Source organism: Capsella rubella, unplaced genomic scaffold (genome assembly GCF_000375325.1).
Source record: "Capsella rubella cultivar Monte Gargano unplaced genomic scaffold, Caprub1_0 scaffold_1, whole genome shotgun sequence".
NCBI classification, from domain to species: domain Eukaryota; kingdom Viridiplantae; phylum Streptophyta; class Magnoliopsida; order Brassicales; family Brassicaceae; genus Capsella; species Capsella rubella.
This window is the reverse complement of record NW_006238923.1, coordinates 18,660,503-18,726,301: the sequence shown is the minus strand read 5'-3', so window position 1 is coordinate 18,726,301 and position 65,799 is coordinate 18,660,503. Positions and strand designations below refer to the sequence as shown.

Here is a 65,799-nt window from a genome sequence, read left to right as displayed (position 1 = left end):
TTGTTTAAGTCATCTGCATACATGTGTTTACCAACCTTGAGTTTGTTTCCTCCACAGTTGATGAACAAGGAAGAATCTGCGAGAAACTTATTCAGTTTTTTTTTTTTTCCTTAGAAAAGTTTGAATCTTGAGGTGTGTATATGTGAAAGTTGGAATTTTCCACTTACGTTCAGCGTCTTTAGGACATGGAAGATCCTTCCTCAAGCACCATTGAACACTACACAAGTAGGTATTACTTTGCTGTAAGTTTCTTTGGTTTACGGGTTTTATGAACCGGAAAGAGTGGAGAAAGAAGACTCACGAGTTATTGGTAGCTGACGGGTAACTGGAGATCAAGTTCCTGAAAATTATTAACCAATGATGCTGATTAGAAAAACATATAGACAAAGTTAAGTTGAAAAATCACGGATATAAAAACAACATCAATGCTTACACATCAAGCTGATTACAGCTTAAAATATGTGGCTGAGTGAAATTGTTGTAAGACAGATCACTGAAAACAAATCACGAAATTAAAGACCCGATAAGCGCAGATGATTAACGGAATTTTCAACCTCGTGATAGTTTGTTAGTTTGCTTACATGCTTTGTTTACTATCAAGAATGAACTGAGGAACTGGACCAGTCAATGAGTTATCATTCAGATACCTATAGCAGCAAAGGTTAATTAAAAATCAGTGTTTGGAGTAAGATTTATACATGGAGCTACCAATGTATTCAATTTATACATGAAACTTACATAAAGTTAAATTGCTTAAGATTCCGAAAAGTGTCTGGAATTGTACCGTTTATCATATTTGAGCTTAAATCTCTGCGCACACACACACACATACTTTATTGTGAGAAATTGGATCAAATTATTAGCCTATAAGCTGTAGAACCAGCAAGAGAATTTGACTTACAGTAACTTCAGATTACTCATGGAGCTACCAATGTATTCGGGAATAGTTCCCCATATCAAACAGTTTCTTAGTACCCTGATGAAGTTAATAAGCAAAGAAGATATGTAAATGTTGTTTGATGAAACAGAGTTTATAACTTGAGTTGAGCCAAAGTTGAACACTTACAATCGTGTCATATTCGTCATATTTTTCAGGTCTGGAAAAGAAGATGTCGGTCCATGCAAATCGGTTATCCTCCTGATAAAGGAGAGAGAGCTTTATGACTAAGCTCAAAAGTTTTGACAAGCATGCAGAAAAAAGGTATTGTGAAACTCTTTGCTTACTTACAATTCAGTCAAGCTCTTCAAGTTTGATATTGAAGCTGGAATTGGACCTTCCATTGATGTGCCTTGAATGTCTCTGCAGATTATACATTTTAGTCACTACAAATCTCATAGTGTTCTTTAGAAGATTAAATCCAAGAAATAATGGTTACTCACAGCCTAGTGAGCTGAGTCCAGTTTCCAATAAAATCAGGTATCTTCCCTGATAGAGAGTTTCCATCAATCCGACTGCAAAAAACATTGGAAAAACTTTTAAAGTCATTCCAACATTTTTGAAATTTCACTGTACTTATTTATACTTACAAATCACTCAAGTTCTTGAGATTGCTCCAGGACTCAGGGATCCGACCCGTGAAGTTGTTTGAAGAGATTAGTCTGTAATCATAAATAGACCAAATCACTAAGTACAACTAAAATGACAATATATAAGAAGAAGAAGAAAACAAAATGTATAATAAAGGATCTCACAATCTTTTCAAGCTTCTCAAGTTTCCTAGGTTTGAAGGAAGTGGTCCTGTGAACAAATTAGTTTCCAATTCCCTGCAGTTTTTTTTTGTCATCCATATTAGAGTCTCGTCAGTTTCTGGTTAGAAGAAAAGAATATCAGATATGTAAATATTACAGTTCAGTAAGTGTGGTAATATCTACGATACTAGGAGGAAATGGTCCGGAGAGACGGTTTCCGGTTACAGCCCTGTCAGTTGCAGAAAACAAAAACGCAAGAATCAGTACAACTTTTATCGATCATCACAAGAAAAAGATATTTGAATTGAATTGGATAGAATGATTACAAGAATTCAAGTGGAATTCGAGACAATGTCGTAGGTATTGTTCCACTGAGAAAGTTCAGCATAAGATCTCTGGAAGAAGGAAAAAAAAAAAACCAAGAGCAAAGATGGCTTAAGACCCAAGAGTCCCTCAGATATTTTGCTATGATCCATTATTCTAAGGTAAAATCAAGAAACAAAGATCTGAGGTTTGTACATCTCTCTAAGATGCCTGAGGTTCCCGAATTCTGGCGGGATAGTTCCTCGCAAATTGAGACCTATAAGCACTCTGTAGATGAAAATCAAAAAAAAAAAAACTGTTTTCAGAACCCTAACCCTGTTTCTTGTTATGAAAGTTAACGGAAATAAAAAGTTTTATTTACTATGTAATGGGCACCATACATGGAAGTGACACGACAGACAGAACTGGCGTTGAAGGTACAGTCGCAGGCGATGTTACTGGTTGCTTTGGGGGATGAGTCGGTAGTAAAGTTCCATTTCCCGTCGGAACAAGAAGTCTTCTCGGCGTTCACTGTTTGGTGCTGAAGCTTTCTAAAGATGGTTCGCAATGTTTGAACTGTTTACAAAATTGTCAAAACATTTGACGGTTAAGATTTAAAGCCAGTCCAAGCTTTTTGTATAAATCAAAGAAAAGGGAATGAGATAAGGTATATGATATCTCAATCTCAAGATCCTATTAACGACTCTCTCTTTTTTTTATTTTTATTTTTATTTTTTGTCATCAATTAACGTCTCTCTTGCATCAACCCAACTTGCACATATTAATTTTCTTTTTTTTTTGGGACAAACCCATGAAGTACATTTTTTTTTTATGAAGCACAATTATTTAATAATACACATCTTGGAAAAAATTGTGTATGATACATTTTTTTTTTGTTAAAAATAAGTGTATTTAGGTTTTGTTTTTAGAATTTACAATTGTGTAAGATATATTAGAAGAAAACCTTAAAATTTAGTCACGCATTTACAAATTGACATACAATAGAATATAGATAACTTTATGAATCTTGTGATAAATTTATTTTATTTTATAAACCATGATTCATGACGACCAATATCAACAACAAATGTTGACAAAAAAAATATATATATATATATATCAACAACAAATATATATATTTCTACTAAAATACAACAACAATATCTTTGTTTTGTTTTGTAACAAAGGATGTCTTGAAATAAAAGATAATCCAATAATAGATTTCATGAAAGATAAATTAGTTGAATCGGCGACTCAAAACTGGAAGTGAAGAAAATATAACGGGAAATGTAAATATGTATTAGGAAGAGTAAGATAGATAAAAAGATAGAAATATGGACCTTCATCGTCTGGCAAAATCTGAGCATTGGATGCGAAGAAAATATCAAAGCAGATGAAGAAGAGGAGAAGAGCATACTTGAGTACTTTCTCTCCAGAGATTAACAAACCCATTTTTAATTTCTCAAAGAGATTGAGTAAGAAGAAGAAGAAGAGAGCAGCCTTTTTAGTGTTCACATAATAATAATTCTAAAATGCATATTTATTCTTTTTAATATTTTAGCCACCGGTGTACCTAATAACTTTTGTAGGGTTGTTCTTGTTCATTGACCTCTCTTTTCTAGGGTCGTTTATGTTATAACTCAATAAAAACAAGGGACACAAAAAAGTGTCGGCTAAATTTGATGATCTCCTCTTTAGTTATCTATACTAATAATAGTATGTTTCGTGGTTAATAATATGGGCTTGTTAAAAGTAAGTGCACAAATAGACCAAAAACTAAAAAGAATGAGTTGATAAGATAAAAATTAATTTTTTCAATGAGAGAGGGGAAAAATTACGTGGCTGTCCCTATATCAATTTAAAAAATAATAATTATTTCTTTTTGGTTCTGATAGCATTTAATGTTTATTCTCGGTGCAATTCTCTACACTAAGTTGGAGAAAAGTGATTTATGTCAACGAAATGATAATGCAATATATATATATATATTGTTATCGGATAACTAGGTTGCATATATAGATTGTTACCGGATTGTTATCAGATAACTAGGTTGTTATCAGATAACTAGGTTGTTATCAAATATATGTTGATAACGAAGCATCATGTGTGGATGTTATCAGATATTATCATGTGTGGATGTTATCAGATAACGAACGGGTTATATGTTGATTAGTAATAACATAACCACTATTTTATCGATCCAAACCAAAATATCATTTCGACTAATTATAAACTCTAAACTCTAACCACTATTTTATCAACCCAAAACAAAATATAATTTCGTTTAATTACAAAATCTAACCCTAACCACTATTTTATCAACCCAAACCAAAATATAATTTCGACTAATTATAAACTCTAAACCCTAGCCACTATTTTATACCCAGAGCAAAATATAATTTTGTTTAATTACAAAATCTAAACCCTAATCACTATTTTGTCAACCCAAACTGAAATATAATTTGATTTTATTATAAAATATAAACCCTAACCACTATTTTGTCAACCCAAACCAAAATATAATTTCGTTTAATTTACAAAAACTAAACCATTACAACTATTTTGTCAACCCAAACCAAAATATAATGTCGTTTTATTACAAAATCTAAACCCAACCACTATTTTATAAACACAAATAAAAATACATTTTTGTTTTTTTATAAAATCTAAAGCCTAACCACTGTTTTATAAACTCAAACCGATATATATATTTTCATGAATTCGATAACACTGTTCATCAGTGATTAAAAGCATTCGATAACTTTTTTTTAAACATGTTAAATAATATTGTATCGCGTAAATTACATATTATCCGTTAAATTAAGTATTTATATAAACTGGTAGTATAAATATTTTATACAAATACGTAAATATAGTTTTCCTTAGATAACAAAGACCTAGACCTAGAGACAGAACCCCTGCATTTTTGTTTCTCTTAGATACCATAGAGCTAGGGACAAAAACGTACGCAAAAAAGAGAGATAAATAACAAATTATTGAGGATAGATATTAAATTTTTTTTTTATCTGAACCCCTACATTATAGTTTCCCTAATAATATTTGAACGTGTACCTTTTTTTTTTTTTTTTTCAATCACAACGAATATGTTACGAGTCTGAAATTATCTCATTTGTATGGTATGTATAGTTTTTTCGACAACTCTTCTTCAACGTTAAAATTAGAAGACATAAAACGAATAAAATATATACACAAAGATCAAGAGTTTTGAGTCGTGGAGAGAGTAACAAAGTATATGTAAGTTTTTTATTTTATCGTCAACAAACTAAGAGCAACTTAAAAGAGCTAATTGAAAGAACAACTGTTTACATATTTGATAAGATGCAATCTGGAATGAGTTTTACGTGTGTTGAAGTATCTTTTTACACTTAAATTTCTTGGAATAAAAGATAACAAAAAAATTGAGAATTCTTCCCTATTAATATTGATATCATCAGATAAACAAAGAACGCATTATAAGTGATGTTTTAGCCAATTGTTGTTGTTTCAGTATAAGTGATGTTTTCAATTTCCTATGCAAAAATTTAATGTATTTAATATTTTTTGACCAATTATAGTTTACATCATATTTTCTTATTGGTTGAATTCATATTAGTTAATGATGTTTTTATAGAAAATGGGTAAGTGAGAAGGAGGAAGTGGGCTAGTGGTTCTCATCTCTGTTTGCCTTCTCATCAGATCCGGGTTCGAGCCCGGTCCCTCTCAAAGAAAGATTTATTATTTGTAATGATGTCAAAAAAAAAATAAAAAAAAATGGGTAAGTTATATTTTTTTATTATTTAGTGTGTCAAAACCTTAAACATCACTTATAGTGAAATAGAGGGAGTATCATTAATTAAAGATCACTCTCATTTGCTTTCTACGTTTTTAGTTTCTATTTTTTCCTATGGCAAGGCAATTTTTTAATTTTGTAAGAAAAAATTGATTCCAAAATTGTGTCTAGAAACAATTATACTTTTTTCTTTTACATTTTCATTTCATTTTATTTTAAAAGTGTGAAAATTTTCAGTTTTTTTTTTATTTAGTAAACTTTTTTTCTTAAAATTTTTTTTATTATTTTTTTCTTAAAATTTTATTTCTTATTTTATATTCCTTTTTGTCAAATTTATTTTCATTATTGTATATTGTTTAGATATATAATATAGTACTCGAAAACCGCTAAAAATGAACAAACTTATGTAGGCCTCCATTTATTATTTTAGATATAGAGAGAAATTGTTGCTTATCGCGTATCGCCTAACGCATAACTCTTTCTTAAACACGTACTAAACTGTAAATAGTAAATCAAATTCATCTAAATGGAGATGCAAAATGGAAAAACAAACATATCTGAAAAGATTTTATTTCCGGATGGATTAAGAAAAGCAAGTAAAAACTAAAAAGAGATTTGTACCAGAAAAAAAAAAAAAACTAAAAAGAAAAGTTTTTTTTTTTTAAGGGAAGAAATTTTTGATTAATCTATATTAACATTTTTAAAGTACCTTTTGTGTTATACCCTTTTATTTTGTAATATTTACATAATTAAACCAAGGCCATTTAATTAAATAACAAAAGTTTAGAGTAAATTTTGTAATTAAATCATAATAAAATTACAAAATTGGAAATTAATATTTATTATATTTAATAAAATTTCCTAAAATATCTCCCTAATAAACTGAAAATTTCTTAAATATCTTAAAATGTATTATTTGTTTTTAAATTTTTTATTCTTACATATAACATATGTATGATAAAAATATAGTTTTTTTGCATATGTTGTAATTTGAATTTTTAGAAACGGATGTATATTACTCAAACGATACAAAAATGTATAACCTAAAGTATTATTGATAATTGTGTAGCACGGGTCATGTGATGGAACGAGTTATAATTTACATAATTATGATTATAGATATTTTTACGAGTTGTCTACTATAGTATAACTCACAAAAATATTTAAATCTGAAATTATATTATGTAAACGAATATTATGTCAGTATCATTTCATTATTTTAAATATTATACTTATTTAATTAATTTAATCAAATTACGATTATATAAAAAATCAATAATTATATAATATTCTACGGATTAAATCATAAAATTAACAATCAAAATATAGTAGTATACTCTTATATACCAAACAAAAATAATAAAAAGAATACATTTTAGAATGTCGTCCCGCGGTGTAACGCGGATTAAAATCTAGTATTAATAGTATGTTGGTATATATTGTTGTTTCCGTAAATTGAATAAAAGAATCTTAATGATTTACAATTATTTCATTACTCAATCTTCACATCGGTAAGATCATCTAAAAGTTTCGTCGACGAAGACGATGAACGTCCTTCTTCTTGCTGTTGTTGGTTAATAACATCTTTGCTAGGCTCTGAGACGGAAGAATCGACCCAAGGACCGTCCATTGACGAAGAGCTCCTGTGTTCTCTGTTTCTTGTATAGGTCGAGACTTGTGACGACTCGCTGTCTTGTGACAAAAGCTCAAAGGCCTTAAATCTCATTGCAGCTGAACCACTTGGATCTGCTTCACGTTTCACCAGTGGTGGTTGAACTTTGATTTTTCCTTCTAGCATTCTTACAACAGATGACATTGGTGGTCTCAATGTTGGTGATGGGTTTGTACATAGTAAAGCTATGTTCAACATCCTCATCGCTTCTTTCTTCGAAAAGCTTGTACCGAGATCTGGATCCACGAGTTCTAGGAGACTCCCTTGTTCTTGCAAGACATACGCCCAATCAAGAAGGTAAATAAACTCTTCTTTTGGTCTGTAATTTGTGTTGCTCTTCCCGCTAACAATCTCTAAACAGACAACACCGAAGCTGTAAACATCTGCTTTGTCTGTTAAGTAACCTCTCATTGCATACTCAGGAGCCATGTAACCTCTGCATCAAGTGAAAAATATAGATACGTCAAGTGTTAACTGGTCGCTATAAATTTTAGAAAATATAAGTAATGAGCACTCACATTGTTCCTGCAATTCTTGTGCTGATATGTGTATTCTCTTCTTCGTCGAGTTTAGCTAGACCAAAATCAGAGATCTTAGCATTTAAAGACAGGTCAAGAAGAACATTCGTAGCTTTTATGTCTCTATGAACAATCTTCAGCCTTGATTCCTCGTGTAGATAAGCCAATCCTTTGGCAATACCTAAGCATATTTTGTTCCTTGTTGACCAGTCCAAGTGAAGTTTCTGTTTCTCGGTGCCTATTAAAAAAACCCACAAGAGACTTTAGCTTAAGATCAGGAACATTAAACTATCTATCCAGATGGATTAAAAAACTAACCAAAGAGAGCGCGAGCGAGACTGTTGTTCTCTAAGTACTCGTACACAAGCAAAAGCTCTTTCCCTTCAATGCAACAACCATATAGTTTCACAAGATTTGGGTGTTGCAACGCAGAGATCATCCCGATCTCAGTCACAAATTCTCTGTTTCCTTGCTTAGATTTTGATGAAAGCTGCTTCACAGCTATGGTCATTCCATCAGCGAGAACACCCTAAAAACCAAATCACATTAATACTTATACTACTTATAATCCAAACTCAAAGAACTTTGTGAAGATGCAAAACCAAAGCAATCATCACCTTATAAACCGGTCCAAAACCTCCTTCACCAATCTTGTTTTCTGGATCAAAGTTATTGGTAGCCCGTCTGATTTGTTTCAATGTGAACGATCCAGTCTGCAAATCAAGTCCCCGAAGCTCCTCTGATATAACAAATTAGTAAGATTCGAAAGAAACAATAAGATCTTGAAAATGACAAGAGCATTTCTTGAACAATAGAACGATGTTTTATTTCTTACCATTTTCATCCACTTCTTTTCCACCTAAGTGACCTGTAAGCCTGAGGATTAGAAGTACCAGCAACCCGAAAGCCGCACACGCTGCAATTACAATGCCTGCAACTGCTCCATTGGATAATTCTTTTCCGGTATCAACCTTGAAATCTACAAACAGCAAGCAATAAAATAGAGAAAGAACATTCATTCATTTACTCACTCCAGAATTATTTTAAACAGTTGAGAAAGATTGGAAAGAAAACAAAACGCACTTGGTGTAATGGTTATGGCGGAAATGAGAGGCCCGTAAACACCTCTTGTTGGTATTACGTTTGTGCCTTTCCCTAACCACTTCAAGTGGATCTCCAACGTACTTCCATTCACTTGAACATCATCAATTTGCCTTATGAACGGTTTACCAACTCCACCTGCTCTCTCTGCTATGTTAAAGTCCCTCTCCAACAAATTCCCCTGCACAAGATAATACTATTTTTAATTCTGAAACTGAAACTTTATTTTGGGAAAAAATGATTTCTTCTTTGTTCTGCAAAACTCACTTGGACATAAATGTCGAATATTCGCCGCCCTAAGCTACTATAAGTCTGGTCATTTGAGAACGTAATCTCTGCAAAATGGAGCTGCACTTTGTAACTTCCACTTATCATGCAGAGTCCATAGTACTTGAGTGATTGTGAAGCAAGACGGGCAGTTTTGTAATACTCTGGACTTGATTCATTGATCAAGTTAAATGTGTCTGTTGCTAAGTAGAGAGCACCGTCATTGCCTAACCAAGCTCCAGAACTACTGTATCCCCATCTTTCAGAGTCAGAAGAGAATGTTGATGCTCCTCTCTTGTTTAAGTCATCCGCATACATGTGTTTACCAACCTTGAGTTTGTTACCTCCACAGTTGATGAACAAGGAAGAATCTGCGAGAAACTTTTTCAGGTCATTTTTTTCTTCTAGAAAAAGTTTAAATCTTGAAAGTTGGAATTTACAACTTACGTTCTGCGTCTTTAGGACATGGAAGATCCTTCCTCAAGCACCATTGCACACTACACAAGTAGGTGGTACTTTGCGGTAAGTATCTTTGGTTTACGGGTTTTATATGAACCAAAAAGAGGGGAGAAAGAAGACTCACGAGTTATTGGTTGCTGATGGGTAGCTGGAGATCAAGTTCCTGAAAATATTAACCAATAATGCTTATGAGAAAAACATATAAACGATATGAAGCTGAAAATTACTGATGTCAAATAACAAAGACGCTTACACATCAAGCTGATTACAGCTTACAGTAGGTGGCTGAGTGAAATTGTTGTAAGATAGATCACTGAAAACAGATCAAGAAATTAAGGACGTTGATCGATGCAGATGTATTCTGAATTTTGGACTTCGAGGTAGTTAGTTAGTTTGCTTACATGTTTTGTTTACTATCCAGAATGAACTGAGGAACTGGACCAGTCAATGAGTTATTATTCAGATACCTAAAGCAGCAAAGGTTAATTAACAAACAGTTTAAGTAAGATTTATATCATCCATGTTGATAAATTTGAAACTTACATAAAGTTAAATGCCTCAAGATTCCGAAATGTGTCTGGAATTACACCAGTTAGCATGTTTGAGCTTAAATCTCTGCACACACACAAATACTTCAATGTGAGATCTTTGATCAAATTATTAGTCTTTAAGCTGTAAAAGTAGCACGTGAGTTTTGACTTACAGTAACTTCAGCTGCTTACTCATGGAGGTACCAATGTATTCAGGAATAAGTCCCTTTATCAAACAGTTTCTTAGTACCCTATGAAAAGTTAATAAGCAAAGAAGATATGTAAATGTTGTTTGATGAAACAGAGTTTATAACATGAGTAAAGTCAAAGTTATTAACACTTACAGTCGTTGCATATTCGTCATATTTTTCAGGTCTGGAAAAGAAGATGTCGGTCCATGCAAATCGGTTATCCTCCTGATAAAGGAGAGAGAGCTTTATGACTAAGCTCAAAAGGTATTGTGAAACTCTTTGCTTACTTACAATTCAGTCAAGTTCTTCAAGTTTGATATTGAAGCTGGAATTGGACCTTCCATTGATGTGCCTTCGAGGTCTCTGCAGATTAAACAATTCAGTCTTACTAAAAATTTTACAGTAAGCTGAAAATTTAAATGATGGTTACTCACAGCCTAGTGAGCTGAGTCCAGTTTCCAATAAAATCAGGTATCTTCCCTGATAGAGAGTTTCCATCAATCCGACTGCAAGAAACAGATGAAAATTTTAGAATCATTCCAACATTTTCGAAATCCCACTGTACTTCTTGATACTTACAAATCAGTCAAGTTCTTGAGGCTGCTCAAGGACTCAGGGATCCGACCCGTGAAATTGTTTGAAGAGATTAATCTGTAATCATAAATATACCAAATCACTAAGTAAAACTACAATAATAATACATATACATAAGAAGAAGAAAAAGTATATATAATAAAGGATCTTACAATCTACTCAAGCTTTTTAAGTTCCCTAGGTTTGAAGGAAGTGTTCCTGTGAACAAATTAGTTTCCAAATGCCTGCAATTATTTTATTTTCCATATTAGAGTCTCCTATAAATTCTGATTAGAAGAAAAGAATATCAGATATGTAAATATTACAGTTGAGTAAGTGTGGTAATATCTACGATACTAGGAGGAAATGGTCCGGAGAGACGGTTTCCGGTTACAGCCCTGTTAGTTGCAGAAAACAAAAAGGCAAGAATCAGTACAACTAATCGATCATCACAAGAAAAAGATATATGAATTGGAGAGAACGGTTACAAGATTTCAAGTGGAATTCGAGACAATGTCTTAGGTATTGTTCCACTGAGAAAGTTCAGCACAAGATCTCTGTAAGAAGAAGAAAATCCAAGAACAAAGAGTGCTTAAGCCCCAATAAGCCGTCGGACATTTTAGCTATGATCCATTGAGTCAGTGACAGTAAAATCAAGAAACAAAGATCTGAGGTTCGTACATCTCTCTAAGACGCGTGAGGTTCCCGAATTCTGGCGGGATAATTCCTCGCAAATTGAAACCTCTAAGCTGTCTGTTGATGAAAATGATAAGAAAAAAAAATATATATTTTTCAGAACCCTAAATCTGTTTCTTGCTTGGAAAGTTAGGGAGATGACATATGGATAAACATATACATGGAAGTGACACGACAGACAGAACTGGCGTTGAAGGTACAGTCGCAGGCGATGTTACTGGTTGCTTTGGGGGATGAGTCGGTAGTAAAGTTCCATTTCCCGTCGGAACAAGAAGTCTTCTCGACGTGCACTGTTTGGTGCTGAAGCTTTCTAAAGATGGTTCGCAATGTTTGAACTGTTTCAAAAAAATTGACAATACATTTGACGGCTAAGATTTAAAGCCAATCCAAGCTTTTTATATAAATAAAATAAAAGAGAATGAGATATAAATAACTGTACTATAAAATATCTCATTCACAGAGATTTTCGCAACGTCTCTCTCTCATCAACCCAACTTGCACATATTATTATTTTTGTCACCGTAGAATTTTATTACAAAATAAAATAAAAATTAGTCACGCATTTACAAATTGACCAATAATAGAATATAGGGAAACAAAAAATAATAGAATATAGATAACTCTATGGTTCATTTTATTTTATTTCTAACTCATGGATCGTTATAAAAATATAAACTATTTGATTCAGATGTGTTTTAAATATAAAAAAAAAGACTACCATGATTCACGACGACCAAATAAATACTACCATACAATTATAAATCCATTGACGACCAACATCAACAGCAAATATATATATATTTAATAAACAACAATATAGTTTTACTCGATAACTTAAAAAAAAAAAGGATAATTTTTATAAATGTATTTAAAGCAAGAATCCAATAATTTGACACTCTTTTTTCTATATAAAGCAACAATCCAATTATAATTATACAATTCATCGAAAAATAAAGTCGAATCGGCGAGTCAGTGAAGAAATCTTGTAACTGGAAATGTAAATATGTAATAGAAAGAGTAAACCCCAAAAAAAGAAAAGAAAAAGAGTAAGATAGAGAAAGGACCTTCATCGTCTGGCAAAAATTGAGCATTTGATGCGAAGAAAATATCGAAGCAGATGATGAAGATGAAGAGAAGAGCATACTTCACTTTCTCTCCCGACATTAACAATCCCATTTCTTTTTTCTCTCTCTCTCTCGGGAAAAAAAAAAAAGAGACCAAAGTGATTGAGAGAGAAAGAAGAAGAAGAAAGCAGCTTTTTAAAGTGTATAAAATGGATAAAATAATATTTTAGCCATCGGATCTGAATAATTATTAGGAATATTTGTGGGTATTCATTGACATCTTTCTAGTCTTCTTCGTTTTATCTATGTTTTAATTAAATCACTAAAATACAACAAAAATACAAAAATAAAAATATGTGTCGATAAATTTTATGATTTCCTCTTATTTATATACTTATGATATTAATATTATGTTACGTTATTTTTTGTGGTCAAATTTATATTTGAATGTGTAAATTCTTTTCTTGCAAACACAACATCATTAAGAGTCTTAATTTTTTTTTTTTTTTTTTTTTGAATGAATGTGAAAATATATTCAAAACAAAAAAAGTTTTTATATCAGAGCAAATTTAAAGAGCAACAAATAAATTTCCGAAAGAAAAGAGGAGGTAATTAGCTACCCGTAGCTAACCAAAATTGTAATCCATCGCCATACTTTGTCGTGTTTGCTTGCATTGAAAGGAGCTTGTTAAGAGTCTTAATTTGACAACTCTTCAACGTTAAAATTAGAAAACATAACGAATAAGATTTTTTTTTTGTTTTTTTACATTTACATATTACTCTATTTTAAATTTATTCTAAATTTTGTGAAATCTTTTAGGTTTAGTGTTTTTTTTTTGGCATCTATCTTAACATTTTTCAAAAACCGCTAAAAATGTATAAATCATTTAGACACTTATTTATCTATAGATAATTGTGATCCGCTAAACAGCTTACTTAACTCATAAATAACCCTTAGACCATCTCCATTGAAGAGTTGTTATCATAAGTTGCTTATCTTAGAGAGAGAAAAAATATTAAAAAAAAATTATGTGAGTTGCTTATATAGTATAAAATCTACCTTCAAAAGTGCTTAAACATGAGATTTAAGGAACTTTTGAAATGTTTTTTCACTATTTAAGCAACCCATCAAATTAAATAACAATATTTGTATAATTTTAGTGATAAGCACTTCATATTAAACAACTATGGTTGGAGATGCTCTTACTTAACTCATAAATAACTCAGCTTATTTAACTCATAATTACACTACAACATAATAAATCAAACTCATCAAACCAAAGAAAACTTACAGCGGTAATAACAAAACCTGAAAATAATTTCTTACTGGATGGAATATTGTTGCTGATCCGTAAATTGAATAAAAGAATCTTTAATGATTTACATTTTTATTCATTACTCAATCTTCACATCGGTGAGATCATCTAAAAGTTTCCTCGACGAAGACGATGAACGTGCTTCTTCTTGCTGTTGTTGGTTAACAGCATCTTTGCTAGGCTCAGAGAAGGAAGAATCAACCCAAGGACCGTCCATCGACGAGGAGCTTATGTGTTGTTGACCGTTTCTTGCATATGTTGAGACCTGTGACGACTCGCTGTCTTGTGACAAAAGCTCAAAGGCCTTAAACCTCATTGCAGCCGAACCACTTGGGTCTGCTTCACGTTTCACCAGTGGTGGTTGGACTTTGATTTTTCCTTCTAGCATTTTTACAACAGATGACATTGGTGGTCTCAATGTTGGTGATGGGTTTGTGCATAGTAAAGCTATGTTCAACATCCTCATTGCTTCTTTCTTCGAAAAGCTTGTACCGAGATCTGGATCCACGAGTTCTAGAAGACTCCCCTGTTCTTGCAAGACATATGCCCAATCAAGAAGGTAAACAAACTCTTCTTTTGGTCTGTAGTTTGTGTTGCTCTTTCCGCTAACAATCTCTAAGCAGACAACACCGAAACTGTAAACATCTGCTTTGTCTGTTAAGTAACCTCTCATTGCATACTCAGGAGCCATGTAACCTCTGCATCAATGATATATAGAGTCGGTTATAGCTTAACCGCTCGCTATGAAAATTAGAAAAGATAAGTAATGAACACTCACATTGTTCCTGCAATCCTTGTGCTGATATGTGTATTCTCATCTTCGTCGAGTTTAGCTAGACCAAAATCAGAGATCTTAGCATTTAGAGACAGATCAAGAAGCACATTCGTCGCTTTTATGTCTCTATGAACAATCTTCAGCCTTGATTCCTCGTGAAGATAAGCCAATCCTTTTGCAATCCCTATGCATATCTTATTCCTTGTTGGCCAATCCAAGTGAAGTTTCTGTTTCTCCGTACCTGTTAAGATAACCCCCAAGAGACTTTAGCTTAAAGATGAAGAACTTGTCTTTCTCAGATGGATAAAGAAACTAACCAAAGAGTGCGCGAGCGAGACTATTGTTCTCTAAGTACTCATACACAAGCAAAAGCTCTTTCCCCTCAATGCAGCAACCATAAAGTTTCACAAGATTTGGGTGTTGCAACGCAGAGATCATCCCGATCTCAGTCACAAATTCTCTGTTTCCTTGCTTAGATTTTGATGAAAGCTGCTTCACCGCTATGGTCATTCCATCAGCGAGAACACCCTAAGTAACCAATACCCCTTATTAGTACTTACTACTTATAATCCAAACTCAAAGAACTTGTGAAGATGTAAAACCAAAGTAATCATCACCTTATAAACTGGTCCAAATCCTCCTTCACCAATCTTGTTTTCTGGATCAAAGTTATTAGTGGCACGTTTGATTTGTTTCAATGTGAATGATCCTGTCTGCAAATCAAGTCCGCGAAGCTCTTCTGATAAAACAAAACAAGTAATATTTGAAAGAAACAATCAGGTCTTGAAAATGAAAAAGAGCATTTCTTGAAGAGAATGATATTGGCTTTCTTACCATTTTCATCCACTTCTTTTCCACCTAAGTAACCTGTAAGCCTGAGGATTAGAAGTACCAGCAACCCGAAAACCGCGCACACTGCAATTACAATGCCTGCAACTGCTCCATTGGACAATTCTTTCCCGGTATCAACCTTGAAATCTACAACAACAGGCAATAAAACAGAGAAATAACATTCACTCACTTACTCACCCCAGTATCGGTTTAACTAATCGAGAAAGAGTGGAAAGAAAACTCACTTGGTGTAATCGTTATAGCGGATATGAGAGGCCCATAGACAGGTCGTGTTGGTATCATGGTTGTGCCTTTTCCTGTCCATTGCAAATGAATCTCTAACGTACTTCCATTCACTTGAACTTCATTAATTTGTCGTGTGAACGGTTTACCAACTCCACCTGCTCTCTCTGCTATGTTAAAGTCCCTCTCTAACAAATTTCCCTGCACAAGATAATCCCATTTTGAATTCTGATCCAAGAAACTGAAACTGTGTTTTGAAAATATGTTTTTCTGCAAAGCTTACTTGGACATAAATGTCGAATATTCGCCGTCCTAAGCTATTAAAAGTCTGGTCATTTGAGAACATAATCTCGGCAAAATGGAGCTGCAATTTATAACTTCCTTTTCTCATGCATAGACCATAGTACTTGAGTGACTGTGGAGAGAGACGAGCTGTTTTGTAGTACTCTGGAGTTGATTCATTGATCATGTTAAATCTGTCTTCTGCCAAGTAGGGAGCATCCTCTTTGCCTACCCAAAGTCCAGAACTGCTGTATCCCCATTTTTCTGAGACAGAAGAGAATGTTGATTGTCCTCTAAAGTTCAAGTCCTCCGTATATGTGTCTTTTCTAATCTTGACTTTGCTTCCTCCACAATTAATGAACAGGGAGGACTCTGCCGAAAACCCGGGAACAAAAAATGAAACTGGTTAGGGTTCTTTCTAGATATGTTTGAATCTTTAAAATGTACACTCACGTTCTGCATCTCCTGGACATGGAAGATCCTCTTTCAAGCACCATTGAACACTACAAAAGTAGAGTTTGATTCTATTGTAAGTATCTTTGGTTTTATGAACCGAAAGGAGGGGAAAAAGAAGACTCACGAGTTATCGGTTACTGATGGGTAGCTGGAAATCAAGTTCCTGTAAGTTTTAACCAATAAAGCTGGTTAAGAAACCTATAGACAGAGTTAAGTTTAAAAATCACGGATATGAAACAACAACAATGCTTACACATCAAGATGACTACAGCTTAAAATAGGTGGCTGAGTGAAATTGTTGTCAGATAGATCACTGAAAACATATCAAGAAATTAATAACCCGATCAGCGCAGAGGATATACCGAAGTTTCAACCTCGTGGTTTAGTTAGTTTGCTTACAGGTTTTCTTTACTGTTGATGATGAACGGAGGAACTGGACCAGTCAATGAGTTATTATTCAGATACCTAAAGCAGCAAAGTAGTTAACAATTAGTTTTTTTGAGTAAAGATTTATACCAGATATATTGATAAATTTGAAACTTACATAAAGTTAAATGCCTCAAGATTTTTAAATGAGTCTGGAATTGCACCAGTTAGCATGTTTGAGCTTAAATCTCTGCATACACACATACCTTAATGTGAGATCTTGGATTAAATTATTAGTCTTTAAGATGTAAACTTAAGCAAGAGAGTTTTGACTTACAGTGCCTTAAGCTTACTCATGGAGGTACCAATGTATGCTGGTATAGGTCCCCTTATCCCACAATTTCTTAGTACTCTGATGAAAGTTAGTCGAATGTTAAATCTTGTTTGATGAATTATAACTTGAGTTGAATCAAAGTTAAACACTTACAATCGTTGCATATTCGTCAAATTTTGCAGGTCAGGAAAAGAAGAGGGCGGTCCACGCAAATCGGTTACCCTCCTGATAAAAGAGAGCTTTGTTAAGCTCAAAAGTTTTGAAGAGCATGTAAAAGAAGGTATTATTAAACTACTTTGCTTACTTACAGTTCAGTCAAGCTCTTCAAGTTTGATATTGAAGCTGGAATTGGACCTTCCATTGATGTGCCTTGAATGTCTCTGCAGATTAAACATTTTAGTCACTACAAATCTCATAGTGTTCTTTAGAAGATTAAATCCAAGAAATAATGGTTACTCACAACCTAGTGAGCTGAGTCCAGTTTCCAATAAAATCAGGTATCTTCCCTGATACAGAGTTTCCATCAATCCGGCTGCAAGAAACAGAGGAAGCTTTTAGAATCATTCCAAAACAATTAAAATTTTCGAAATCTCACACTGTTTCTTTCAACTTACAACTCAGTCAAGTTCTTGAGATTGCTAAAGGACTCAGGGATTTGACCGGTGAGGTTGTTTGAAGAGAGAAGCCTGTAATTATAAATAGACCAATCACTAAGTAACTTCAATAATAATATATAAAAGAAAGAACAAAAAAAACAAAGTATATATAGGATCTTACAATCTTTTTAAGCTTCTTAATTTCCCTAGGTTTGAAGGAAGTGATCCTGTGAATAAATTAGTTTCCAAATTCCTGAAATATGCTTCATACATATTAGAATCTAGAGTCTAGATAACTTTGGTTTGAGGAAAACAAGATAAGATATGTAACATTACACATCAGCAAGTGTAGAGATCTCTCCGAGTTGAGGAGGGAATGGTCCAGAGAGACGGTTTCCGGTTAGAGACCTTTTTAGTAAACAGAAACGCAATAGAATCAGTACGACTTTGTTGTCATCACATAAATGAAGTAAAAATATATGTATTGCAGAGAATGGTGGTTACAAGATTTCAAGCGGAATTTGAGACAACGTCGCAGGTATTGTTCCATTGAGAAAATTACGAGACAGATCTCTGTAAGAAAAACGAAAGAGAAAACACAAAACAAAGATTGCTTGAGTATCAAGTCTCGAAACTTCTTATGAAGAATCAAGAAACAGAGATCCTTCGATGAGGAAAAAGATGTGCTTACATCTCTTGAAGCTTTGTGAGGTTTCCGAACCCAGCTGGGATTATTCCGGCCAAGCTGAAACTTTTGAGTTGTCTGTTGATAAAAAAATCAAGAAGAGAGAAAGTTTATGTTTAAGAAACCTATACACTCTGTTTCTTGCTTGGAAAGTCACCGGAGATGAGAAATATATAGAGACTTACATGTTTGTGACATGACAGGTTGAGTTGGCGTTGAAAGTACAGTCGCAGGTGATGTTACTGGTTGGTGGGTTGGGCGATGTGCTGCCATTAAAGTTCCATTTTCCGTCCGTACAAGAAGTCCTCTCGATGTTCACTGTTTGGTTTTTAAGCTCTTTAAAGATGGTTCGCAACGTTTGAACTGTGCAAAACAAATAGTCAAAACCATTTAAAAGTCAAACAATTGGTATATAAATGAGGAAAGTCCAATTAATGAATTTAAGAATGGCTGATGAAAGAGTTAATACTATAAAAAAAACCATCTCAATCTGATTATCTGAACGTCTCTATTATTAAGCCAACTTGCACATATTGAAAGAGATATATTCATTTATAAACATGTACTGTACATCTTTGAGAAAAATTATACATTATTAAGAAATTCATACAGTTATAAAAATTTAAGGATCTTATAATAAAAATGGTAATATCCGTAATCAGATTGGTTTCATTTTATCATTCTGAGTTTGTGATACAAATTACACATGAAAATATCTTTCAAAAACAAAAAAAACGTGCATGTTCTTTAAGTCTAAAGTAAATATTACATGTACCTAATTTTTAAGCTATTGCATCGTGCAACTATGATAAGGTCTCCCTATGATAACCAATACCATTCAATTATTGAGGTAAGTAGGTCCAATACTAGTTTCCAGCTTTTTTCCATAACATTAAAAAAAAAAAAAGTGATGACTTCAGAAATTTTAAAGCTTAAACTACCAAAAACGAAAACTAGTAATGGAAAACCTTTTGACAGATTCACTATCTCTAGTTGTGGAATTCTCGAATTTAGTTTAGGTACGTATAAGAGAAATCCACAAGAAAACCACAAGTCAACTATATATATAGTTTGGTCAAATCCTTTAGCACACAATAAAAAATTTAGTTAGGTTTTTCTTTTTGTTTTTATTTCTTTTCCAAGAAGCATCGAATTATTTTGCTTCGAACCAAAGTCGAAATTTGCGAATTGAAGGAGTTTGTATATGAATTATGAAATGTGGAAAAATACAAAGAAGAAGAAGAGAAACGAACCTTCGTCTTCTGGCAAAAGTTGAGCATTAGATCCGAAATTTCCAAAGCAAATGAAGATGAGAAGAAGAAGAAGAACATACACAACTCTCTCGATCGAGAAGATGAAACCCATCATCTCTCTGTTTTTTTGTAATTTTCTGGGGGAAATAGACCAAACAGACTCTCGAAGAGGCTATAGTAGACACGAATGCGATAGAGATACAGAGGAAGTTGAGACTTGAGAGAGAAAGTGGAAGAAGAAGAAGAAATAAACTGTTGGAGAAAATGTATGTCTTTTCAGTGTTCGTTCATATCTTATAACAATATATCAAAATCTCATATGTCGAAATAAAATAATGAAAAAACAAATCTGATAAAATTATTTGATTAAATATGTAGCCGCCGGAAATGAATAATTTTTGTGGGGCTAACAACGGACTGCTTTCTAATCTTCATTTTTATTTTAAATTATAATCTTAAATTTTTGATGAATTATAAGTTTGCATTTCTTAAAAAATTATACATATTTGGAATAAATTAGTGATTTAAACCCAGCAAGATCTACTAATTATAACTATATAATGAATGAATCATTATTGTATTTATTTATTTTAGATTAAAATCCAATAAATATCTTACAAATAAAAATTGTAAAAAAACCTAAATTTACTAAATATTATGAAATTGGTTTTATATTATAATTACACGATACTACCCAGAAGGATCCACGTTCGTCTTCCGCTGTTTCTGACGATACATTAATTAGTTAAACAAACTATTACTACAGCACCTAACTACAAGTCTACAACGTAACAAAGACCATGCAAAAAGGTTATATTTTTTTTTCTACCTTTTTAAACAAATAAATGAATTAAGATATTTATGTTTTTTTCTTGACTCCCATTTTTTTAACTTTACTTTTAAACATATCAAAAACTTTTTCATCTGCCTAATTTTGAATCCCCGTAGGCTGTACTGCTGTAGTCCAAAAGGAATGGCTGCGATGTTGTCTATAAGCAGCCATACTTTGCCCCAAAATCTTGATTGTATTATTGTCATAGAACTCTTACAAAGATTTTTTTTTTTTTTTTTTGAAACAGGACTCTTACAAAGATTTCTTGTCTTTAAAGTGTATACTTGTAAATACATTTATATTTTACATACAGTATTTATATATCCCTACAAAATATCGATCATATATATTTTTTACTTATTATGGATCTAATCTTTTTGGAAGTTCTAACATAATTATTCTGTTTGTCGTGATATTATATATGGCAAAGTAGTTGGTATTCAATCAATTAGTTCTGACCGTCCCAATTTTGGTTCTTTGAACATGTAAGCCTATGCTGAAAGTTTTAAACTATGTCTATGCATTTTCTCTTTCAAAATCAAAACAATATATATAACAAGGTTTTGCAAAAATCAATAAGAGCATCCCCATTGCACTCTTATGGAGATGGTGTAATTAATGGGCAATTTTAATAAAGTTGATTCATATATTCTTTCTTTTTTTTGTAAAGGATACATATATCTTAATTGATTTTTTTTTTAAGTAAAACTTATAACATTCAATAATATTATCTCTTTTGCATTTTTGTTTAAGTTCACATATGTTTGATATTTTAGGTAAGTCAAATTTTAAAATATTATATATATATTTCTGTTATATAGTCAATTGTAATTTGAAACTGTGTATTTTTACAATTAATACATTAAATTAATATGTATTTTAGTATACATATATAAACCAACATAACCCGTATTTTCCAAAATCAAATTAGCTCCTTTTTCGATTTCAAGTATAAACTACATATACTTTAATTTTTTTTTTTAATGTGAATTTAATAATTCAAGTATATGTGATTTATGTCTGAGACAAATTATCTTTCGGCATCCACCACTGCTATTGACTCTAAAAGTCTTTTCCTCTGGTTTTGTTTTTGTTTAGTTTTGTAGACGAAAATTAAGCAAGTAGGCTATGAAATGGTGACACATTGCAAATCCAAATGTATACTAAAGTTGAAGTAGAATAGAAGTGATAAAAACAAAATCCTATTAATATAAATTGGATGTAGTCATTTGGAAGATGGTGGTAAGTATTGTTATCATGTGATGTGTGTCACATATTATAACTTGGATATGTGTTGGAGATTAATCTAAGATTTTATATTTTTCTACACATATTTATTTATTAAATTGAAAAGAAAATAGCACTGGAAGGAAAACAAAATCAATTTAATACACAAGCGAACAAAACTAAAAGAAAAGGATTTTTATTTTATTTTTCTATACACAATTAAAATAAAACAATGTCAAATGATTCATTACTGTGAAATATATTTCTTGCTTTTTTGTTTTTACAAACTTGATATTTAAGGTATGTAACTTCATCACCATGTAGTGATTGAAAACAAAAATTCTTATTTAGTATAAAAGTTTCCATATAACTTTGATGTTGTTACTAATCCCTTATATATATTTTGATAGCTATTCTAAAGAGAGATCTAGACAAAAAGAAAATCTAGCTGAGATACTTAACAATTAATAATATGCATACTTTTTTTGTTTTTTTAAACTAAATGGCTATTTAAAGGAAGTTTTTTTTTTCTTAAACATGTTTACTCTTCTAAAGATTCTTATTTTACCTGACTTTTGATAAATTAAGTAGTCAGCTGAAATTAATTTATCTTCTATAAGAATCGAGGCTAAAGATCGTACACATAGACATTATCAAGGCCACTAGTGTGTTGGCGTGTTGCTAGACAAAGATTTAAATTCGAAAATATCTTAACTTTGGTCTTGCCAAGCTTGATGAAGAGGACAACACTCACATTAACGTTGCAAGTGTCAAATCAATAATCAATCAAAAGTCAATGAGAAAGGTCATGTCATGCAAGATTTGCTTATAACATACGATACGATACAATCTTTTGCAACATTTTCGCAGCGGTTCTATGGCTCCAGAGTATGCCATGAGATAACTACAGCTTTGGTGTTGAGAGACCAGAATAATCTGTTGGAACTGGTGGATCCGAGACTAGCTAAGATCAGATTACAACAGAGACGAAGCAATGACCATTATCCAAATTGTGATGATGTGTACAAGCTCAGAGCCGTGTGATAGACCGTCAATGTCAGAAGTGGTGAAGATGTTAAGAAGTTGGTGGAAATGGAGAAACTTGAGGATGCTTAAATCCATAGAGACACAAAGAGACTTGAAAACATGAACACAATGAAGTATTACGAAAATAATAGGGCAAGAGATAAGTACGAGTATGAGCATGATCATCAATGATCAAAGTAAATCATCATCAGATTCAGATCATTAGCAAGTTTGTGTAAATAACAGATTAAGATGACACTCAAAGAACTGTCTTTAGATTTCCAGAAACAATCTGAGTTCTTAGGTACAAGTCAGAGAGAGAGAGAGAGAGAGAGAGATGTGGCCTGTGGGTATCAATCTTTTATAAGTGTTAAAATAGACAAAAGCAGAGAATCCTAATGTAACTACTTACACACAAGATTTACATTTGGTTCTTCTTTTCTTTTGTTTGTCTTTTCCAAATATTCTTGATCTTCAATCAATTTTCTTCCACAAAGTTGGTAGGCTCGCTTAGAACATACTTAGGTAGCTCATACTTGGCACCTGCAGGGCAATAACAAAACTAGTTAGGACCATGAACTATAAGGATGTATAGATATGAGGGTCTTAATGTAATTAGTTATCTCTAGGTTACTTAAGTGTCTGTATATATATATGTAAACTCACTATCAATAATAATAACATTCATTCTCTATATGAACAACAATCACGAGGCAAATGCAAAAAGATTTGAATGTTCACCTCTCTCGTCATAGCAGACTGTGAGATCCGTGTTCTGAACAATAACTCCTGCACTGTCTACAATTGCTTGTGCAAGAGATATGTCAGCTTCAGCAGCAGCGCGAAGAGCGTCCCATATCTCTGCGATTACCAAGTGCAAAATACACCATGTTGTTACTAAGATTAGATGCAAAGAGCGGAAAAACAAAGTGTATCATTATTTTGACACAAAATCTATGTTATTCCTCTCGCTGTAGTATATAATTACATTGACACAAACTAATTTCCCTGAAGTTGAATGGTAAACACTTAAAAATTCTCAACCTAGTAAAATATGTTTTAATACTAGTCTGCTACAGAGCAGCAATAAGGGTCCTTAGCTCAGTGGTAGAGCAATTGACTGCAGATCAATAGGTCACCGGTTCGAATCCGGTAGGGCCCTTAATTTTTTTACCTTTTCATCCTTCCTAATCCATACAATTCCTTTTCTACAGTTCCTTAAGTAATCAATGACTATACTATGTTCAGCTCTGTGTAACTCATCTCAAACAACCACAGGATTCATAGCTCAGTGATTGTCTGATTGAGTAGGTTACTACTCATTGGTTCAAACCAGTAGGACTCAACACTCTCTCCTTCCCTAACACCAATCCTTTTTCACAAAAACCTTGCAGACCAATGCTTATTCTATAATCTTTTTATGTGTAACTCATTAATAAACAACCAAAGGGTTCTTAGCTCAGTGGTAGAGCAATCACTAATATCCCTTTTCTACAAATCATCCAATTCTTTTATGTCTCAAAACTCCACTCAAAAACCAAAACCAAGGCAAGCTCAAGAAGTAAGCAACAGTTACCTTTCCTACCGCCATAATGAGGAGCAGTGTCCCAAAACTCTTCTCTCAGTTTCATAAGCTCAGCTTTCGTGATCGGTTGGGTATGCTTCCATGGTTTCGGCTTCCTAATTTTCTTCACTGACCCTGTAAACAAACAAAGAAGTTATCCATCTGATGCAATGCATAATTAAAGGATCTAATATGCATCACCAACCATAGGCATTGACCATACTAGTCCCCAATCAAGACAAGAATCTAAAACATTAAAAAACCTTCATTTCAATCAATTAACTAAAACATCATAGATATCAATACACGGGGATAACATCAGCTCATGCTACTGCCATGAAGAATTGTAACTAAACCAAACCCCATAACATCAGATAAAACCTAAACCCTAAAATTTCATTGAACAAAATCTACATTAAGGATGGAGCGAATGAACAATCTAACATATTAATTACATATCTAGGGTTTTTACTCATTGATTCCAGAAGAAAAAAAAGATCCCTTTATCGCCTTATCCAATAATATTGAACAAGTAAAGTCGTAGAACAAGTAAAGATTCGATCTCACCATCTCCTTGCGACTGTGTCGATCCAGCACAACCCATTAATCTATGCTCCTGCTTCTTTCAAAACCCTTCTAGTAAAAAAACACAAATCTTGTCGGGAAATACACCAAAAGGATTCAGACAAAACCAGGGTTTTGTCGAAGCTTCATCGAAACCAATCAAAGTCGCAAACTTTTTTTCTCCGTTCTTCAAGAGAAAGCAAAGATATTTCTTTCGATTTTTCGAATCCTGAGACACACAAATCAGATGTCGGTAGAAAGAAGAAGAAGATCAAGACCGAGTTGAAGATGACGATGAATCGGTGTTGATGATTGTGACATTATTTGTGTGATCTTTTGTTATATATAAAGATTTGATTTTTTTTTTTTTTGGCATAACGAAAATAATAATTTGGGTTTTTCTGGCTTCGCTGTCTTCTCAATTAAAGGCAAAAGGTTTTCCAAATCCAATGCGAACCAATGTTGCAAACACCAATCATATTACGCCACGTCATCATAATTATTCTTTGGATTGAAGAATCTAATGCACTTTAATCTTTAACTAATAATTATCATGGCTTAATTAAGTTAATCTGGTTGAGAAAAAGAATTAGCAATTATCATCATCACTTTTAAAAGTCGCTACCAGATTTGTTTTTGTTGTATTTTAAAAGAAGGAATAGTTAAATTAGTTAACTAATCCATTAGACAATGATGGTGCACAATTAAGTTTCTTCATTCTTTTCTTTTTAAATGTGTTTGTGATAAAATATAATTTAAAACTAAATTAGCACTTATGTAATTAATCAAAAAAAGATAGTATTGTTTTGATTATTTAAACAAATATAGGTTTATGTATGGACAATTGTTTAATTTTGGTAAATAATCTTGAAAAAGAATCACATAAATATTATAACACAAATGTTTTACATATTACCTACCATTTATGTAGTAAGAGTTTATTTTTAAAGAGATTTAAAACCTTTTGCATTCAAGAAAATTAGATCAGAAACTCACTCAACCAACTAACTAGTCAACTTCAAGTCTTCTTCCTTACCAAAAAAGAAAAACTTCAAGTCTTCTTGAGGTTTGAAAAAGTTTTTGGTCATGCTTTAGATCAATTATGCCAAATGGCCCAAATCTAAGGACAAGCCAAAATTTTTAAAGAGCTTATAGATTAGCTAATCAGATTTGACAACACTTCTTGTTGAGTTTGAAAACCAACATTGATGTCACAAAAAGATCTACACAAATGTTTCTTACTTCTGTTAAGACAAGGAACTAAGCTGAACAAATAATTTCACAACACACCTATATCCTTCGTCAAATTTAGCCACAACCGCAGAATCACAATGCTCTTCTTCTACAGGGGAAGCTTCAGATTCCTAAGAACTATATAAATGAAGTTAAACCCGTAAAGGAACAATCTTTCTTCACTTCTTTTGAAGTATGATCATCCCCACAAAGGCTATTCCACGAGTGGCCACGCCTATAAGAAGCAATATCATTATACATAGATTCCATTCGTTAATGTCGTAGCCACTCTTCATAAGCGATCCACATCGCGTAATCATCCACACTCCATAGTACCTGAAATCCAATATATGAATCAAACCGAGCTTTTGAAAGGTAACTTCTGTATGCTTTTGTTTCAACTTGTATTCGTACCTTTGAGCATTTCCTATCACAAAAGCCTCCAAAGCCCACTTTGGATAACTCAAATCAGCTAAGATCCTAATCACTTCACTATTCTTCGGTTGGGTAGCAACAAGTGTTAAAACGACTGGAAGAAGAACAGAAAACTGCAAAATCCCCAAAAGTTTGTTGATTAGATTAAGTAGAGAGCATGACTCTTCTTCAAAAGGAAACTGAAATAAAACTTACCAGTTGTGCTGAGCTCGGTTGGAGAAAGATAGCCAATGCATATGCAATACCAGTCACACAATATACGAGGCAGACCAAAACAATATAGTTATCGAAAAATGTGGATCTCGGATTTGTGAAGAAGTAGAACATAGAGAGGTAGACCAATGGCTTGACAAGTATATTGAAATAGTCTATTGTATCTTTGGCAAGGAAGCATGCCGAGCTACTCATCCCCGAAGCACTTTCTCTCCAGTAATGTAACTTGTCTAGTGAGAATGATCTTAAAGCTGCTATTTTGCAAAGAAGAGCTGACAGAAGAAAGAAAAAGAAAAAGAAAATAAGTTTCATAAGAACATGACAAAACTTCTTAGAATTGATTAAATGCAGTAATGATAGTTTAATGGAGGATTTAGTCCAACTTACAAACTGCAATAATAGTGTAGGTATAACCAGGAGCTCCAAAGCTCTCATCATTTGCTTTAATAAGTGATCCTAAACAAGCTCCAGCAAGCAACAAGATTAAATAGTCTGTGGCTTGTAATTGAGCTTCTCTCATTCGCTGCTTAGCTATCCTGAAATTAAGAACATTATTCCGCTTTATTCCAACATCCAAGAATCAATTAATCGTAAGTAATTCGTGGAGAAGTTAAGAATAGAAAACCTTCCAAGGAAATATTTGTACTGTAGCCACATAGTTGGGGTTCTTCTGTGGGACAAATCTCTAGACTTCAAGAAGTTATGACGTATTTTATCACGACGCAACCTGAAATTACTCTTCACATCTCTCCACAGCTCTCTGACAAATGATTGTTCTGCTTCTGCATTATCATGTGAATTATTACCAATGTCTGGATTTGCTTCAAGTCCAGCACCACTGTTATTTCGCATATCTAATGGAACCGAGTACCCTTTGTGAAGCATCCACCTTTGAGGAAGCTCTTTGTAACCAACACCAGAATTCCCCATTGATATCACAACGCCTTCCAGAACGTCGATGTAATAGTCAGGAGGGTTGATACGATCTGGAACATATATTCCCAACCCCGAGAAGTATTCTTCGACTTTGTTGACTGATCCGTGGTAAACAGTAAGTCCACCTTTAGCAAGAAGTACTAGATCATTGAACGTTTTGAATAAAGTATAACTGCAACAAAGAAACATGAATTAAAAACTCCATGGCACATTTATAAAGATATTTCCTCTACGTGAAACTTGTTTTCAAGATACCTTGGCTGGTGAACAACCATGCATATATTCACTCCCTCGAGGGCCTCATGCCGAAGTGCTCTAAGAAGAAGCTGTGATGAGGCACTATCTAAGCCAGAAGTAGGCTCATCCAAGAATAAAACTGAAGGCTCCATTACCATTTCTAAACCCACATTGACTCGTTTCCTCTGCCCACCTGAGATTCCTCGCTTCTCTACTGTACCAACTAAAGAGTTCCTCACAGCTTGCAGACCCAAAGAGTCAATGATTCTTTCAACCACAAGAACTTTGTCTGCTTTCGATAGACCCGCAGGTAATCTGCATTTAGCATGGAACCAAAGATTTTCTTCTACTGTCAAGTTTCCATGAACAACGTCATCTTGTGGCACAAAACCAATAATTTTTTTATATGAATGGATTGATTCCTGCTTCCCGTTTATAAGAATCAAACCACTCAATTTGCATCCAACAGCTTTCCCAGCCAAAGCTGAAAGAAGACTTGTCTTTCCTGCTCCTGATGGACCCATCACAGCTGTGATCCGACCTGGTTTCATGATTCCTGTGACACATCTCAACACATGCTTACCATTGGACTTCAAGGTAAGAGTTAAATCTTTAAACGAAAGCTCTAAGAGAGGTCTCTTCCTCGTCTCAGTATTAGTAGCCATTGAAACTATTCCTGAAAAGGTAAGATTCTTATTCTCTTGCTCCATGGCTTTCTCCTTCTCAATCCGATCATACGCATACTTGAAGATTTGGCTGCGCGTTTTCTTAGTTTTGGCCAAATTCTGTCTTTTTACTCTCTTTCCTTCTATTTCAAGACTTGCTCTTCCATTACTTACGGCGGCTGCATCATCTTCGATCTCATAACTAGATTGCGCAGCAGAGGAACTCGCAGGACTTGAATATTTTGACATGTCTATATCTTCATCTATCTCAGAAGAGTCCCCAGGACCCAACATCTTGTGGCTATCCCCATCCTGACTGGATTTTTTACCTGAAAATGTCCGACTTATTTGCGCACGGATCTCACTTACATGCTTTTTTGCAGCCTCTCTAGCAGCTTTCCATCTCTGATGAGCTTTCGCTTTCTTTACTGCTGCTTCTCTTGATTTCGCCTGCCTCCTTTCCCTCGTCGTTAGGATTTGATCGGAACAATTGTAGATAATGAGTAGAATAGTACTCACAGCAGCCTGCACAAACAAATTGAACGCCACTCTTTTAGTGGAAAATCTTAGTCTTGGGTATTCAATAATAACTGAAAAAACTTACAATAACCATAACCCCAAATGCATGCATGTTCTGATTTGCTGTGTTGGGATTGCAGGACGTTAACTTAAAGCAGGCTGCAAAAGACAAGACTTACTTAATAGATTAAAAGACTAGCAGATGGAACTAGTAAACATTACTTGGTAATGTAACAACAAGCAATCATGAATATTCGATGACGTACGTTTCTCAGATGTAGACCCCATTCTGCAATAGTGCCTAAATCAACATTAAAGGTATAACCAGTTAAACTATAACCAGTTTGAAACAAAATATGATTCTCAGCTAGATCATTAATTGGATATAGCATAGTAAGTAGTAACACAAGGTTGATGAAATATTTTCAGGATAGAATGGAGTTTGAGGGGACCAAAAAATGAATACCCACTATCGCAAGGTACTTTATGAGTGGTGGTTGGACAATACGATCCTGCGGAACAGAATACTTCACCGCTGGATCTAATGTCGGCCCATACATTCGCACCTCCACAAGTGTGGTTCGGTCGTCCTGGTGGTAATTGATAAGTATACCTATAGATTTGACAGTTTAACATCTTATCTTATCCCCAATAATATCACATTAGTATATTTTGTATCTAAGATGGAATAAAAAAACTTACGGTTCACATAAGCTTGTAGTCTTATTAAGGGTAGCTAAGGGACAATGAGCACCAAGAGGACAAGCTTTTCAAAACAGAACAAAAATTCAGAAACAGTGTTAGTTAAACCATATAGATAACTAAGACGAGAAAAGCTTATAAACCATGAAGGCATTATGAATTGCTTACGTATCATACAGGTGAGGCCACGAGGGCAGAAAAACCCTTCACAGCAAGCCATACAGTTTTCTGTTCTTCCAGGAAACTCTTTGGAGTTTTGCAGGTCAACTTGTTCGTTTGGATCAACACTACAGCCCCATCCAGGTTCACAGCCAGAGGGCCATGAAGTCAAGTTGCAATTCACATTTGGTTGCAAGTTTCCCGGGTTATTCGATTTATTGAAAAATGTATTAAAATAGAACTTCATCTCTGCTGCTGTACAGATACGCCTATTAATATCACCTGTTACAAACCCAAAATGTGAACACATGAAAAAGATATGAAAATTATGTCATCAGATTAACTCCAAGAACCATAAGAAACGTGAGAATTTTGCAACAACAACATTCGATGTTCCTATAAAAACATTACATCGCCGCTCTTCCATCTTGTTTTAACAACCAAGTAATAGTCAGTACCTTTGGTTATCTGAATGCAAGCAGATAAGAAGTCTAAGTTGGTGGAGAAGTTAAACGCTCTGTTCCAATCAGCATCCCTGAGATTGTGATTTCAGCAAAAGAGTAAAATATCTCACAGGACTTACGTAAGCTAAAAGAAATATTTCACCTAAAGCACCTACAGTTAAGCAAGTGAAGCTATCAATGCATGAACTATACTAAGATCAAAGAATTGAAAGTTCCACAGTGATACAAGTCTACAAAATTAGAAATCAAAGCAAAGCAAATAAAGTGCCAGATTGCAGTTTAAGAGAGAGAAGACTGACGGGTCTTTGACGCAAAACTTTGCTCTGGTACCGAGCTCACGATTAAGAGCAGCAGTGCTATTAGAAAGCTTGCGGTAAACCATCTGTGTAACGAGTGGAAGAACAGCTGGATTATCAAACTCACTGGTCTCCCCAATAGTTTGACCATTACCAACATTAACATAACAAACCAACCACAGAAGCAAGATCACCAATCTGAGATTAGATCCAAGTTTGAGCCAACTTCGCCGGTTCACGCTCATCTTGAGATTCAAAAGCCTTAAAGGACACATAACAGAAAGTGAATAAATCAGATGCAAGATAACAACCAACAAATACATAAACAACCTTGCTTGATTTATCAAAAGAGACGGCTTTTCTAATTTTTTTTAAATGAAACGTTTGAGACATTGTGATTTGTGAATGGAGAGGGAAGAAACGTGAAGGAAGTTGGAGAAACGATGGTGCAAATACCAGTGCGACGAACGTGACTGAACAATGTGAAAAACGACCCATCTTAATTTCATTAATCAATTGTTAAGCTTGATTTTGGGGTAACTACATAAAGGTTGAGTCTTTTCTTTTGTCTTATCACATTACATTACAATTAAGCAGAAACGAACTCCAAAACAATCTAATTTTAAGAAATTGAGAACCCAGAAACTTAAAGTTGCTTGCTTTGTCTCCAGATCACATCAAACCCCATCACAAAACATTGCAAGTTTCGATTTTTCTTTCTTAGATTCCAGAAACTTAATCACCCTAAACTCCATAGACTAAAGGAACTAAACCAAGATTCAATGGAAGAGAAAGAAAAGAAACGTACATTGTGACTTGTGAGGCGTTGAAGTTCATGACTTGGGAGCTGGAGAATCCATGAAAATGAATAATGAAGTTGCCAAATTCTCGGGGAAGCTTATTAAAGTAGTAGGGGTCTACAAATCTTGAGATAAGCAGATTAATCTACCATCATTGTTGTCATTGACCACGATAAGAAGGAAGAAGGAAGAAGAAGAGAGTGCGTTGAATGATTCATTAGGACAAGGAAAGAACATGTAGACCTATTTATAATTACAGTTAACTAAATCGATAAAAAGTATCAACCTTTACTGTTGATTAAGGAATATAGATATTTTCTTTCTAAGTAAAAAGATATAAAATATGTTGTAATGTGGCAATATGCCCAAATATATTATTGTTGCATTTAGACTAAGAAAATACAATTTCCGTAATTTTAGTATCAAGATGCAGATTTCTCTTCATATTAAATATAAACAAAAAAAAATTATGTAAAGAAGTCATTTCAAAATTTTAATCCTGACATCTTGTACATAAATTGTAATTGACTATTCTATATAATTTGTAGAATAATAATAGTAATAATTTCATGACTATAAATTATTACACAATAGAGAAAATTTGAATATTCGTCATCTCATCAATCATCATGAAGAATTAAAATTTAGGACACTTGCGGATTCGTCCGTATGTTTACAACCGACTGGTCCCATGGTTTAATGAATTTTGCTGACCCAAAATTTTGAAGACAGGAAAACACTGAAATTTTTATTTTTTTTTTAAATATCAAAAGGATGACTTTGTTCATTTGGAATGCATTTATTATGCTATAGTCTTCTTCTACCGAGGCAGCTTCAGATTCTTGGGAACTATATATATAAGTGCAGGTAAAAGCCGTAAAGGGAGACGATCTTTCTTCACTTCTTTTGAAGTATGATCATCCCCGCAAAGGCAATTCCACGAGTGGCCACACCTATGAGAAGCAATATCATTATACACAAATTCCAGTTGTTTATGTCGTAGCCACTCTCGATAAGCATACCACATCGCGTAATCATCCATACTCCATAGTACCTGAAATCCACTATATGAATCAAAACAGAGCTTCTGAAAGGCAACTTCTTTATACTTCTGTTCCAACGTACCTTTGAGCATTTCCTATTACAAATGCCTCCAAAGCCCACTTTGGATAACTCAAATCAGCCAGGATCCTAATAGCTTCATTATTCTTCTTAGGTTGGGTTGCAACAAGTGTTAAAACGACTGGAATAAGAGCAGAAAACTGCAAAAACAAACAAAATCCCCAAAAGTTTGTCGACTATAATGAATAGAGAGCATGCATGTGATTCTTTCTTCAAAAGGAAACTTAAAAATAAAACTCACCAGTTGGGCTGTGCTTGGTTGGAGAAAGATAGCCAACACGTATGCAATACCAGTCACACAATATACGAGGCAGACCAAAACGATATAGGTATCCAAAAATGTGGATCTCGGATTTGTAAAGAAATAGAACATAGAGAGATAGACCAATGGCTTGACAAATATATTGAAAGAGTCTATTGTATCTTTGGCAAGGAAGCAGGCCAAGCTACTCATCCCCGAGGCACTTTCTCTCCTGTAATGTAACTTGTCTAGTGAGAATGATCTCAAAGCTGCTATTTTGCAAAGAAGAGCTGACAGAAAAAAAAGAAGAAGAAAAAAGCAAACGATAATCAGATTTATAAGAAACTTCTCAGGACTAGATTAATAGAGAATCCAACTTACAGACTGCGATCGTAGTTTGGGTGTAACCAGGGATTCCAAAGCTCTCATCATTTGCTTTATTAAGTAATCCTAAACAAACTCCAGCAAGCAACAATATCATATAGTCTGTGGCTTGTAATGTAGCTTCTCTCATTCGCTGCTTAGCTATCCTGAAATCAAGAACATTGTTCTGCTTTATTCGGACATCCAAGAATCAATTCATCGTAACTAAGTCGTGGAAGAAGCAAACCTTCCAAGGAAATATTTGTATTGTTGCAACATAAGAGGGGTTCTTCTATGGGATAAATCTCTAGACTTCAAGAAGTTATGCCGTATTATAGGATTCGTGTCAATATCTGATGGAACAGAGTAACCTTTGTGACGATTCCACCTTTCAGGAAGCTCTTTGTAACCAACAGAATCCCCCATTGACGTCACAATGCCTTCAAGAACGTCTATGTAATAGTCAGGAGGATTGATACGGTCTGGAACATTTATTCCCAACCCTGAGAAGTATTCTTCGACTTCGTCAACTGATCCATGGTAAACAGTAAGGCCACCTTTCGCGAGAAGTACTAGATCATTGAACGTTTTGAACAAAGTATAACTGCAACAAAGAAACATGAATTAAAAACTTCATGGCAAAGATATTTCCTCTAAACCAAAACTTGTGTTTCAAGATACCTTGGTTGGTGAACAACCATGCAAATATTGACTCCCTCAAGGGCCTCATGCCGAAGTGCCCTAAGGAGAAGCTGTGATGAGGCACTATCTAAGCCAGAAGTAGGCTCATCCAAGAATAAAACTGAAGGCTCCATTACCATTTCTAAACCCACATTGACTCGTTTCTTCTGTCCACCTGAGATTCCTCGCTTCTCTACTGTACCAACTAAAGAGTTCCTCACAGCTTGTAGCCCCAAAGAGTCAATGATTCTTTCAACCACAAGAACTTTTTCTGCTTTCGATAGACCCGCAGGTAATCTGCATTTAGCATGGAACCAAAAATTTTCTTCTACTGTCAAGTTTCCATGAACAACGTCATCTTGTGGCACGAAACCAATAATCTTTTTATACGAATGGATTGAATCCGGTTTCCCGTTTATAAGCATCGAACCACTCAATTTGCATCCAACAGCTTTCCCAGCCAAAGCATTAAGAAGACTTGTCTTGCCTGCTCCTGATGGACCCATCACAGCTGTGATCCGACCAGGTTGCATGGTTCCTGTGACACATCTCAACACATGCTTACCATTGGACTTCAAAGTAAGAGTCAAATCTTTAAAAGAAAGCTCTAAGAGAGGTCTCTTCCTCGTCTCAGTATTAGTAGCCATTGAAACTATTCCTGAGAAGTTCAGATTACTATTCTCTTGCTCCATGGATTTCTCCTTCTCGATCCGATCGTACGCATACTTGTAGATTTGGGTGCGTGTTTTTTTAGTTTTAGGCAAACTCTGTTTTTCTACTCTGTTTCCTTCTATTTCAAGACTTGCTCTTTCATTACTAACGGCGGCTGCATCAACTTCGATATCATAATAACTAGATTGCGCAGAAGAGGCACTCGCAGGACTTGAATGCTTTGACATGTCAGAAGAGTCCCCACGACGCCACATCTTGTCTGTATCCCCATCATGATCGGATCTTTGACCTGGAAATGTACGACCTATTTGCGTACGGATCTCACTTAGATGCGTTTTTGCACCCTCTCTAGCAGATTTCCATCTTTGGTGAGCTTTGGCTTTCTTCACCGCGGCTTCTCTTGATTCCGCCTGCCTCCTCTCCCTTTTCGTTAGGATTTTACCGGAACAACAGTAGATAATGAGTAGAATAGCACTCACTACAACCTGCATGCACATACATATTGTAGATACTGAGTAGAATAGTGGAAACTAAACCTTAGTCTTTGGATAATTCAGTAATAACTAGGAACAAACTTACGATAACCATAATCCCAATTGCCTCCATGTTCTGCTTTTCTGAGTTGCGTTTGCAGGACGTAAACTTAGAGCAGACTGCAGAATTGACAAGACGTACTTAAGAGATGAAGAGACTAGCAGATGGAAATAGTAAACATTACTTGGTTATGTGACAACAAGTGAGCATGAATATTCGATGACTTACGTATCTCAGATGTAGATCCCTTTCTGCAATAGTGCCTAAATCAACATAAAAATACAACCATCAAACTATGAACAAGTTTGAAACAAAATTGGATTCTCGGCTGGATGATTAATTTGATATATATAGCCTGTTCCACACGCTCATTTGGTATTTACATGCAACAAATGTTCCATCGAAATGATATATTGATATAAGAAGTATATTTGGGTTCACCTTTGGGGTGAAGGGTGAACTTTCCCAATTCACCTCCTAATAGTTTAGCTAATGAAAATACACTAATATGCCACGTAATACTATATTTAGAACTAAAATCAGAAAAACAAAAAAAGATTAAAGAAACAAAATGTGTTTTTTTTTATTTAATTAATGTTTAAATATTAGTCTGAGTTTAGATTTTACAATATAATGTACAAGTTTATATATTGGTTTAGGTTAATAAGCATTAGGGTTTGGATTTTACAATTAACGGAATTATATATCATTTTGGGTTTATAAAAAAAAAAATTAGAGTTTAGATTTTACAATTAAAACAAAATTATATATCGGTTTGGTATATAAAGGAGAATTAGAGTTTATATTTTACAATTAAAACAAAAGTATATATTGGTTTGGATTTATAAATGAGTGTTAGTGTTTAAATTTTATAACTAAAACAAAATTCTATATCGGTTTAGGATTATAAATGAGTGGTTATATGAAATTATATATTGGTTTGGTTATAAATCCCACTAAGTTGACACTAAACAAAATATTTGTAAAAGTATCATTTAGAATTTTGTAAACAAATGAATCAATTGGATAATGAGGATAGTTTATCACTTGTTTTCTTGACCGAACCATTTCCATCCAAATGCTTCAACTAGATTCATCCAAATGAGTTTCAATTAAAAAAAAAAAAAAAAAAAGCATGGCCATAACCGAGTAAGAATAAAATTTGTAAGGGATAGAATGGAGTTTGAAAGGACGAAGAAATGAATACCCTTTATCGCAAGCTAATTTTGTATCGGTGGTTGGACAATACGATCCCGCTGGACAGAATACTTCACTACTGGATCCGATATCGGCCCATACATTCGCACCTCCACAAGTGTGGTTTGGTTGTCCTGGTGGTAACTGATAACTATACCTAAAATATTTTGACAGTGTAACAACATCTCTATCTTATCCCAGGCAATAATATCACATTTGTATATTCTGTATCTAAAAGATGGAATAAAGAAACTTACGGTTCACATAAGCTTGTAGTCTGATTAAGGGTAGCTAAGGGACAATGAGCACCAAGGGGACAAGCTTTTCAAAACAGAAACAAAAAATCAGAAACAGTGTTATTTAGACTATAATGATGAGAGAAAAAAGCTCATAAACCATGAACGGCGTTGTGTGAATTGCTTACGTATCATACAAGTAAGGCCACGAGGGCAGAAAAAGCCTTCACAACAAGCCATACAGTTTTCTGTTCTTTGAGGAAACTGTGTGTGATTTTGCAGCTGGTTGACTGGTTCGGTTGGACTAAGAGTACTACAGCCCCATCCAGGTTCACAACCAGAGGGCCATGAAGTCCTGTTGCAATTTACATTTGGCTGCAAGTATTCCGTGTTCTTTATTTTATGAGTTTTGTTTAAAAAAGCATCAAGATAAAACTTCATCTCTGCTGCTCCACAGATACGTCTTTCAATACCACCACCTGTTTCAGACCAAAAATGTAAACACATAAAAGATAAATGTCATCAGATTAACTCCAAGAACCATAAGAAACGTGAGAATTCTGCAAGACTTGGAGTGCCTCCAAAATCATCATATCGTCCCTCTTCCTTATCTTTTTAACAACCAAGTAGCGAATAGTTATCTGTTTCGGTTCGGGCTAAGTAATAGTCAGTACCTTTGGTTTTCTGACAAGAATATAAGAAGCGCAAGTTTGAAGAGAAGTTAAACGCTCTGTTCCAATCAGTATCCCTGAGATTGTGATTTCAACAAAAAGGTTAAATCTCTTTAGTAAATAAATTAAACACACTAAGCTGAAATCTTAATCAGAAAATAAGATATTTGATTGCATTATGATACGACGTCTACAAAATTAGAAACCAAAGCAAAGTCAAATAAAGAACGCCAGATTACAATTTAAGAGAAAGAAGACTGACCGGTCTTTGACGCAAAACTTTGCTTTGTTACCGAGCTCACGAATAAGAGTACTGGTGCTATTATAAAGAACTGATGAATTGTCGAACTTACTGGTGTCCCCAATAGTTTGACCATCACCAACATTAACATAACAACACAACCACAGAACTAAGATCATCAATCTGAGATTAGATCCATGTTTGAGCCAACTTCGCCAGTTTATACCCATCCTGAGATTCGAGAGCCTAAAAGGACACATAATAGAAAGTGAATAAATCAGATTCAAAACAACAACTAACAAAAAAATCTAAAAACACACTTGCTTGATTTGTCAAAAGAGTAGGTTTTATTAATTTCTTTTAAATGGAACGTTTAAAACAGAAATGATTTTGATTTGTGAATGAAGATTGAAGACACGTGAAAGAAGTTGGAGAAACGATGGTGCAAATACTAAAACGATAATATGCTTTGTGGGCAACGAACGTTGACATCAAACCCATCACAAAATATCGCAAGTTTTAATGTTTCTTTACTTAGACTAAAAGAGCTAAAACCAGGATCAATGGAAGAAAAAGAAAACGTACATTGTGACTTGTGAGGCGTTGAAGTTCATGACTTGGGAGCTGAAGAATGCATGAAAAAATAATGAAGTTGCTAAAGTCTTGGGGACATTTATTAAAGTAGGGGTCTACAAAGCTTGAGATTTATCTTCTACAAGAAGACAATATACGAAGACCAAGACGAAGAGGAAGACGAAGACGAAGAAGAGAGTACTGCGTACGTTGAATGATTCTTTAAGACAAGGGAAAAGGAGACATGGATGATGTAGACCTAGTTAACTAAACTCTTAGAAGTGTGATATCTCAAAAATGTTTTTATGCAGAAAAGTCATTTCAAGATTATAAACCCGACTTTTTGTACACAAACTTTATAGTAGACTATTCTGTATGTAACTATAGATAATGATCTGCGTCTTCACGTCACTATATAATAAAAAAAACCAAAATTTAACTTACCCATTTCTTTTTTACAATATAAATTTATTTTCTGTTTTATCATAATAAAAATTTATATGCATCATATCAAACATATTTTAGTTAGTATTAAAAATAATCAAATAAACTAACAAAAGATAATTAGTAATAAATATATAAAATATATACACAAAAAAGTTTGGGAAAATTTATTTAAAAAAAAATCTCATAAGTAATAGATTTCATCATGTCAAACTGTAATTCTATGTGAGTTAAAATTTACAAAATAAAGTACAAATTTATATTTTGATATCTATAAATGAAAGAACTTTTTTTTTTCCTTAATTAAAAAAATAATAAATGTTTTTAATGAGTTATTTTTATTTTGCTAATTACACTTGTCAATATCTAAACGGTAGACTTGATATGTGTCACGATCATATTAATGAAAATTTTAAAACCAAGATTTTTAAGAAGAAAATTTATTTTTGGACATGTGTTTGTTCTTTTTTTTTTGGGGCAAAGACATGTGTTAATATATGATTGAGAGACTTCGCATGTGTCGCGATCTTATAACTTTGCAATCGAGTTTGATATAACAAGGTTCGTCAAAAACTATTTTTTAACTACAAATTTTTTCAGTAGAGATGGTTTGAATATTCATCCTCATGGATACTTGGAAATTTGTCCCGTAATTAAATTAGTATTTGCAGAATAACTGAAACTTTTGCATATATTAAGTAAAATATAGAATTATAATAATGTTTTGAAAATTGCAGTAAACACATGGAAACATATTTTTAAGATTTTTATTAAAATTTTGAACATAAGTTATTGTAAAACATCATAAACTCCTAATCACACAAAAAAATAATAATTTATACTTACGATCTAAATACGGAATATGCCAGATTATGTTGACAATAATCGGATTAGATAATAAATAAATTGATAACAGATATTTTCTAAAGATTAGTCATTAGTAGTGTTAGATAGAGTGGGCTAGCGATTAAACGAAAAGTAATCATGATTGGGCAGAGAGTTTTAGAACAAAGATTTTCTTAAATGTAGGCTAATCGTAGAAAATAACGGTTATACAAAAAAAAAAAGACATAGAAAAGAGATTGTGATTGAATTATGTGACCGAATTGAACCACCAAAGGGTTCAAAATGTTTGCATTCTCACTTCAATATCAGTGATGTGATGAGCAAGACTACAAAAGCTAAGAAAGAAAAAATTAAATAGTTCAACCATCTAAACACATCTTTTGTAAATAACACCCGTCATAGATATCCTGTTGTGATCTCTTTACGTATCAAAATGAGCTGAGCCCGGAACAAAATAGAAAAGCCCAACAAAATTGCACTTTGAGATGATCTAATAATTGGCCCATTCATAAACCCAACCAAATCCAATATAATACCCCCTATCATATGGTAGCTAGTGGCTACAAACTATTCATTTCAATGCTAAAAAGACTAAAAAGACCCTTCGCGCATCTCGAGATCACTCGCTAAACAAAGTCACAACGGCCGGTGTAAATAGCTTCAGCTATAAAGGGTATATTCGGAAATCTCATTTGAATCTCCCAATGCTCAGCTTTGCTTTATATTTTTGCTCACTCTGTCTTCTTTTGTCCTTTTCCGTCATTTCAACATTACTCTCTCTTCCTTCTTCATCTCCTTTCTCTGACCGTTTTCACTCATCATCCAGCTCTCTCTCATATTCTCTCTCTCTCTTCTTCAACCTCTTAGTGAATCTCTCTCTTCTACTTGTTAAATTTCGAAGGAGACATTTTGGTTGGTGTAAAGAAACAGAGAGATCTATTGTTTTTAGGTGAGTGGTTTAATTTATTTTATTTCCGCTCAATCAAGTTATGTTTGTTAAACATTCATGTGGTGTTTCTGGTGAATGATTCGATTTACATTATTGCTTTAGTTTTGTTTTTTCAAAGTTTTAATTTTTATTTTGCAATGGAAGGTTCATGTCGCTGGCCGTGGGCCTAATCCCCCCCCCCCCCCCCATTGTTGTTAGCTAATAACAATAATGTCGAATTTTTTTCGCATTAATTGTTTTTTTTTCTTTTGTTCATTTTCATATATATAGTCGATTCTCTAATAGGGTTTAAGGACTTTCTTCTTTTACAGCAAAAAAAGTTTCAATCTTTTGTTCATCTTGTTGTGTATTGAGTTTGTTCCTTTTCTCATCTCTGTTCTTTGTTCTTTTCTTCTCGTTCTTGAGTTTGATTTGTGGTTTCTGTTTGGGTTTCATTGAGTCTGCAGGGTTTAAGCTCAAGTTTGGTTTGTTGATTCTTCTGTTTCTTTCTTCAGATTTACTCTACAATGAAGTGAGAATTTCAAAAACAAATTAACAAAGAAAAACTTGGGACTTTAGCAAGGTACGACCTTTGACTTTATTAACTTTGTTTGTATGAGACTTTGCTTCTGAAATTGTTAAACTTTTGATTTGAATTTTTTTTTGGACAATCTTAAGAGTTTTAGTGCTTATGTTCACATCTTCAAGTCTCATAATCACCATTTCTAACAGCCTTCTTCTTGTTAAGCTCTCTTAGGGGTATATTTAATTTAAGCCATAGAGCTCTGTTCTAGGGTTTTGTTGAGGAGAAGTTCTGTTTGGCTAGCTGCATAGGGTAGCGTTTAGACCGCTGTTGCTAGTGCGTTCTAGACCCTAAAACCACAATGAGACATTGTGGGTCTTGTGTCTGATTGTACTAAATGTGTTTGGTGGGTTTGTCAGGCATTGAGGTTGTCCTCTTGTTTTCAGATGGTTAAATTATCATTTTTTTACCCATACATTTGGTTTTTAAGGTTTGTACTGTTTTCACATTAGGCTTTTCTTTTCTAATATAAGATTTGTTCTTGTTTCTTTAAATGTTTCTTTTCAGAGATGTGAAAAATAAACAATTTCTACTTAATTATTCTCTGCATAAGTCATGTGTTTTTTGCAGAGATTATATGGGTTCAATTTTTTAAGTATTTGTTTGATTCTGTAGCAGCACATTTTGACTAAATAGCCTCGCAGAAAGAGCAAACATATTCACATAGAAAATAAGAAAGAAATAAAAAAGTAGATTGGTTTCATTCGTATAAACAAGTGGTATACACACAACTTGCTTATTCTTTTATTCCTTCTCTTAGAAAAATAGCATTTTCTAAGCATGAGCCATGCATGAACTCTTCACAACTCTTGATGAATATTTTAAAGAAGTACTGATTGATTATATGCGTCTCTTGTGATATTTATGTATAGATCTCTCTTTTGTGAAACATTCTTTTACTTTGAGCCTTTTTTTTTCCTATAGTTACCTCACTAGTTTCTTTGGTAAAGCAAGTCCTATTTTGAGAATATCACAAAAGATGCTTGGCCCTCCATTAACGGTCCTTGATCCAAGTATTAAAGCTTGCTGCTCTTTTTCTTTATATATCAAAACATTCATCATTACAAGTCTCCTTTCATTTGCTTTTTGATTCCTTTTGTGGTGATTCTTGTATTTTTTGTTACTGTGTTCTTGATACTGTTGTCTCCTTACTAAGCTCTTTTTTGTAATGGATCTACAGATGGAGACTGTCAGACCAATGGTTGTTGCTCCTAAGGGTAAAATCAGACGCAAGTTTGCTAAAGTTCTGAACATTCATAAGCTTACGGGTGTTGCTCCAGAAGAGGAAATGAAGAAGATTAAGTTTGATTCCAAGACTGCTAATTTATCTGAATCTTTCTACAAGCTTGAGGAAGAGTATGAGAGAAGTCTAGCATTGGAAGCTCTTCTCGCGAAGCTTTTTGCAACAGTTTCTTCCATCAAAGCGGCTTATGCACAGTTACAGCATTCTCAGTCTCCCTATGACTCAATCGGGATTCAAAAATCTGACAACTTGGTAGTCGCTGAGCTTAAGACACTGTCTGAGCTGAAACAATGTTTCTTGAAGAAACAAGTGGATCCAAATCCTGAAAGAACTCTGGTTCTGGCGGAGATTCAAGAGCTGAGGAGTTTATTGAAAACGTATGAGATAATGGGGAAGAAGCTGGAGTCTCAGTACAAGCTCAAAGACTCAGAGATCATATTTCTGAGAGAGAAACTCGATGAATCGATGAAACAGAACAAGTTGGTAGAGAAGAGACTTAACCAAAGCGGACAACTATGCAATCCTCTCTACAATCTTCACCTATCGGCTCTAAATCCAACGCATTTCATTACTTATCTGCACCACACAGTCAAATCCACCAGAGGATTCGTGAAGCTAATGATCGAACAAATGAAGATCGCGGGATGGGATATTTCATCGGCTGCTAATTCGATCCAGCCCGGTGTCTTCTACTACAAGCAAGACCACAAGTGTTTCACTTTCGAACACTTTGTCTCCAATGTAATGTTCGAAGCGTTTCATCTACCATACTTCTCAACCTCAAGCGATTCAAGAAGCTACAAGATGAAGAAACAGAGCAAAGCAGAGAGGGAAATGTTCTTTGAAAGGTTTAAAGAACTCAGGTCAATGAAAGCAAAAGATTATCTAACGGCACGACCTAAATCAAGATTCGCTAGGTTTTGTCGAGGAAAGTACTTGCAGGTTATACATCCAAAGATGGAGCAAGCTTTCTTCGGACATTTGCATCTGAGAAACCAAGTCTCAGCTGGTGAGTTCCCAGAGACGAGCTTGTTCTCTGGATTCCTCGAAATGGCGAAAAGGGTTTGGCTTTTGCATTGCTTAGCTTACTCGTTCGAACCTGAAGCTGAGATCTTTCGAGTACCCAAAGGTTGTAGATTCTCTGAAGTGTACATGAAGAGCGTAGCAGAGGAAGCGTTTTTCCCGGCGTCGGAGAGTTCGCCGGAATCCGAGCCGCGTGTAGCGTTCACGGTGGTTCCAGGGTTTAGGATTGGGAAGACTTCGATACAGTGCGAGGTCTATCTCTCGCTTTCGTGATCACCGTCAGATCTAAGTCGGACGGTGAGGATGCATTGGACTGATTTGGTAATTTCGGGAAGTTGCTTTGGTATATCTCGGAATATGGAGAAAAATTGTGGGCCGTTGGATCAGAAGTAGTAGTGATGTGTTTTGATGTTTTCTCTGTCCTCTTGAGTTTTGTCGATATTATTTTAGTTCAGAGAACACAAAAGAGGCATCTTTTTAGCTGTTGTCCATTGAATATTTATCTCTTCTTTTTTCTAATATAATATGTAAATATTTTATGATTTTTTTTATTTAATTAGTAGATTGGAGAATAACAAATTAAGGAGCGTAATGTTGGAAACAGAGAATTTTTTAGGTGTACATAAAAGATTTGGTAAATGATTGAAAATTTGATTAATAGTTTAATAATACTTGGAGATGTTGGTAAGAGTAGTAGTAGTAGTGATTTGAATGTATAAGCATTTGGATACATTTATAAAATGTATTTGCTGGTCTATGAACCATCCAGCACTATGTCTCCCTGTCTTTTGTGTTGGCACATGCACATTTACATTTCTCGTCCACCTTTTTTGTTTTCATAAGAAAACAAATAGTAATAGAAATGCGAAAAGATTATAATTTGATTTATTGAATTGACTACAAAACACGTACGTCAATGTTTTTTTATGTTTGTGGGATACTACCACAAAGGGCGGTGCTATCAAAAAGTTCATCGAAAACATAATGAAATCTATACATAATTTACACGTATTGGTATTTGGTGAGCATTTATTGATATAGATATATAGTTTTGTATTTTTGTTTTTCAATGTTTAGTGATGAGGACAATATATGGCTTATCTGTGCTGAGAGAATCTAACATCTCAATATGACCCCAAAATATTATGGTGGTGGGGTTCGGGATCTATGTAACCAAAAGGACTGATGAAATATACAATCTTTTTTTTCTTTTCTTTTTAAACCTTTTTATTAATGAGCCAACCCTAATGGGCTTAGGCCTGGAAATTACAAAACATCAACAGTTACAAACGGAGAAATTTTTCCGGTAACGGACAGCAGAAATCAAGGTTGAATCTGGGCAGTAAACAGAGGCAGAGAATCAGATCTACTAGTACCGGCGAATACAAGGCCCACAACTTTGTGACTTTGTCGTCGGATCAAGTTCTTCCACTGGAGTATTCGGATCCCGTCTCCGAACCATCACCAATAACAAGTCTGTCCCGCCACAAGCCTCCCGGAATAGATCAATTCTCCGACACTCCGCAACCCATGAATATCGAATCCCCTACCTAGCAAAACGACATACTCAGATCCAAGCCCTTGACATCCAAAGTCGTGAACCAGAAAAATTTCCCGAGGCAAAGCAATCTTCAGATCCGGTCCGGTGGAAGCAAAACACGGAGGCTAGAGAGTGGTGAAGGCTCAGACAACCCCTCAACAACCAGAACCCGTGCAAGCCGTCTAAGATCCTGAAAGGAACTACTGTTAACCACCAAAACACTTACCGGAAAACCCACCAATCCGCAAGCGTCTTCCGCCGCTGTCATAGCATCCAACTTGACGGTTGAGCCGCGAGAGATTCCACTGACATCTCCTATGGCGTCTTCAAACCAGGAGGAAACAGAACCAGGATCTCTCCTCCGCCGAGAAGGGGCCACAACTGCAACGCTTGTCGGAAACCACACCACTCCGATAACGGAGAAGAAAGCATGCCCCACACTGCTTCGTATTATAACCCAGACCTGCGATGAAGATCAGTGCCAAAATAAAAAACTAGATCTGAATCTGGAAAACTTTCTAGAGAGAGAAATGTGAATAGTAGGGGAACGATTGTCCTTCGTGTTTTGTCTTTGTGTTTTGTAAAAAAAATATTGGCTTCGTGTTTTGTCGGAAAAGCTTCTTTTCTATTTCTTTTTCACTTTAACGTTATTTGGTGGTGATTTGAATATGAATAAACTAGTCTGATCATGATCTTCATCATTTTCACAACCTCTAATATTAGTTAATGAATGAGCTGTTTCAAATCTAGCATTAGCTTAGATACTACTCTCTCAGCCATGCATGGATGGGTCTAGGTGACATCTATGGTTGTATTTAGAACATATATGTGAGCACGTACTTTGCCTTTTCCAACAGAGCAGTTTCTTTTCCCAAGAATCTACTATGTGCACAAGATGATTAATATAACTATTCAGAAATGTACTGTTTTATCATATAAAAATATAAGAATTCCTTGCAAATGCAACATTTATATCAAAATAACAAAAATCCAAACAATTTATTAGCTCGGTTTTTTTTAAATAACAAAAATCCAAACAATTTTAAGAGAAACAATATCACTAGCTAGAGTTAGTTGAAGACCAAAATATAAAGCTTTGAACACACTTAGATAAACTTCATATCCTCTACGAAGTCTATACTGGTCTGAACAAAAGTAGAATGATCCATAAACTCTTCAAATCCATGAATACGGACTCTTGTATAAGTCTGCCTCTCAATATTGTAAAAGAAAATGTAGAAAGGTTTTGATAGATAGTACGCGTCCGGCGAAAACACAATCTCTCCGGTACCCGTCATTCCCACAAACTTGTTCTCGTAGACTATGGATGGCAGTATGAATACACGTTTGGACCATACATGTTTCCCACTATCTTCTAGAACCCACAACTTCAAATTCTCTTTACAAACCGATTCGATATATTGATGTGCGCCTAATTTACCTTTGTAATTGAACAAAGTTAAGTTCCGATTATTAGGGTCCATGTCTATATCTAATTTAACAACGCTGAATTTCTCAAACCTAAAGTCGAAGCAAACTATCTCAAAAGATCCACCTGAAAAATAAGCTGTGTAATACAAAACGCCATTTATGCATATTCTACCATACATAGGATAATGGGGAAGTCCTGGGTCTTGGATCGTCTTCCACAAAAGATTCCCAGTCTCCAATGTCAAAATCTGATGAGTGTTGGGTGTTCTAGAACGCGACCTAGTCATACACAACACTTTGTATTGTCTGCTGATCGGATCATAGCCAAAAAAGCAATCTCCATCAACCGTCCCTTTCACACTGGGTAAGGTTATGGACTCACCCGTGACGGGGTTAAAAATCATCCGCACTTTTCTTTGCCAATGTCGTAGGTAGACCAATCCATGGTGCGAGCTACTGAATGGAAGATATTTGGGATAACACTTATAAAGGGTGGCTACAAGAGTAGAGTTTTCATGTGGGTTTTGAGGTTGAGGCGAAGACAAAACGCATAACTCTTTTTTAGCCTTGAAAGTAAACAAGAGCCGTGGACGAGCGAAGGACTTAGTCAGGAAAAGCTCCGTAAAATAAGGACGGTCAAATATGGATTCCCATAATTTGGATACGCAGCTAAACCTAGCTATAGACCTTGCAGAGACTCTGGAGAATATATCGACAAGAACATCAACTGGGATTGGGTTTGAGTATTCTCTTACCGAACTTGAAGATTGTGTTGGGATCAATAGATTATCTGAGAACTGCTGCTTTTTTTGTTTTTTCCTTCGACAGCGCTTATGATTTTTCATGGCAGCTGTTTCAAACCCTATTAAATATCACTGTTACAAAGCGTAGTACGAATTACGAAGATGCAACTGACCTTTATAAATATTCCGATCCTAGATGGGCTCTTTTAGGCCCAGTTACTTAATCTCCTTTTTCTTTTTCTTTTTTTGTCCGTCAATGTCTTCCCGTATCCATCAGCAATACAATATACTATTTAAACCAAAAGATTCGAAGCTTTGATTTGTTTCTTCATTCCGTTCACAAGTTTTGTTTCTTCGGGTTATGTAAGCGTAAGAGAGAGTTTTCAAGTCAGGGCTGATATTTTTCGTATCCCAAATGATTACAAGTAGATAATTTGCCCTTTAATGAGTCACTTCTTTTGTCCAAACACGTCTTACATGACATATAAATCTTTCACAAGACCATAATTGCTTAGTTGAAAAGGATCAGTGGATTGTAAAACTACAACTTAATGTTTTAAAAAAAAAATCAAAGTAAGAACAAACGTCATTTCTATCCAAATCAAAAATTGAATACAAAGTAAAAGCACAAAGAAATTGAACAAAGCTCATAAAACAGAAAAAAAAAAAAAAGTCTCACCTTAAAAAAAAAAAAGGACTTGATGGGGAGACTAAATATGGTGAAAAAACTGGATGGCATGCAGAACTCTGATCCGCAAATGACGCTTAGGCTATAGCCTTCAACGGGGATCACAAGAGTACATTGTATAGGTGATGATGAGGTAGGAGTTGGAAGATTTGTGGTGTGCTGCATCAAGAGATTGTTGGAGACTATATTGCAGATTTGTTTGAACTCTAGCTAGAGTCTTTAAATATACTTACATGGAGAATGAAATATGGTATATAGCTAGCCAGAAACTACTTATTGAATGTACATTGTATTCGTTATATTAGACAGTTACAACTTACAACTTTAAAAGACTGAAATATACAATCTTACAAAAATATTGGCTTCAATGCTTTGTTGGAAAAGCTCCTTTTTCTTTTCTTTCATCATTTTTACAGCGTCTATTAGTTTAATGAATGAGCTGTTTCATATCGGATGGGTCTAGGTCACTAGTTGACATGGTTATATATATCTACCACAAATATTTGAGCTTCTTTCATTTTGTTTTTTTCTTAAAATTTCTGTTGTTATATTAAGATATCGATACCGATTACATTGATATAGTAGAGGTGCCATAGCAACTATGAACTCCGGGATGAACAAACCCGGTACAAAAAATAATACATAATCATAATAATTAGGAAGTAGAAAAAGGAGAAGAATTACGAAACCACAGCTGAAGCAGGCCTTGGAGCTTTGGGATGCTGTTCCTTGCCGAGCAAATGTTACGAATACGCTTATCAAGCTGGAGAGAAAGTCTTTCAACAGGGGTGCGGGTTCCGGTGTACAAACGTGCATTCCTCTCATGCCACAGAGAGTATATCACAGTCTGAGCTGCTAAAAGCTTTAACGTACCCAACTTCACTTCATTAGTAGGGGATTTCAGCCAAAGAAGGAAATTATCCCAAGTTCTGAAACCTGTGAAAGGCAGATGCAACTTTGCAAAGCACCATCGCCACAAGTCATAACTATATGGACATCTCAAGAAAAGATGATGCCTTGTTTCGAAATATATTTCACAAAGATAGCAAGAGTCATCCTCCACAATATATTGAGCTTCTTTCATGAAATATATATGCACGAGTTCGATGATAAATAACTCGACTTCAAAATATGAAAAAACAAAATCTGAGAGGAACGAATTGTCGTGGAAATTGATTCATATGATTTCAAAACCTAATAAATAACTCTTGCAACAAAAAATGTTTGGCCTGAAGAGCTTCGATACACACAACAACACTTAGTTAGCTCCACTACTACTATATATACTTCAAAAGCGATCAAGAGAAGATGTTGATGAATGAGTCGGGATTTCGTAAAATCTATACATAGTTGAAAGGGGTTAACTATACATACACAATGCTCTAAACACAAGAGTTGAAATCTAAAAAAGACTTAATAAGCTCACTGAAAAAAAATTATATATATATATAGTAGGACTATCTTAGTTCTATTTTTTAAGATTAAAAGAATCCAAACAACTTTAAGAGGAAAAAAATCATTAGAGCTAGTTGAAATTCAAAATATAAAGCCTTAAAAACAGTCAATTAGATTAGTTTCATATTCTCTACAAAGTCCAGAATGGTATGAACGGAAGTAAACTCATCCTCAAACTCTTCAAATCCCTTAATAAGGACTCTTTTATAAGCTTGCCTCTCGATATTGTAGAAGAATATGCAGAAAGGGTTTGATTTAACGCACATGAAATGCGAAAACACAACCTCTCCGGTACTAGTCATTCCAACAAACTTTTTATTGTAGAGTGCGGATGGCAGTATGCATATACGTTTGGACCATATATGTTTCTCACCATCTTCTAGAACCCACAACTTCAAATTCTTTTTACAAATCGATTCAATATATTGATGTGCACCTAATTTACCTTTGTAGTTGAACAAAGTTAACTCCTGATTATTAGGGTCCATGTCTCTATCTAACTCAATAAAGCTGAATTTCTCAAGCTTAAAGTCGAAGCAGACTATCATAAAACATTCATCTGAAAAATAAGCTCCGTAGTACAAAACGCCATTTATGCATATTCCACCATACTTATGATCATAGGGACGTACTACGTCTTGGATCGTCCTCCATAAAAGTACTTTTCCAGTTTCCAATGTCAAAATCTGATGAGTGTTGGGTGTTCCAAAACGTGACCAAGTCATACACAACACTTTGAACTGTTTGCTGATAGGATCAAAGCCAAAAAAGTTTTTTCCAACACCCGTCGCTTTCACAGTGGGTAAGGTTATGGACTCCCCCGTGGCGAGGTTACAAATCACCCGCGCTTTTATTTTCCAATCATGTAGGAGGACCAATCCACAGAGTACTTTAGCACTAATATCATGAGTGGATTCATATGATAAATATTTGGGAAAACACTTATAAGGGGTGGCTATAAGAGTAGAGATTTCATGTGGGTTTTGAGGTTGAGGCGAAGAGAAAACGCATAACTCTTTATTAGCTTCGAAGATAAACAAGAGACGTGGACGAGCTAAAGACTTAGTCAGGAAAAGCTCCGTAAAATCATGACTGCAAATTATGGATTCCCACAATTTGGATACGCAACGAAACCTAGCTAGAGACGTTGCAGAGACTCTAGAGAATATATCAATAAGAACATCAACTGGGATTGGGTCTGAGTATTCCCTTACTGAGTTTGAAGATTGTGTGATCGAGAACTGCTGCTCCCGATGATTTTCTTGTATTCTCATGGCAGCTGTTTCAAACCCTATTATCACGTTACAGAGCTTATGACTAAAATTAATGCAACCTGACCTTTTTATAATGCTACGGTCCTAGATTAGGCCCAATTACTTAACCATCCCATTAATCAGCAATACCAAAACAGCTTCGGTTCATATTTAAACCAAAAGTTTTATTCGGTTCATGTCAGGGACAAGGATCGATATTTTCGTATCCCAAATATTACAACTTACAAGTTACAAGTCAGCAATTTGCCAACAACTTAGTACAAACGTAAGAACAAACGTCATTTTAGTCTATCCAAATCGAAATTGAATACAAAACCACAAAGAAACTGAACAAAGCGCACAAAACATGAATAAACTTAACCTGCTACTACTTCCCATTAGTGGCCACAGTTGATAAATTGAACACTGGGAATGTGTTGGACTTTGTAGTAATCTTCCCCACCTATTACCAATCTCTCTGTCCACTCCCTCTTCATTCTTTCTATCTTCAATTCCTTCAAGGAACTTATAAATTTGAGCCCATCCGGGAGGTGTTTCAACTTTTTGCAATTGTCTATAGTCAAAGTACGAAGACATGGCATCGACCCTTCTTCTACTCTCCACTCTACCAGCTCTTTTTTATACGACATTTTGAGAGCAAGTAGCCGAGGAAATCCGCCTTTGGAACACACCATTCTCCTTCCAACAAATGCACCAGATGAAAGATATACCGATTTCAAATGAAGTAGCTTTTCTAGACTTGGCATCGGATCTTCCTCCATGCGGCATCCGATTAGCCATATGTGTGCAAGAAGGGGAGGGAATCGGTATTGATCCGGAAACCTTGGCATATGCATGGACAAGGTTAAATCCTTTAGATGAACAAAATCTAGAACGAGTTCTCTCCCATTGTCAGCCACACTGATTTTTTGGAAATCATAAAAACTAAGCGTTTCGAGATTTCTCAATTCACCGAGAGATGACAATAGAGTTTCAAAGGTACACCCGCCACTGAAAATCACACTGAGAACCATGAGCTTTTTCAAACGGAGTAGGTCCATCACGCTACTGTGTATTGTAGAGAAATTCGTCAAGGACTCCAAGTTCACTAGATCACCCAATTCCAACTTGGTTCTATTAGGCATTGAACGAGGCAAGCAAAGGTACCTCAGTTCTCGCATCTCTTTCAAAACATTTGGCACATGAACTTGTAACCGATCAACAACACCTAAGTTCAAACAGAGCAGAAGCTTTAGATTCCGTAGAGAAGAAGGTAGATGAGATACGCCAGCCTCATATAAACTCAAAAATCTCAAGTGAATGAGCTCTCCAATGCTTGATGGTAACTTCCCTCCTTCAAACTGTACGTAAGAAAGATCCAACACTCTAAGCAATGGTAAACATTGAAAACCTGAAGGGTTCCAAAAGCTTTTGTCACCTCCAAAAATCAAAACAGATCTAGCCTTTTTATTGCATTTATGTCCTAGCATAGTAAGTGCATTACCACTATGTAGCACAAGTCTGCGAGAGCTACACGGAGATTGAGCACTGGTGGTAGTAACGGTAGCTGCAGGGACTTTGACAACTTGAAGAAAGTTCTCTTCTTTGGCTTTAGATAAACATACTTCTCTCATCATGTCATGCATTTGACAATACTCTATTCTGGAACTCAAATGGCTTTCCTCAGAAACAACCATATTTCTCCTCACTAGCTCATCTAGGTAGCTCTCTCCACTATCTTGAATGTTTGATCCATCGTAACAGGACATTATTATTCCTTCTGCAACCCAGTAGTTGAACAATGTCCTATTGATCCTGTAATCTTCAGGAAAATGGGCCAAGTAAAGGAAGCAATGCTTTAACTGCATAGGCAAATCACTGAAACCAGATTTTCCTACAATCTGAGTTCCAATGTTGCTATACACTCTTTTCCATTCGAGGACTGTATGTTTCTTAGCAAGCAACCCTCCTAGCACTTTAATGGCTAACGGTAGTCCTCCGCAATATGTGACCATTTCTTTTCCCATGGCTTCATCAACCCTGAATCCTGAAAATTAAGAGAATATAATATATACTACACTTCTCAGTCTAAAAGGATTCATAAGAGAATTCACAAAGATTTTTGGTCCTAGTTTTATATATGAAAGTGTACCAGTTTCGTCTCTCCTAGGGAATACAATTCTCTCAACTAGCTTCCAACTTTCTTCCGAAGTAAGGATTCTTGGTCTAAAGGCAAAACATGTTGGATCCGCATGTAAACCAATACCTTCATTGCGGGAAGTAAGTAACATCTTCCAACCTGCAAAATATAGCGAATAAAAGGCATCTATGACCAATGTGTTACCAACCTTATTGGTGCTTTATGTATGTACAATGAGAGCTCACCTCTTTTATGGGGAAACACAGCTTTTATTCGGTCCCAGTCTTCTTCTTTCCATATATCATCGAGGACAAGCAGATATCTACCGGTTTCCAACAATTCAAAGAGTTCACCTTGGAGTGTCGATTCATCCATCCGTATAATGTCTTCATCATATGGTCTAAGACCTTGCAAGATCCTCTGCCAAACATCCCTCCGCGTAAACTGTTGAGAAATACACACCCATGAGAATCCATCAAAATGGCGTCGGACAATGTCATGATGAAACACTTGTCTAGCTAGTGTGGTTTTACCAATACCGCCCATACCAGAAACAGAAACCACTTGAATGTTATCATTCTCCACCAAATGATCAACCAATTCTTCAACACTCTGATCCAACCCCACAAGATCACTTTCGGAGTTGTTAGAAAATGTCTGCCGGATCTCCCTTTGTCTTTCTTGCAGAGACGATGAACGGCCACCACCATTGATAATATGTTGTATCCCTAAACTCTGCATTCCCACAATCACCTCAGAGATCCTCTTAGTTATACCTTCGATATCAGAAGCAAATTTCCGGCGATCTACTAAAAAACAAGCAAGTCTTCTCGCATGCTTCTTGATCCCTTTATCTTTTCCTCGAAGTTCTTCAAGAAGAAAGGATTCGATTATATCATCAGCATCAAAAACAATGTCCTTGACATCTTCCAAGAAGTTTTTCACCCTTTCACTTTCATTTTTCTTATCGTGTGCATCTTTCAACAACGACTGTAACCTTCCCAGCTGACGCTTTAGTCCATCAACTTGCTCATCTATACCATTCAATCGCGCAGATTCTCGAGTCAGAAGCTCCCAAAGCTTCTCAACTCCAAATGATACAACTGCCTCAGCCATACTACAACAAAGTACAAAAGACAGATCAAAGCAAGACAAGCAGAAAGAAAATATATATATACAGTATATGTGATACTAATACAATAACGAAGATTGACCACCGGTTGCGCCTTCTTTGAAAGACGAGAGACCAATTTTTCAATGTCAAAGTCAACCTTATCCAGCTACCAATCCATTGGCTGAGGGTAGTCCACTGTACTCAGTTATGAAAAATGATTCTGCCACCTGTGATTTGTCATTCAAATCAAGTAGAAGATATTTTATTAAAACTTATTCTTTAACTCAGCATCAGGACAGTAAAGCTCCTTTGAGGTCCCCATAACTTCCTCGAATCAGTACATGTAAAAGCATCAATTATAAAGACTTTGCTGATCTAACTATCACTGTCGGTTAATTGAATTCCCATAGTGGAGCTAATGAGTAATTCATTTACCTTAAATCAAAACCACATGGAGCTAATTTGCCATTCTGGCTTGTGGAGTCTAGTGGAACTTTCAACTTGGTGTTGTTCCCATGTGCCCTGCAGGCTGCAAGCAATATGATAATCACAATTCACAACTTATCAACTAAGTTATCCTTCAAATGCCATCTAAGCCGAATAAATGTTAATTTGGTTTCAATTAGTTATACTTCTTAGAAATCGAAAAATTTAAACCTGAATCCAAATGAATTGGAAAGGCGGAAAAAACAAACTGACACAAAGATTACTTTGAAAATTAAAGATCCATTGGAATCAAAACTTAAACAAAAATCATATAAACCGATTCAAAGTCAATCTGAGTTTACATGGTTCCTGTTACCAAATTGGCAATACCGTAAACCACACTGGTTTAAATAAGCATTCCATAAAAAGCTAAATGGTTAATCCATACAACATCTCTAGCTTAATGTATTGAAAGAGTTTCTATTCACCTTCCATTGCTCGAACTCAATGGAGCTTAACAAGAAGGAGCTTGCGTTCTTATGACCACCACCTCCAAATCTCTGAGAAACCGGTGTTGTGTCTTCTTCTGCAACACTCCTCAAACTAATTTTCAGTTTGTTCTCATCCTCAAGCTCAGGAACTCTGTAAACAACAGCTCCAATACCTCGAAATTTCAGATTTTTACTCTTCTCTGCCAGTTGATTCCCTAATTCGCTTCTGAGCTCTGCAATCTCATCTGCATTTACAGCTAAACACCGTCCAAACCCTTCGTCACCTCCAAGAACAATCTCATACGACTGTTCCAACGCCTCGTGAATCAGTTTATGTTTCTTAGACAAACTCTGTTTCCCTCTGTTGATCACAGTTTCATGGTCCAATGAGAGTAGCTGCTGAAACAACGATTGGTTCAGATTGAAGTCGTACTCGATCTTCAAGTCCAAGATTCCACTGTTGAATGCTTTGCTCTCTGGTAATTCCCACTTCCATATATCAGCGTCTTCAATATACTCGAAAACACGTCTCATTCTCTTGAAATCATTCATCTCCTTGCAACTTCCTCTGCATTCTTCAATCAGCTTCTGAGTAAAATAGTCGAACGCAATGGTGGCACCACTTCTCCCTATATCCAAAACACTAGTAACGTTCTTGCAAGTGGAAGAGACATCACCTAAGCTCTCAATAGCGGTTTTATGGTGATCGAGGATCACGACATTGTCTACTTCAGGAGAGAGCTGGTGAACGAAGCCAGGAGGTCCAGTGAAATCAAGAAGATAGCAATGGCTGATTTCTTGAAGTGGAAGTTGGCTGATTGTGATTGGAGAGTAGACTGTGTTGGGGAAGAACAGTGAAGGGATCGAATTTGCTGAGAAGTAGAGATGAGCGGCTAAAGCGGCGAAAACACCGTCATGGCAAGGATAATGGTAAAGTACAGCCATCTTCTTCTGCACCATCTTCACTCCAAGGTTCATTTTCTGAAAACCAAATTTTATGTTGTGAGAAGGAAAAAAAATCAAAACTTTAATACACAGAGCTGATTCCAAGATGAGTTAAAATACAAGAGCCTGAAGATAAAATGATAAAGGCTCTCACCAAAACTTAAGAATCGGAATTGCCGAAGAAAAAACCAAAATTTAGACCTTTGAAACTAAAAAGAAGAACAACAACTTGGTCGAAGCAAATTTAGGGCTCTTGGAGGTGTAAATGACGAAATTATCCTTAATTACATTGTTTGTTTTATCATAAGTTTAAATACATTTTTTGGGTTATAAACTTTATCACAAGTTTAGTCACAGTTGGTTATTATGCAATAATGTAGTTCCATCCTTCTTATACAACTTACAAGGTTAGACTCAATGTGTGTATTAGCTGACCTTTTCTCAAAGTAAAAATAGTAACCAAAATTACATTGGTATAGTGAACCAAAAAAAGAAAACCAATGTTATTTTGGAGGAGATTGTGGTGGAAAGAACATAGTGTAACCCAAATTATCATTACATGTCTCTGGTGCCATGAAATTTTTGTTATGGTCGGAATGTTAAAACAGGATACACACCTTTTAATACTTACAAAGGAAGGTTTGCCAAAGATACTTTCAAAATCCTCAAGACCGTTATATAGCCACAATGTCTACAAATCTAAATCGTCTATCTATACTTTATGATTTATGTATAAAAGGTCTATTTGTATACTTCGCAAGTGTTTTGATAGTTATTCACTCAAGCCAGCCTTCGCATGCTGGAGGTAACAGCAGTTATTAACTTTTTCTGCAACCATTATCACCACCTTTGCCGACACCGCTATTACCACTGCCGCCTCCACCATCACAGTCGTCACAGCTACCCTCCACACAAAAAAAAATTATTATTACAAACGACACAGGGAAAACAGTACAGGCTATGAAGTTAGTTATCTATGTATCCATGATCTCTCTCCTCCAATAAAGTATAAATCTCCAAAACCACGTTTTCCTTCTTAACCAATTGGTAAAATTATGTTATTTTTTCAATCAACTCCAAGAAGGGAAGTCATACCTCAATGCTTGGTTCAGTGAATGGAATAAATCCTCTGCACCACCACTTTGCAGGCTACCGAGAAGAGGTAAGAGCTTTAATTAGGAGCACTAAGCACATTCTTCCGTTATCTAAATTGAAGTGAGCCCATGTGGTAACTATTCACCTGTATTACCAGAGAGCTTTGCAATTCTATCGTCTATTTTTTCCTTGTCCTGTATTACTAAACCAAGACAGCAACATTAAATTGCACGACAAGTGACCTAGCATTACGGCATTGCTGATAAAGGACCAACTTCCTTTACTCTGTTCAACAAGAAATCAATAGAATCTGATATAACAGGTTCTTTGCACATTGTAGGTATTACAACTGACCACACATCTGCATCATCAGCATTTCCTTTATGCAAGCTACTGATAACTTTACTCAGAATCTCCAACTTTCCACTCTCACATAGCTGCTGCAGATACCTTTCTAGCCTATCCCTGCGAGGCTTGTAGCCTTTAAATAGCATTTCGTCTAAGACAACCGCTGCTTCTTCGAATTGTAAAGCTTCGCACAGCCCATCGAAAACTATTCTATAAGATAAGGTATCAGGACTGCAACCTCTTCTGGGCATATCTTCAAACAAGTAAGTTGCCTCTTCCCATTTTTGGATTCTAAACAAGACACCAAGTATCATATTGTAGCTTATAACATCTGGTTTCAAGCCTTTTTCTACCATATCATCCAAAACTCGATAAGCTGATTCGGAATCATTCTCAACACAGAACCCGTGAATCAGTACATTGTAAGTCACTGTGTCGGGTTTGCATCCTTTTTCACTCATTTCTTCCAATATACTCGACACCTCATTCGACCTTCCAGCTTTTATAACTGAGCTAATCAACGTAGAGTAAATAGCTGAGTCTACTTTGATCTTTCCTTCATACGCCTCATCCTTAAGCTGAAACGCAAAACTCAATTCACCAATTTGACAAAGCGCTTTGATCACCGACGCATAAATGTGAACCGTGGGACATACTCCATACACTTTCAACATATCTTGCTTCATCTTCAATGCTTCCTTCACCCTCGAATTCTTGCACAACCCGTGAATCAGCGTCCCAAAGGTTACACCAGTGGGCTTGACCTTTTTCTTGACCATTTCATCGAATAGCTTCAAGGCATCATCAAAACACCCGCTCTGAGAACATCCATGGATCAGTATATTATAAGTACAAGCGTCTGGCTTACCAAACTCATCAATACCAGAAAGAAGCTCCCTCATTTTGTCGAACTCTCCACACTTCGAAAGCACATTCAACAGAGAGTTCACGGATTTCATAGTACGTTTGCAACGGTATTGAGGCATTTCGTCGAACATGTGGAGCGCACGACTGGGTAATCTCCCACGGCCGAAAAAATTGATCACGTTGCAAAAAAGAATCTCCGTTGGAACGACCCGAGTATCGGTTTTGAGCTGTAGAAGCACCTGATCTAGCTCGTCAAACATCTTAGAGCCACCAAGTTTCGTGATGATGAGATCGTAGCAAAGAATAGAGTATCTAAAGGGTCTTTTTGGGTTCGTTGATTCAGGATCAGGGTTTCGGAAAAGCTTAACGGCGGCGGAAGGATCATTCTCGCGGCGGAGGAGAGAGGCGAGCCTGAATGAAGAGACAGATTTCACGGCGGACATGGGTTTAGTCAAAGTCTCTCAAGTGATACAGATTTCACAGTGAATAACATGGTGTATCCGGTTTAGTCAGCGTATCCGGTTTAGTGTACTTGTAGACTGTCAGAGAGAGAGACGTGTGTCCTAATTAAAAGATCTGTCACATATTTATACATCACAGCTGTGTCATTTTAACCAAAAATATCACTCCTTCCGTCTTCTAGATTTCGCACGTTCGAATTATTTAGTTTTTCTCTCCAGACTTCCCAAAAAAACACATCTCATCCTTTCTCTCTCCTCTTTCTCTCTCTCTCTATTTCCAGATCGAAAACTTCTCTCTCTCCTTCTTCGCAAATGCCTTTGTCACGGTCCCTCCTTTCGCGGAGAATCTCGAACTCGTTCAGGGATCGTCAGGGAGAGACGGCACCGGAACCTGATTCGATCCCGCCGCCGTCGGACATGGCTGGGTCGTCGTGGTCGGCGATGCTCCCTGAGTTGCTGGGCGAGATCATTCGCCGCGTGGAGGAGACTGAGGACCGTTGGCCTCAACGTCGTGATGTAGTCACTTGCGCCTGCGTTTCGAAGAAATGGAGAGAAATCACTCTGGATTTTGCTAGATCGCCTCTTAACTCCGGCAAAATCACTTTCCCTTCTTGCCTTAAATTGGTAAGGGTTTCTTTTTTTTTGTGTGTGATTACCATTTTCTTGGTGACACCTTTTGATTTCTACGAATTGGGTTTTCGTATTCTCTGATTTTAGAAATCGATTTTGATGTAATTAAAAGCTCTACTTGTGAAACTATTACTCCCTGTTGTTTTGTTCTCTTTAATGGTGTTTTTGTTCGTTTGCTCTAGCTCTTAATATGCCTTGATAGATGCTTTTTTGATTATGTTTACATTTGAGTCTTTAATTTGTGGGTTTGCTTTTCTTAAGAGAGCAATTTTGGAAAAATGGCATGAGATTTGAGATTTTATAGTTTCTTGTGAGATGCAGCCAGGTCCTCGAGACTTTTCGAATCAGTGCTTGATAAAGAGGAACAAGAAGACATCAACTTTTTACTTGTATCTTGCTCTAACTCCATGTAAGTAATTTCCCAAAGAAAAAAAAAATATTACTTTTCCTTAGTATGATTCTTATTGTTGAAACCGGTTGATTCAGTCAATATTGGAAAACTATATGTGGCATGAAAAGTCTAGGTATGTTTTAAGTGTGAAAACGATTGGAATTAGTGACTTCTTAGGCGGACAATGTAAGTTGTCTCAGTCATTCGCCACATATGGAATGCCTTGAGTGGTCATTTAAAAGAACTTACCAACCAATTGCCATAAATAAAGTGTTGACTTTCTTGTTGACCTGGCTGATGATGAAGAATAGTCCGAGGTTCAGTCTTATATAGGAGTTGACCTGAGATGCAATTTGCAAGGCTTCACTGAATAATATTTTGAGTTATATTTTTAGTTAAGAGCAGATTGCTTTTTGTTGTTTTGGAACAAGTTCAAGTAATTTTTTATTATACTTCATTAAATTATCCGTCAAGATTCTTTCTTGGCTTCAAAATGTTGGTTATAATTGGGCTAGATTATCTTTCCATCTTTGCTCTTGTCTAGCAAAAGGGTCTTTCTCTGCATTTATTAATTTTCTTTAGTATTCTCTGTTTACCAGCATTCACTGATAAAGGAAAGTTTCTTCTGGCGGCACGAAGGTTCAGGACTGGTGCTTACACTGAGTACATCGTTTCACTCGACGCTGATGATTTCTCTCAGGGAAGTAATGCCTACGTTGGAAAATTAAGGTATCATCAATCAACCTGAATATCCTTGGCAGTCATTTAATCTATAAAGCAAGATCAACTTTTCTGAAGTTCAGAATTTGTTTTTGCCACCCGTGGAACTGAAATCTTGTGTCTCTTAAACCAAAATTGACTTCTCAGAAGTTTCAAATTTTGTTTTTCCACCCTTGGAACTGAAATCTTGAGTCTCTTTAAGGAGTTTGGTGTTTTTTATGCTTCGAATATGATGAGTGGCCTGAAATTTAAGGTACATTCTTTTTTTGGGAAACTTCTGCAGATCAGATTTTCTTGGGACAAACTTTACAGTATACGATAGCCAACCGCCACATAACGGAGCGAAGCCTTCAAACGGTAAAGCCAGTCGCAGATTTGCATCGAAGCAGATAAGCCCTCAAGTTCCAGCAGGCAACTTTGAGGTCGGTCATGTTTCTTATAAATTCAACCTCTTGAAATCAAGAGGTCCAAGAAGAATGGTAAGCACACTCCGATGCCCATCCTCATCGTTGTCATCATCATCATCATCGGCTGGACTCTGTTTGGACCAAAAGCCATGTGATGTAACCAAAATAATGAAAAAACACAACAAGGATGGTTCCAGCTTCACAATACTAAAGAACAAAGCTCCGCGATGGCACGAGCACTTGCAATGCTGGTGTCTAAACTTCCATGGACGAGTAACCGTTGCGTCAGTGAAGAACTTCCAGCTGGTTGCGACAGTGGACCAAAGTCAACCGAGCGGTAAAGGAGATGAAGAAACAGTTCTTCTACAGTTTGGTAAAGTGGGAGATGACACTTTCACTATGGATTATAGACAGCCTCTCTCTGCATTTCAGGCTTTTGCTATCTGTCTCACAAGTTTCGGCACTAAACTTGCCTGCGAGTGAGTGATAAAACCCAGCAAAAGGCAACACACGTAAAAAAAAAAAGTATTTAAAAAAAAAAGCGAAGGTCTCTGCAGAATGTTGTAATGTTTTTGTTGTAATCATGTTGTAAGTGTAAACGCAAGGTATGTGGAAGGAGAAGCACATAAATTATTACTTATGTAATAAACAAAACTGTAATTTGTAAACCCAAAATCAAAAGTGTATCTCTTAAATATTAATGTGCTTTTTGTTATCATTATCGCAGTTGTTTTCTCTGTTCAAAGCTACAACTAACAACGAACGAATAATGCTTCTATAGAACAAAGTGTCCTTTGTTTTCTCGTACTCTTTTTTTTCTTGATAATTCCTTTGTAGTTAAGAGTAGTTTTCTAATTAATGTTCGGTTGAAAAGAAAAATAAGAATTGGAACTTCTTGACGTAGACATGTTTTGTTTGGAATTTGAGCATGTTCGATCGTCTCGTGGTTGACTAAGTTGATCTAGTTTTTGCGTCAACTCTATGTGGCAGTATCTACTTAATCTATGCAACTTGGCTAAAGAGTGTTTCATTTCCAGTAAGTTTGGGAATCGACATTCTTGTCACTTGTGATATGACAATTAGGCTCATTTTGGTCAACTAATTGAGTTCATACAAGTATCAGGACCTCGGCATGCAAGTAGCTCTTTTCCAAGAAACAACAAAAGCAAAGGACTATTTCAAGCAATAATAATGTTCTTTTTCTTGGTTTTTTGTTGTTGTTAAGAATACTGATTTTTATGAATAAAAATTGCAATAGTTATATTATCTAATTTTATACACACGTTTTTCATAAATAATTATCATAATGTTACAACAAATATAAATTTTTCCTTTTATAGTTTGATAAAAAAAATCTTACTATTATTATCTAATGATGAATTTATAAAACGATTTGTTTTTATCTAAAATAAAAAATATTCAACGGATGCAGGTTTCAACACTATTGTCACTTTGATGCAAAAACACTAACATAAATTGGGAAGAGAGTTCCAAAGCTGGATGTCTTAATTAAGTTTGCAGAGTGCAAAGGGTTTCTTGGGTGAAAAGGGATTGTTTTGTTCCTTCTGATATCTTAGCTAACAATTAATCATTTATTTTTCATTCATGGGTTCCTCTTGTATTATCAAATGCGGATCATAGCGACTTTACAAGCAATCTAATATAATAGTACGTATGAAGGAGAAAAAAAAGAAACACTAACATAAAATAAGTCATGGACTATATAATTAAATCGAAGTCATTATTATTTAATCTCATAGAATCATATGATCATATATAGTTTCTATGTAGATTTCCACAAATACAGGTGATCGTCTTATTATTCATTGGTCATAGTTTTAATTTATACATTGCTCATATATATACATCATCTCTAACTGCATGCAGTCTTGAGGGATTCCTCCGATAGGATCAAAGTTTCTACACTTGAACATATCAATGGAATTGACTCCAACAAATAAGACAACAGTTACGAGGATCGTCAAGACCAAACATACTGCAAATCCTTTCGATGTAGCCATCTCATATATTTACTTTTTTATATCTTTATAATTTTATATATTTTCTTTTCGGTTATATGTTCGTTTGTTTACAAACTGGATCCCTCCTTCCTTATAGTAACTAAGCTTACTATTAATGGTATGGAACACAGTACTTTCTTATGCGTTGGTCTTAATTAAGGATAGATTAGTAATAAGGGTTGCTCTTTGTTTTTCCAAATTTACCGTTTGGAATTCATTTTTTAAACTAGGCTCTTATTTTCACAGCTGACCATCACAACTTTTATTTTAACTCCATCGCCACATTGTTATGATAATCAATCACGTGAAGGCTCATTAGAAAAGAATGAAGGATATCTAGAGAAAAGAAAAGCTTAAAATCCAAGATATACAATAGTCTTAGAAAAGATTTAATGTGCTCAAAAGCTTTAAAAAACGTACGGCATTAATCACGATACTCTCCCAAGCTATAGTAAACTCAAGTACTCAACTATACATCTTTTAGTTGAGTCGGAAGTATGTCATAAGGCACCACGAGTCACGACTCACGACGTACCATGCAAATAATATTGCTTCCGTGAAGAAGCATCCCACTACCACTTCATCAAAGTGTCTTAAAGGGTGCCGTCAAACTAACAATAAGTACAAAAAAAAGTTTTCACACTTTGTCCTTTCTCCCCAAAACTCAAATTCTTCTTCTTCCTGATAATGGACTTTAATTATCATCTTATACGTCAACCAAATTATCAGCTAACCATTATCATCCCTATTCCCTTATAGTCAGTTTTTATCATTATAATTCAGCATTATTCTTACAAAAAATAAAGTATCAAGCATTAATTATAGTTTCTATAATACTAAAAGTAAACTATCTTGATAAGCTTGCTAAAGAGTGTACGTAAGCCGTGTTTATAATTCCCATTTCAGAAAATGTAAATTCAAACACGCAAACAAAATGTGCTATATAGATTCATTGTATATATACATGCATGCATGATGCGTTTCCAACTGTAATCGAAGCTTCTTATTCATATATATTTGATAGAATTAAGGCTTTAATTTGGATGCATGGCAGCAGTTTCTTAATTATTGGTTTTTAGTTTTTGGACTTTTTTTTTATTGTTTTTTAGTATTTGGTTTTGGTTTTCTTTCTGTGAATAAAATTAGTTTTTATCATGTTCCGAAGACATCAATATCTTAAAAAGATAAGTATATTCCAAAGGAATTTTATGTGATGGTGAAAACCAAACAAAATATATGTAAGTATCCGCATAAATGAATAAATTATGCAATAGATTAAAGAAAAGTGAATACCTAATTAATATTCGAGCAAATTAGACTATCTTATCACTCATGCCGGTTCGAGTGTTGACTTAATTAGGTGGATAGAGAGACATACCAAATTATTCGAATATTCCAATAGCACATAGGAAGAAAGATCCAAATTTCTTTGAATAATTGAAGTCGACCGGCACAAAATATATATACATATATTCATAATGTGACGCCACAAGCCATGTACGACTTTGTCACTTAGCATAATAAGCAAACAATAATTAGACTAATTAAGAGTAATTAGAATACTATAATGAACATGGCATGATCTAGCTAGTGATCGCATCACAGACATAAAGCTTTTTTACTTAAAAACTTTTTCGTCGTTCACAAGAGTATTATTATCATTCATCTTTTTATTTGGTCAAATCATTACATGACACGAATGTATGAAGGTTATAGCTTTCATGACACCAAAAAAAAAAAAATCATCTACTATGTTAATAATAAAATCAGCTATGTGAAATAAAGTAATGGGATTACGGATTTAAGTTTTATATTCAATCGCTATCTTCGATTTTTAAGAAAGCCAGTAATGTTAACAAATTGAAAGTAAATAGATTGGTCGGTTAAATACTTAAATCCACAAAAAGAAAAAAGAAAGAAAGAAATTGTCAACTTGATCACAAAAAGTGCCAATTAGGTTCAAAGTTCAGAGATTTCATCAATCTCTGTGCATGACACATGCGCTTCTCTACACTCACTCGCGTGAATTTGAGATAGAACAATTCCTTTTCTTTTCTCTATCTTTTTGATAATTTTAGAAAAAGTATATTGTATAGAATACTAATCCTGAATCATGATCCGCATTGGAAAATGGAAACTAAACCAACATAAATAATCTCATCGGTAATTTGCAACACTTTAAAAATGCAATTTTACGTAAATATTATTTTTGTTAACTACGAGTATAAAATTTTACTCTCTCCATTTTAGAATAGATGATTTTTTAAGCAAAATGTACATAAATTAAAAGTCTAAATGATTACGGCTGTAGATTTTTTTAATTGTAAATTCATTTCTTGTAGCTGTAGATTTTATTGTTATAGTGTTTTGGCTATAAAAACTCAAATTTTGAAAAGCTGAAAAATATGTGTTTTAAGAAAATATGCTTTGTACCGCCAAAAATATTATGAAAATATTATGGTTGTGAATCAAAAAAGTAAATCAAAATTTTCTAAACGATTAAAAATTTTGATTGCTTTAGATTTAGTGTTGTACACCAAAATTTGATTGTGGAAAGATTCTAAAGACACAACCAATTAAAGCCTAACAAATCACTGAATTTTTGCTTACTTTTAAATAAAAACATCATTTAATGCTTATATAAGTATAATTCAACCAATAAAATTTAATTTGTATAATATAAATTGTTAAAACTAATAAAATTCTAATTAACTTTGTATAGATTTGTGAAAAAACCATTTAGTTTGGAAAAATATTAAGGTTAAAAAATTATATATCGTAGAACAGAGAGAGTATAAAACAAATACGAATGTGGTAATTTCCAAAATGTGATTAGGTGAAGTCTCATATTTTTTTATCACTTATTCATTAGAATTGAATATTCTATTTTTAGAAACTATTTCAATGAATTTAAGAAAAAGAATACGAATTAAAAATTCAACTATAAGACGAACATCAAATAAAAAGATAGGAAACCATATACAATATTAATGTTTTCGACTAGAATACAATATTATATTTTTGTATATAAATAAATAAAAAGTAAAAACTACTTCAAAGTTCAAACTGCATAAACAAATATATTAAAAATAAGGAAAAAGAATATAGAAAAAGGTTAAAAAAAAAAAAATCAAGTAGAAGCGAGGAGCATCACATAGAAATAAAATAATGGA

General features: G+C 34.8%; 13 protein-coding genes and 1 non-coding gene across 23 annotated transcripts in view; 3 read left to right on the top strand and 11 right to left on the bottom strand.

Annotated features, from left to right (window-relative positions):
* LOC17898442 (probable LRR receptor-like serine/threonine-protein kinase At1g53440) overlaps positions 1–3,444 on the bottom strand; it is a 5,876-nt gene extending 2,432 nt beyond the window's left edge. The window contains exons 1-17 of one of the 2 annotated variants that reach the window (XM_006306176.2): positions 3,333–3,444; positions 2,394–2,568; positions 2,209–2,280; positions 2,016–2,084; positions 1,847–1,918; positions 1,693–1,764; positions 1,528–1,599; positions 1,381–1,452; positions 1,229–1,300; positions 1,067–1,138; positions 902–976; positions 739–810; positions 582–647; positions 434–493; positions 302–340; positions 168–217; positions 1–76 (exon numbers count right to left, since the gene is read on the bottom strand). The exon at positions 1–76 is cut by the window's left edge and continues 295 nt beyond it. In XM_006306176.2, the coding sequence (XP_006306238.1) occupies positions 1–76; positions 168–217; positions 302–340; positions 434–493; positions 582–647; positions 739–810; positions 902–976; positions 1,067–1,138; positions 1,229–1,300; positions 1,381–1,452; positions 1,528–1,599; positions 1,693–1,764; positions 1,847–1,918; positions 2,016–2,084; positions 2,209–2,280; positions 2,394–2,568; positions 3,333–3,444 (1,298 nt within the window). The remainder of the gene's footprint in view (positions 77–167; positions 218–301; positions 341–433; positions 494–581; positions 648–738; positions 811–901; positions 977–1,066; positions 1,139–1,228; positions 1,301–1,380; positions 1,453–1,527; positions 1,600–1,692; positions 1,765–1,846; positions 1,919–2,015; positions 2,085–2,208; positions 2,281–2,393; positions 2,569–3,332) is intronic. The other variant, XM_023790204.1, reaches the window with a different exon arrangement.
* A 3,677-nt stretch (positions 3,445–7,121) lies between these two features.
* LOC17900143 (probable LRR receptor-like serine/threonine-protein kinase At1g53440) lies at positions 7,122–13,006 on the bottom strand. The gene is made up of 23 exons (XM_006304527.2): positions 12,854–13,006; positions 11,950–12,124; positions 11,775–11,846; positions 11,582–11,650; positions 11,420–11,491; positions 11,267–11,338; positions 11,100–11,171; positions 10,955–11,026; positions 10,812–10,883; positions 10,674–10,745; positions 10,503–10,580; positions 10,343–10,414; positions 10,201–10,266; positions 10,053–10,112; positions 9,924–9,962; positions 9,788–9,837; positions 9,341–9,711; positions 9,056–9,254; positions 8,808–8,951; positions 8,590–8,711; positions 8,291–8,501; positions 7,973–8,210; positions 7,122–7,890 (listed from the first exon to the last, which is right to left on the bottom strand). The coding sequence occupies exons 1-23, from the start codon at positions 12,963–12,965 to the stop codon at positions 7,275–7,277; spliced, it is 3,126 nt and encodes a 1,041-aa protein (XP_006304589.1). The 5' UTR covers positions 12,966–13,006; the 3' UTR covers positions 7,122–7,274.
* A 1,045-nt stretch (positions 13,007–14,051) lies between these two features.
* Positions 14,052–20,285, bottom strand: LOC17898858 (probable LRR receptor-like serine/threonine-protein kinase At1g53430). 2 transcript variants are annotated; one of them, XM_023789245.1, is made up of 23 exons: positions 19,991–20,285; positions 18,923–19,100; positions 18,744–18,815; positions 18,557–18,625; positions 18,389–18,460; positions 18,234–18,305; positions 18,071–18,142; positions 17,917–17,988; positions 17,765–17,836; positions 17,610–17,681; positions 17,460–17,534; positions 17,301–17,372; positions 17,156–17,221; positions 17,010–17,069; positions 16,881–16,919; positions 16,754–16,803; positions 16,302–16,672; positions 16,021–16,219; positions 15,779–15,922; positions 15,562–15,683; positions 15,262–15,472; positions 14,948–15,185; positions 14,052–14,867 (listed from the first exon to the last, which is right to left on the bottom strand). In XM_023789245.1, exons 1-23 carry the CDS (start codon positions 20,103–20,105, stop codon positions 14,249–14,251), a joined length of 3,132 nt encoding a protein of 1,043 aa, XP_023645013.1. In that variant the 5' UTR covers positions 20,106–20,285; the 3' UTR covers positions 14,052–14,248. The 2 variants fall into 2 exon arrangements, with proteins under 2 accessions (XP_023645013.1, XP_023645014.1); XM_023789246.1 differs by having other exon boundaries at positions 17,920–17,988.
* A 3,037-nt stretch (positions 20,286–23,322) lies between these two features.
* On the bottom strand, positions 23,323–25,561 carry LOC17896687 (ubiquitin domain-containing protein 1). Its single transcript, XM_006304253.2, has 4 exons — positions 25,207–25,561; positions 24,652–24,774; positions 23,817–23,936; positions 23,323–23,618 (listed from the first exon to the last, which is right to left on the bottom strand). The coding sequence occupies exons 1-4, from the start codon at positions 25,241–25,243 to the stop codon at positions 23,554–23,556; spliced, it is 345 nt and encodes a 114-aa protein (XP_006304315.1). The 5' UTR covers positions 25,244–25,561; the 3' UTR covers positions 23,323–23,553.
* On the top strand, positions 24,166–24,237 carry TRNAC-GCA. The gene has a single exon. It is a non-coding gene; the product is annotated as a tRNA-Cys (tRNA).
* A 777-nt stretch (positions 25,562–26,338) lies between the features above and the next one.
* Positions 26,339–31,386, bottom strand: LOC17900755 (ABC transporter G family member 24). Its single transcript, XM_023789576.1, has 13 exons — positions 31,066–31,386; positions 30,761–30,837; positions 30,312–30,584; positions 30,144–30,207; positions 29,908–30,054; positions 29,708–29,742; positions 29,527–29,600; positions 28,276–29,447; positions 27,710–28,192; positions 27,472–27,620; positions 27,067–27,356; positions 26,851–26,984; positions 26,339–26,772 (listed from the first exon to the last, which is right to left on the bottom strand). The coding sequence occupies exons 1-13, from the start codon at positions 31,383–31,385 to the stop codon at positions 26,616–26,618; spliced, it is 3,375 nt and encodes a 1,124-aa protein (XP_023645344.1). The 5' UTR covers position 31,386; the 3' UTR covers positions 26,339–26,615.
* A 1,168-nt stretch (positions 31,387–32,554) lies between these two features.
* On the bottom strand, positions 32,555–38,475 carry LOC17897338 (ABC transporter G family member 24). The gene is made up of 14 exons (XM_023788884.1): positions 38,406–38,475; positions 37,842–38,066; positions 37,583–37,656; positions 37,097–37,387; positions 36,930–36,993; positions 36,683–36,829; positions 35,704–35,738; positions 35,521–35,594; positions 34,270–35,426; positions 33,836–34,192; positions 33,607–33,755; positions 33,226–33,515; positions 32,988–33,124; positions 32,555–32,916 (listed from the first exon to the last, which is right to left on the bottom strand). Exons 1-14 carry the CDS (start codon positions 38,432–38,434, stop codon positions 32,760–32,762), a joined length of 3,186 nt encoding a protein of 1,061 aa, XP_023644652.1. The 5' UTR covers positions 38,435–38,475; the 3' UTR covers positions 32,555–32,759.
* A 2,010-nt stretch (positions 38,476–40,485) lies between these two features.
* Positions 40,486–44,006, top strand: LOC17900635 (protein GRAVITROPIC IN THE LIGHT 1). 4 transcript variants are annotated; one of them, XM_006307425.2, is made up of 3 exons: positions 40,486–40,632; positions 41,127–41,194; positions 42,375–44,006. In XM_006307425.2, exon 3 carries the CDS (start codon positions 42,375–42,377, stop codon positions 43,731–43,733), a length of 1,359 nt encoding a protein of 452 aa, XP_006307487.1. In that variant the 5' UTR covers positions 40,486–40,632; positions 41,127–41,194; the 3' UTR covers positions 43,734–44,006. The 4 variants fall into 4 exon arrangements, with proteins under 4 accessions (XP_006307487.1, XP_006307485.1, XP_006307486.1 ...); XM_006307423.2 differs by having other exon boundaries at positions 41,079–41,194; XM_006307424.2 differs by lacking the exon at positions 41,127–41,194.
* A 2,100-nt stretch (positions 44,007–46,106) lies between these two features.
* LOC111832453 (putative F-box protein At1g53360) lies at positions 46,107–47,276 on the bottom strand. The gene has a single exon (XM_023788787.1). It carries the CDS (start codon positions 47,274–47,276, stop codon positions 46,107–46,109), a length of 1,170 nt encoding a protein of 389 aa, XP_023644555.1.
* A 2,151-nt stretch (positions 47,277–49,427) lies between these two features.
* On the bottom strand, positions 49,428–50,591 carry LOC111832452 (putative F-box protein At1g53360). The gene has a single exon (XM_023788786.1). The coding sequence runs from the start codon at positions 50,589–50,591 to the stop codon at positions 49,428–49,430; it is 1,164 nt and encodes a 387-aa protein (XP_023644554.1).
* Positions 50,592–50,777: 186 nt separating this feature from the next.
* LOC17897270 (probable disease resistance RPP8-like protein 2) lies at positions 50,778–54,355 on the bottom strand. Of its 5 annotated transcripts, none has more exons than XM_023777132.1 (5): positions 54,260–54,355; positions 52,956–54,051; positions 52,723–52,869; positions 52,075–52,617; positions 50,778–51,981 (listed from the first exon to the last, which is right to left on the bottom strand). In XM_023777132.1, the coding sequence occupies exons 2-5, from the start codon at positions 53,824–53,826 to the stop codon at positions 50,969–50,971; spliced, it is 2,574 nt and encodes an 857-aa protein (XP_023632900.1). In that variant the 5' UTR covers positions 53,827–54,051; positions 54,260–54,355; the 3' UTR covers positions 50,778–50,968. The 5 variants fall into 5 exon arrangements, with proteins under 5 accessions (XP_023632900.1, XP_006303146.1, XP_023632901.1 ...); XM_023777135.1 differs by having other exon boundaries at positions 51,847–51,931; XM_006303084.2 differs by having other exon boundaries at positions 50,778–52,617.
* Positions 54,356–54,553: 198 nt separating this feature from the next.
* Positions 54,554–55,883, bottom strand: LOC17900874. Its single transcript, XM_006305973.2, has 2 exons — positions 55,841–55,883; positions 54,554–55,722 (listed from the first exon to the last, which is right to left on the bottom strand). The coding sequence occupies exon 2, from the start codon at positions 55,717–55,719 to the stop codon at positions 54,706–54,708; it is 1,014 nt and encodes a 337-aa protein (XP_006306035.2). The 5' UTR covers positions 55,720–55,722; positions 55,841–55,883; the 3' UTR covers positions 54,554–54,705.
* A 402-nt stretch (positions 55,884–56,285) lies between these two features.
* On the bottom strand, positions 56,286–58,461 carry LOC17900030 (putative pentatricopeptide repeat-containing protein At1g53330). The gene is made up of 2 exons (XM_006307361.2): positions 56,782–58,461; positions 56,286–56,586 (listed from the first exon to the last, which is right to left on the bottom strand). The coding sequence occupies exon 1, from the start codon at positions 58,437–58,439 to the stop codon at positions 57,030–57,032; it is 1,410 nt and encodes a 469-aa protein (XP_006307423.1). The 5' UTR covers positions 58,440–58,461; the 3' UTR covers positions 56,286–56,586; positions 56,782–57,029.
* Positions 58,462–58,683: 222 nt separating this feature from the next.
* Positions 58,684–61,326, top strand: LOC17896835 (tubby-like F-box protein 7). The gene is made up of 4 exons (XM_006307563.2): positions 58,684–59,081; positions 59,409–59,496; positions 60,078–60,207; positions 60,482–61,326. The coding sequence occupies exons 1-4, from the start codon at positions 58,770–58,772 to the stop codon at positions 61,086–61,088; spliced, it is 1,137 nt and encodes a 378-aa protein (XP_006307625.2). The 5' UTR covers positions 58,684–58,769; the 3' UTR covers positions 61,089–61,326.
* The last annotated feature ends 4,473 nt before the right edge of the window (positions 61,327–65,799 follow it).

What these genes read in the sequence shown, in the direction of transcription:
- LOC17900874 (XM_006305973.2), bottom strand. Translation starts at nt 55,719, where the DNA reads ATGAACCTTGGAGTGAAGATGGTGCAGAAGAAGATGGCTGTACTTTAC.
- LOC111832453 (XM_023788787.1), bottom strand. Translation starts at nt 47,276, where the DNA reads ATGAAAAATCATAAGCGCTGTCGAAGGAAAAAACAAAAAAAGCAGCAG.
- LOC17896687 (XM_006304253.2), bottom strand. Translation starts at nt 25,243, where the DNA reads ATGGGTTGTGCTGGATCGACACAGTCGCAAGGAGATG. An exon ending in GACACAGTCGCAAGGAGATG is followed by an intron (nt 24,775 to 25,206) that starts GTGAGATCGAAT and finishes GTTTGTTTACAG; the next exon opens with GGTCAGTGAAGAAAATTAGG. An exon ending in TCATTATGGCGGTAGGAAAG is followed by an intron (nt 23,937 to 24,651) that starts GTAACTGTTGCT and finishes TGGTAATCGCAG; the next exon opens with AGATATGGGACGCTCTTCGC.
- LOC17900143 (XM_006304527.2), bottom strand. Translation starts at nt 12,965, where the DNA reads ATGGGATTGTTAATGTCGGGAGAGAAAGTGAAGTATGCTCTTCTCTTC. An exon ending in ATTTTTGCCAGACGATGAAG is followed by an intron (nt 12,125 to 12,853) that starts GTCCTTTCTCTA and finishes TTTTTGAAACAG; the next exon opens with TTCAAACATTGCGAACCATC. An exon ending in ATGTCCTAAAGACGCAGAAC is followed by an intron (nt 9,712 to 9,787) that starts GTAAGTTGTAAA and finishes AGTTTCTCGCAG; the next exon opens with ATTCTTCCTTGTTCATCAAC.
- LOC17896835 (XM_006307563.2), top strand. Translation starts at nt 58,770, where the DNA reads ATGCCTTTGTCACGGTCCCTCCTTTCGCGGAGAATCTCGAACTCGTTC. An exon ending in GTATCTTGCTCTAACTCCAT is followed by an intron (nt 59,497 to 60,077) that starts GTAAGTAATTTC and finishes TCTGTTTACCAG; the next exon opens with CATTCACTGATAAAGGAAAG. An exon ending in GCCTACGTTGGAAAATTAAG is followed by an intron (nt 60,208 to 60,481) that starts GTATCATCAATC and finishes AAACTTCTGCAG; the next exon opens with ATCAGATTTTCTTGGGACAA.
- LOC17900755 (XM_023789576.1), bottom strand. Translation starts at nt 31,385, where the DNA reads ATGTATTTGTTGGTTGTTATCTTGCATCTGATTTATTCACTTTCTGTT. An exon ending in AAAGTACCTTGCGATAGTGG is followed by an intron (nt 29,743 to 29,907) that starts GTATTCATTTTT and finishes ATGTTGATTTAG; the next exon opens with GCACTATTGCAGAATGGGGT. An exon ending in TACAAATATTTCCTTGGAAG is followed by an intron (nt 27,621 to 27,709) that starts GTTTTCTATTCT and finishes TCTTAATTTCAG; the next exon opens with GATAGCTAAGCAGCGAATGA.
- LOC17897338 (XM_023788884.1), bottom strand. Translation starts at nt 38,434, where the DNA reads ATGAACTTCAACGCCTCACAAGTCACAAT. An exon ending in CAATTGGGATTATGGTTATC is followed by an intron (nt 35,427 to 35,520) that starts GTAAGTTTGTTC and finishes ATGTGCATGCAG; the next exon opens with GTTGTAGTGAGTGCTATTCT. An exon ending in GTAATAGGAAATGCTCAAAG is followed by an intron (nt 32,917 to 32,987) that starts GTACGTTGGAAC and finishes AGTGGATTTCAG; the next exon opens with GTACTATGGAGTATGGATGA.
- LOC17898858 (XM_023789245.1), bottom strand. Translation starts at nt 20,105, where the DNA reads ATGATGGGTTTCATCTTCTCGATCGAGAGAGTTGTGTATGTTCTTCTT. An exon ending in TGGACTCAGCTCACTAGGTT is followed by an intron (nt 17,837 to 17,916) that starts GTGAGTAACCAT and finishes TTTAATCTGCAG; the next exon opens with AGACATTCAAGGCACATCAA. An exon ending in ATGAGTAAGCTTAAGGCACT is followed by an intron (nt 17,373 to 17,459) that starts GTAAGTCAAAAC and finishes GTGTGTATGCAG; the next exon opens with AGATTTAAGCTCAAACATGC.
- LOC17897270 (XM_006303084.2), bottom strand. Translation starts at nt 53,826, where the DNA reads ATGGCTGAGGCAGTTGTATCATTTGGAGTTGAGAAGCTTTGGGAGCTT. An exon ending in TGTGTTTCCCCATAAAAGAG is followed by an intron (nt 52,870 to 52,955) that starts GTGAGCTCTCAT and finishes TATATTTTGCAG; the next exon opens with GTTGGAAGATGTTACTTACT. An exon ending in CCCTAGGAGAGACGAAACTG is followed by an intron (nt 52,618 to 52,722) that starts GTACACTTTCAT and finishes CTTAATTTTCAG; the next exon opens with GATTCAGGGTTGATGAAGCC.
- LOC17900635 (XM_006307424.2), top strand. Translation starts at nt 42,375, where the DNA reads ATGGAGACTGTCAGACCAATGGTTGTTGCTCCTAAGGGTAAAATCAGA.
- LOC111832452 (XM_023788786.1), bottom strand. Translation starts at nt 50,591, where the DNA reads ATGAGAATACAAGAAAATCATCGGGAGCAGCAGTTCTCGATCACACAA.
- LOC17900030 (XM_006307361.2), bottom strand. Translation starts at nt 58,439, where the DNA reads ATGTCCGCCGTGAAATCTGTCTCTTCATTCAGGCTCGCCTCTCTCCTC.